Source organism: Anopheles marshallii, chromosome 2 (genome assembly GCF_943734725.1).
Source record: "Anopheles marshallii chromosome 2, idAnoMarsDA_429_01, whole genome shotgun sequence".
In the NCBI taxonomy this organism is placed as follows: domain Eukaryota; kingdom Metazoa; phylum Arthropoda; class Insecta; order Diptera; family Culicidae; genus Anopheles; species Anopheles marshallii.
The window spans coordinates 66,320,455-66,388,994 of record NC_071326.1 but is presented as its reverse complement, the minus strand read 5'-3'; the positions used below and the strand labels follow the sequence as shown (position 1 = coordinate 66,388,994).

Here is a 68,540-nt window from a genome sequence, read left to right as displayed (position 1 = left end):
AAATGTACTCGATTGTATAGTATGTAAATTTACCATTTTTTATAAATTTATTGCTAAAAGAAAAAGAATCCTTTTACACGCACTTCATTATCGTGATGAAAGTTCGTGTTTCTTTGCATTTAGTATTTTTTCCTATTTCTTCGCTGCTTCTTCTCAAGTATTCGCTGCTCTTCTGCCTTCCGCACGAGACTAATGGCGGACTGATTTTTTTCCGACGGTTGGCTCTTCATTGCATCAATGTTCAAAGAAGGGTAGTTCATCTCGATCTTAATATCTACGATCGGTTTGGCAAGCAGCTGGCTTAGCTCTAACCGCTTCGCTCTAAACTGCCGCTTTCGCTTCGTCTCTTCGAATCGTCGCACCTCCTCCTGCTCACTATCCACCTCGGATTCGCTCTGGAATTCCTTCGCCAGCTGATCCTCCCAGGAACGGGTCGCGCCTTCACGGCGCTGCTGCAGATCCATTCGCTCAATGTCACGGGCGAGTAAAACGCGTTCCTTCACTTGTCTCATCACCCGCTCGTAGGTGGGATACAGCGGCAGATCATCGGTGCGACCCAGATCCTGGTTGAGTTTGACGTAATTCTTCACTTCGCCTGGTGCGATTAGCAACACCGTCAGACCTTCTTTGCTCGCGCGGGCCGTACGTCCCGAACGGTGCACATAGTTTTCGGTCGTTTTCGGTACCTGATAGTGAATCACATGGTCCACGTTGGGAATGTCTAAGCCTCGCGCTGCCACATCGGTCGCGATGAGCAGGGCGCGTGGGTTGGCTGTGAAACGCTCTAGGTTCTTCAAACGCTGACGCTGCTGCATGCTACCGAAGAGACTAAACGGCTGACAGTCCAGATAGTCAAACAGGGAAACGAGCCGTTTAACACAGTCGATCGAGTTACAGAACACGAGCGTGCGGCCAGGATGTCGCTCGAGAAAGTAGTACAGATAGAAGTCTTTTTGTTCCGCCTGACATAAGATACGCGACTCGGTAAGCGTACGGGCTGTGCCATGATCTTGTGTCAGATCAACGATCTTCGGATTGGTCATACCGATTACTTCGATAAGATTATCCATACGTTGGCCGGGAGTTAGTTTGTACACTTTTTTCGATTTCTTTACATTTTCTAAGAAGAAAACAATGGAATTGGAAGATAAAAAATATAAAGCAATTACGATTGAAATTGCATACGAACAACGCACTTTTCAAGTGGTCAGGCATCTCGTGATCCATGGTGAGCGTAGCAGAGAAGATGTAGTTGCGCCGCAATTTCTTCGCATCCTCGTTTGCATTGATAAGCTCCAACAGTTGCTTCAGCTCTTCAAAGTGTCCTTTTTCCAGCATCCGGTCAGTTTCATCAATAACGAGAAATCTAAGAAGACAATACAATATTAAAAATACATCGAGATATACACGCTTCTTCATTAAGCACCTTATATCTTCCACTTTCGAAAGATGATGATTATCGCTCTGTATCAACTCCCACAGTCGTCCAGGTGTAGCAATCACAATTTCTGGACACTTGCGTAGCAAACGTTCCTGTTTTACTGCAGCCAATCCGCCGAAAATGGTCGCAATGTTGATGCCAGTGTACTTCGCAACCGCTTTCAAATGATCATTGATCTGCACCGCTAGTTCTCGTGTCGGCGTTAGTATCAACCCATACAATGGTTTATCGGTATCGTCTTGGACACAGTTCTTTTCCAAGGCCCGACCTTCTTTGGCGAACACCTGTTCATCCTCCTCCGTGATATCCATATCTTCCGGTGGGGGTGTCATCTCGTGTTCACTTGAATTATCAGCATGCTGTTGCTTAGCTCTCTTCATTGCCATAATCCCCTCCAGCATCGGTATACCGAAGGCGAGGGTTTTACCGCTTCCCGTTTCTGCAGCACCGAGTAAATCTCGTCGTCCATAAATGGCAACCGGAAGCGATTGGGTCTGGATTTCGGTCGGTACCTTGAAACCCTTATCGGCGAGCGCCCTCACGATGGGTTCGGAAACACCAAGCTGCACCCAAGCCTGTTTCGAATAGAAGATATTTACAAAACTAAACATAAAGTTGCTTCAAAATTTGTTATAATATTTACCGCATAATCCGCACTGGAATGAGGTTCTGGCTCAGATTTATCCGCCTTGGTATTACTTTCTTTTACTCTTTTCTGTGTCATTTTTGCTGGTTTTGCATTAGTTTTCGTTGGTCCTTTTGCAGTCACATTTTGTTTTGATTTTGTTGCTTGTTTTTTCGAATTGGAATCATTTGAGGAAATAGTAATGGCAGAATCGTTCGCAGTGTCCTTTACCTTCTGTTGTGTTTGTTTCGACGTTGGAGGCTTCAACAGCATTGAAAAGGCCGGAACTGTATCTACTTCCCGGTTTTTATCTGAATCATTACCGCTCATACTTGTTTTCGTAATGAGGCGCTCGTGTGTAGCTTTTATCTTTTTCTTTGGTTGATCATCGAAACCAGAATCATCTTCACTAGAATCCTCAGTATCTGGCTTAGCTGATTTAGCTTTCTTTTGCTTCTTCTTGCTTTTTACCCGTACTTCTTCCTCTTCGGAATCACTTTCATCGTCGCTATCTGAAGAATGCTTACGTTTCGATTTCTTACGCTTGCCAACGACCTCGGTCTCTTCCTTGTTCTGAAAGTAAACGAAATTTCCATTAGAATACGCAAAACAATGTTTGCATCGTTGCTAATTACCTTATTTTTCTCCTTCCGTAAAAAGTCTCCGGAATAGTTCTCCAAAATCTCCAACCCTACGAACCCATCGAAATCTGCACCTTCGTCGGCAATTACGGGGCCGTTCAGTTTCACTGGCTGCCATGCTGAGCTCTGGGGTTTCTTACGACCCAGGTACTTATGAGGACCCTTCTTCGGATTGAATTTCCGCTGTTTCTGCATGGTTTTTCGTAGAATTAGTCAGTTGCGATCTTGCCGGTAGCGCACGTGCTTTTCAATGCCAAACCAACACAAACTGCTGACAAACGATTGAAATGTCAAACAGCAAAAAATCACATCAGACGTTTGCACTCAAACGTCTGATGGTACCCAGTGGACAGCTCTCTGTTAATTTATCCATTCGAGCAGTTTGCTTCATCTGGTTAACATATGCACCAAACTTCGTCAAATTACCATTAAATTACCCCTAATTTACCGACTAATTTATTCAGGGAAAATTAGCAGTCCTTAAATTATCTTTCTAGCGGTTTTGACATGTTTAATCATTAAGGCATGTCGATTTTGCCTTTATTAACCACCTAATTTAACGGTAAATTAAGGAAAAATCTGTATTTTGATGAAAGTGCAGTACAGTGTTTGAAACACTGTATTTTGATGTATTCTGAGAGGCCATCACACTGCCTCCACGATGCACGAGCAATTGATAGATACAGACTGACGAAGCAAACTGCTCGAATGGTTAAATTAACAACGCTCAATCTGACTACGAATTTAACGAAATTTGGGGTGCTTACTGGGTGTGTTGCTGTCAAAGTGTGGGTGCGTTTATTTGATTTTCGCAGTAAAAGGCGGTTCGATCGATCATACTAGTGTGAAACTGTGGAAAGAACTGATGTGTTCTGAATTTTTCTGTAAGTAAAATAGAGAGAAGTATGGCATTTTCGAACCGGTGAATTTTGTAATAGCTTACCATCGTGTTTCCGATGTCCGTTGTACGATGCTGCTATGCTGTACGCGCGGGAAAAATATGCAAATAGCTTGGTTTTGCTGTGCACGCAGTGTGTCGATCGAGACACTGGCATGTGATAACGTACCTTATGTAGTGATGCGATGGTGTGGGTTTCTATGCTTAAGCATACAAAATAGTGCAATACGAATCGCCTTTGTATTGTTTTTAAATTATGTTTCTACTACTGCCTACTGCCTGTGGTTTACAAGTGTTGTCTTTTTTTTATTTCGGCAGTTAAAAACCATGTCCAACAACAACAACAACAACAACGAAGGTGAGTAAAGTAAAGTACGGCGTTTAAGAACACATAAGAGATACATGGTAAGAATATTAATATTTACGAATGTATGATTGGACACATTCGTGTAATTCACTTTTTCTGCTGCTCCCTCAGCGCCAACTCCATACAATTGTATGACAGGGAGTTTGGATGAGCCGAGTAAGCGAGGTAAGAAATTTGATGCTTGCTAACACAAAACACCTATTCACCTGTTGATCCATTTCTAATACGTTTTCTTCTATTCTCTCAGCTCCTACTTCACCACCACCATATCCACCAGCTACAACACGTACTCCAACACCACCATCAGCTCCTACTTTACCTAGTGCCGTCCCGAACCAGGGTGCCGTGATGTCAGTTGTCGGCCCGAATGCAGCGGCCAACTCACCAGCCTATGAAGAACGATGTAATAAATGTCATATTTTCTAATACACGATATCCTTCGACCCTTAACCAATGTTCTAATACGATTGTTCGGCTTTTCTAGCTCCTGACATCCCGATAGTTCGAAGCCCGGAAGCCCTATTAACTATCGAACAGCTGCGGCAAGAGAATGCGTTTCTCCGCGAACTGGAGGATAAGTTGGATATAGTTTTAAGCAACTCTGCCTATTCAGAGCAAGCTCTAGCCAAATATTTTGAAGCTACTCGACCGAGAGAATAGCTTATTCCACGGTCTGAGTTTGTTTTAACTCCAATAGAGATTGAGGAACAGATTGAGGGAGCTCTAGGCATTGATTTGGATTACCAAAAAAAAAAGTGTTACTATATTTGCAACAGCTGGATCATCTGGACTGGTGATGGAGATCGGGACAGAAAGTGGAGTTGTGTGGGGAAATATGTGGCAGATTTTTTTAAATTGAAATCGTTTAAACGTGAAAAGTAATAAAATTGCGTCAAGGAGAACACCGTATTGTTCTAGTAATTTAAGTAACTGCAGTTTACATATAATTTCATGTATTAGGTTTTAAAATAAATAACTACCGTTTTTTCATAAGTTTTTTTTTTACGTGTGGTATATTTATTTTGTAAATACTGCGTCAATCAAAGTATTGCCCATTATTCTGTAATACTTTATTCCACCTTTCGGGTAAATCGCGGATTCCTTTTCGAAAAAAATGCTACATCCTTTGACCCAATCCAGGTATCCAACCATTTCTTAATCTGTTCGTACGACGAGAACTGCTGGTTGGCTGACCATGGATAGGATTAGATGTTAATCCGGTAAGTGTAGACCATCCAATTTCAGGGTATTGAGGTAGTTTTTTACAGGCTACGCAACATGTGGCCGAACGTTGTCATGCAGCAGAATGAATTTGTAGTGCCGTGATGAGTGTTGTTGCTGTTTTTCACGCAGAGCCCGGCTTAAACGCATCAATTATGTTCGGTAGCGTTCACCGGTGATTGTTTATCCAGGTTTCACGAGTTTGTAATAGATGATGCCGAGCTGGTTCCACTCTGGCGAACGTTTTGGGCCTTCCTTCGCTTTGAGCGTCTTTCACGGAGAAATCACCGCTTCGAAGGCGTTGAAACCACTCCCGACACCTTTTTCCTTGTTGTTTGCCATTTCTGGCTTTTTTTTACGTTATTTACCCATAGCCGGAAAGGCAGCCCGTAATCGGAGGATGGGTCCGGATGGGATTTTGGTCTGGTCCTGCGCCGAATCTGATGAAATGAATCTGAAGGAATGTTGTAACTAAATGAATGGTTATGAATCTTTACTTTACAAACTCAGCCAAAATTTGTTTGTCCGTCATGTATTCGTCCATCCTTAAATGCGTCAATGTCAAAAACGGGACCGCGAATGCTCTGGGGATTCATGATTTTTTAAGAGTAGACTTCTGATTTGAATGACCCCTCCCTAAAGAGTCATATTAATAATCCTCTTGGAAAGATTCATTAAACACAACATTAAACTGTAGTATTTCAAAGCACATCTCATGTATATTATATTTTCTTAAAAGGCTTTTTCTATGCTAGAAGTCCCTCCACCCCTTAATCACAGGATAGAGCATGACATGGAAAGAAACAATAACTGCTTCTTTATCTAAAACTTCCACCATATATGAATCATGTTGCTTCCAAACCAATAAACATTTTGTGTTCGCATTAATTGCCTCCAACTTAACGCCGAATTGTCACCGGTAAACAATAACTCACCACACGACGACACTAATCCATCCATATACGTTACTCGTTAAGCAATGTTTACATTCACCTCACGTGCCGCTAGTCGACCGGTTGACCAGGCCACTTCCGCCAGCACGGTAGGTCATTGTCGGACTTTCGACAGCATCATCAGCATCTAAGGACAACCGGTGTCATCTGCCTCAGCAAACGCATGTGCCGATATGCGCGCGCCTCCCGCAGGTCCGTGACTTTTTAAAATCCCCCACGACAATATTATGCGCGCACCCGTGACTTCTACACGCCTTGGGTTTTTGGTAGGTGCACAACACGCTAGCGCCATGATTTGACCTCATCTGGACACTTCCTTCTAGCAAAATCACATTGCTTGCAGGTTTTATGTTGCACTTATCGTCCATTTACCTGCGCCAGTAGCCGGAGAATGATCTTCGTGTTGCAGAACGGTTTGCAAATCGCATCGAATCGATTCTTAACACTTAACGCAGCTGGGCACGTGCGTTGTGCGATCAGCTGCAGGTGGTGCGATGGAACGAGTGGGGCAGCAAACTGAACGTTATACGAACGATAGCGCAAAAGCGCACTGGCTGCAGTGGCAGGTTCGCCACCCCACCGCCGGTCGATCAGAACATTTAAGCGAACCCCTTCGAACGTCGCGCACAGTTCGCGACCAACCGAGCGACGATACGCACGCACTTTCAGTTTCGTACCTCCAGCAGACCCTGGCTGGCATGAGGCTTCTTGTGATCGGCTCGGCGCAAGAACTAGTCGTGATAAAGTAACAATTACCCCTCCTCTCGATTGTACCATACGGAGGATAGGTGACGTTGATCTGTGATCGTGCACGCGTGATTTGCAACAAATAAATCCTAGTTTCAGTGCAATATATGTTTAGAGACGAATGACGTCCAAAGCTGTGATTGGAAGGCAAAAGTTTTTTTTTTTAGGGATTAAGAGCACCAAAAGAATTAATTGTGCATAGAGTAATATAACATACGGTGTGTGTTGTAGTATTAGAACCGCTCTGCAGTGCAAAAGTGTAACGTTGTTTGGTGAGTAAAAGTCAATGGGATTTAAAAAAATTGGTAACAACTTCGACACCACGTCGGATCGTGTCGAGAATAGTGCACGCTTTATAATGTTCCCTTCGCCTAATCGATCGTACCTAATCGTGTTTGCACGTGTATGGACGTCTTTGGACCTCGATTAACACTACGCACCATGCAAGCTGCATTTTGATTCAGTTCACTGTTTTTTTTCCTTCTCCCTTAAACCTCGGACATTGGTGGACGAGAATGTCAAGTTCAACTAGTTTGGAGTCTAGCCGCAAAGTCTAGCCCAGCGATCAGGTGATGAGATACCCGTGTGCCTTCTGCTGTCCGAAAAGTGTCCCCGCTTGTGTTGCAATAGATGATGATGGTTTTATGCAATAATACTTTATCGAAGTATTTTAGCGATAACTTTACTCCGAACAGCAACCAAATTGCCGCTCAACTGTCGCTCTCTTTGCGATTGATCAACAAACACGTCATGTTCGATTGTGCGTTATCAGTGCAGCCAAATGTTGCAAGCGTACTGCCGTATACTAGCGTACCCGGTGCAAAAAAAAAGGTTGTTGCATGACAGGTTTGTTTGCCAACAGCACACGCCCATTAGTTTGCCATCGATTCGGGGTTCTCTTCGCTATTTTTTTTCACCACTTTTTGCGTCGCATCAAATGGCGACTGCCAAAAACTTCTGACTACACCGCCCGTGAATCTATGCTTCTTGGCTTCCACTCGGCACGTGTGTGTGTATGTGTGTTTTGGTAGCAAAACTGGACCACCATGGTGCGCTGGACACAGCATAATAATCAAGCAGTTCGCGCTTAGCATTTCCTTTCCTGGCCAGCGTGAAAAGTGCATATTTGACAGTGACACACTTACGGTTTGTGGAGCAATCCGTTTGCGAGAAGGGAGCCACCTGCGGGCGCATGATGCATCGTTGTGTGGGGCTTTCGTGGTAAATAAATATGTATGCTAGAAGTTGATAAATTGTAACAAAATCGTTCTCGGAGATGTACTTCTAAGCTCTTGAGTTTCTTCGGAATGATTTTAATTTTTCCCATCAAATGCCCTAATTACATGTTGATCGTCATTACATTGACGAGATATTGCTAAGTATGCTACCTACCAGTATGCTACCTAGTATGCTAAGGATCGATAGTGGAGTGACCCTAATATATGAAACTTGCTTTGGTCAGTAAATATGATAATTTCACCATTCGTCTTAGTTCTTGATACCCCTTGGCCAAATTTAGGAGTTTTTGGAAGTTGGTATTATTCACTCATCACCTTTCCCTAACTACTTCTACTTTCTAACTCCTTCTAACCACAGTTTTGGAATAATGGGTTGGAATCTACCATGACCGTTGTTCCCCGTTCCTTGAACTCCCTGACCAACTTAAGAATTGTGGCTCTAAGGTTTTACTGGCATTTGTGGACAACAACCATGCGATTTTGATCGATTAACGATGTAGAATTAATAATTAGATGTTAATTTCGCACTGATTTGGTGATCCAGAAGGGGTCAAACGATGAATTGAACGATGGAACGGGGTTGGTCCAAATGTCTCTCGATCTCTGAAGATGATTTTCATTGATTAAGCCGGGTTATGATAAGTTTTTTGTCTTCATGTCTCGTGACACAACCGGAACAATGGAAAAGCTAACGCCATAAGCTCTATTTATTCTAGCAGCTAGGCATTAACCAAGCTAGCCTATATCATCGTGGTATTTTACCCCGTGGAGATGCGTCAAAAGTCTTGTAGACGAATACCTTTTGTGCATGTAAAAAGTTAGATTTTTTTATTATTGTGCTGTTATTGAACAATTCTCCTGCATGTAATGGAACTAAAAGTAAAAATTGATTGTCCAGCTATCAAACCCATCATTAGTTTTACTGACCCTAAAACGTCCATAATTTTCCTTTTTGTGTGAAATATTCGGGTGGACGAATACTTTTTGAGTTAACTGTAATAGTAAATTAGAGAAAAAAGGTCTTTAACACACTCCGGTCAAACAATCTAATCTCTCTAGAGTCGTACGGTTATTCTTACATATGAGGTTTCCCTAATTTATGCGTATGTTAATTTGATCAAACACCTGAGAAAAAAGCGCAAGCATCTTCCTATTCATTTGCACGGTAACACTCTCGATGACAGAAATCGCAAAACCCCGTCCAGCGTCTACTAAGTCGGGGCACATTGCGATTGAAGCTAATTAACCTCGCCGTACCAGCCCACATCTGTCGCATGCCCACAATGCCGAAAGTGGTAGCCGAAAACAAAATTGTAAAACATTCATCCCAAATAGACATGTTAAATGAAATTGCCGCCAGGGGAAAAAAAAACATTGGGGAAACAGTTGAAGGTACTGCAAAAACTGACGGTCGGTAATTTTGTTTCCTTCCTTTCCACTGTTTGGACGAACCTGTTTCCGTACCACCTTCCGAAATTGAAGGAAATGTGTCCTCCAGCTCAGAGGAGTCAGACATGCCGAATCGCTGGAGGGCTTCGAACCACTGATGGTGCTAACACTGGCGACACACTGATATGGAGTACAACAATAAAGGTGTCTCCCCTTTTTTTTACACACATCTACGCCTAATAGTAACACACCCCAGCAATGCTTTCATTATAGTGTGTGGCATGTAAACGAACAACAAGAAAATTCATTCCTACAACCTTTGCAGCAGGTTTGAACCCTACCATTCCGTTCAAATTATGAGGTTCAGCATCGAAAAACAGCGTACAAATTCACGCTGACCAAAACTGGTTCCCCATTGATCGATCGGAAAGCAGCCGTGATCACGATGTAAACTCACGCTGTACAGTGTGTAGCATTAATTCACCATTATTCTTCCATGTGTTCCTCGTTGTCATCAGCTGTCTATCATTATTAACCTTCTACCGCATACAATGGAGAAAGAGAGAGAGAGAGATAGCGGGACAAGCCTCCAGTAGTAGTCAATGCCTCCGGTATGGATGCAATCCTTTTCGACTGCAAAAACGAAAGGAACCCAAGCCAAAGGGTGTCCTGCATGTGAACAATGTTTCACTGAGCTATCATTTCTAACCTCCGGTCCTCCCTCAGGCTAAGTTCAAGGATCGCGTGAACCAACCTCCAATTGCATTTTCAGTTGCTTTTGGAACGCAAGCAAGAGAACTGCTGGAACTGCTCTGCCGCTTCCATGAACCTGATTTGATACGTCCTTCAGTATCGGCCGGATGGAAACTGGTTCGGACTGGTTCCTCCATTGAGCTAGATCATGATCATGGTTCTGTGGGAGATGACGTACGCTCCCTTTTCGGTGCCTAGAGATCTGTGCGCAAAGGTCATTTTCTTACAGCACCGCCTGCCTTCTGTACTGAGCAACCATTTTAAGGTCAGCTAATCTAGCTATCGATCAGTATCTATGCTCCAATTCCACTTATCACCACGCATGGCGCCTCCAGCACACTCATTGCCCAATCCCCATCATGCGAAGCTCCAAATTTCATGGCTGATATGCTCACCGCTGGTCGTACGTTATCACAAACTAAAACCTAAAGCTGTCACTCTGCGTCTGTCTGGCTTTTCCTTTCGTACACCGATGCCAGTACACCAACGAACATCGGACAAGACGACGTAGCGCCCAATTCACGACCTCAATCGATGAGCGATCGCGATCGAAAATGAATCGGAAGGCAGGAAACGAATTTGAAAAAAAAATATGTGCACGCTTGTGCTATCACACCTTTGTGTCTGCTATGCTGGTCGTAATTCAATAAGTCCCGTGACTCTCGGAAGACTATCGGAATTTCCTCGATAAGATACACCGAAGGGGAAGGGATCCACCCTTGGACTAGCAAGTAGCAAATCCGCTGGTGCTTTAGCAACAATAAGTCACCGGTAAATTGTTCAATTGTTTTATTCCCACACGCACCCGTTCGTTCAACAGGGAGCTCCACTGCTCGTAATCGTTGCACACCTATCTTATCAGCAAGCGTTTCAGCAAATCGAGCGAAAAACGGTGTACGGGAAGACAAAACAAATGCCCTGAAATGCTTTAAACAGTAGCGTTTTGTGTGAACCCTCGTCCCTACAACCACCACGATCATGATCGGCACCGGTATCTTGTGCTCTAGAATATCCTCCTTTCATTCAAACAATGTGCGTTTAAATTGTGCTAATTAATCACGGACAGCTGCTAGGGTTTGTGTTATCGGCATGTGATGCGATTGAACATGATTGATTCCAGGTTTCTGTACACATGATTTCATCATTTATGGCTTCCGAATCGTATGTGGTTTGTTTTGTTCATTATGACAAACCATCGTTCAAGCCACAGGACGTTCCTGTTGAGCGGGAATCTCTGACAATACAGGATGGTTTTAAGCTTCAAGATCGCCACCTCAGAAGTCCAGAACATAGGAACACGAACACAGTCTGTCTAAACAACATTTAAATGGTTGTATGGACAAATAAGTAGTACAACCAACAGGTAGGCGAATAATTATGTTTCTGGCAGATGGTATGAAGTATTTATAGAAGCGAAAGCCAATTCATTCATCATTCAATCGCCTTACTCACATTCACACCTGTGCCTATGATCCAATCTAATGATTCATACATCTCTCAACAAAATCATACCCTATCACATGACAGTAATTGTGCGTTGTTATCAAATTTGCATTCCTCGAGGATCCCTTTGATATCAAGTTATGATGATGTGTTCCGATTCTACTGTTCAGAGCTCAGATGTATCAAGAGCAATTTGAACGAGGTTCTTTACGCACTATTGCTGTGCACGGTTTAACAGGTTTGTCTAAAAACAGCCTTGCCTTGTTGTGTATCAATTACGAGAAGATCTGCTCAGCACTACACCATCAGTAGACAGATAATCTGGTTGTACAACGTAGACCAACTGTACAGCTGTTTGTGTCGTCTGCATGTTTTGCTTACTGCATCCAAGACACACAACGACAGCAGGTTTTTAGCAAACCTAAACCTATTACCCATTGCTGGCGGTGGGACTTTCAACAGTGGATCACTATTAGGGTTTTGACATTGAAGTGGTAACAGATGGACGTCAATGCTCCTCCGGTGTCCCGCCAGTGTCAGTAATCTCTGGCTAAGTAGCCATAGATGGCAAATCTTTCCCCCACTTGAGAAGAAACCCCCACGTATTGACACATTACCCCCAATGGTAAAAATGGAGATCGATAGGCAATCTTACAGCACTCGAAGACCTTTACGAAAGATATATCCAAAGAAAATTAATACTTCCAGGATATAGTGTAGTGTTCCAAAAGTGTGAAAGTGTGACTTTAATGAACATTCCTGTTCATCACGCACCACTTACTTACAATCGATCAAAACCTCTCGCCTCAATCCCGACTCACTTTAGATGTTGGAGTGGTCGGGCAAGTCCCACTCGAACGGTTCCAAGGTACATTCTTACCTCACCGTCACAACAGCAGAATTTCACTATCGTCAACAAGTGGAGCTACAAAGGGGGGGTGGGGGGATAAATTATTGCAAAAAACACACACCCACAGCAAACCTCATCAAATCTTGCCACCACTGCAGACGATCAAAATCAGTGACGTAGAAGGACACGAAGGGTGCCACAATCAGACCAGATACCTGGTACAACGTTGGAGGGGGTGGAAATGCTAGCAATCCGTCAGCGTGACATATCGGCGAGAGATAACACACCACGGCCGATGTGGTTTATTGTCCAATTGGTTTCCAATTACTATCAGCTATTTGATACGCTCCTGGGCGATAAATCGTGCACAGTCGCGGACGATCGCTTCACCGGTACGCTACGGCGCTTGAACCGAGATACCACTTCGTTCGAGCTTGATCGTGGATTTATTCGGTAGCGGTCCTCACGATAGGTGTCTGGCATATTACGCATCCTGGCAGTGAAGAGGCTGGACCTCGGTGTGCGACGTGTACCATAGACTGCCACCGTGCTATTCTTAACATAGCTCATAGTCGTTGCTTGTTTGTTTCTTGTGTTTCATCAGTGCAAAACTCAGCTACTACTCAACATGGGAGACGAAAAAGTGAAAGTGGACCCGTCGGCCCCATCCGTACCGGAATACACTGTAGGCGACTTCAATTCCACGTAAGTATTGTGTGTTGGAATAACATACTGTTGCTCTGGTTCTTCGATCCGGTCATTTAGTATATTTGGTAGCACAGGACTTCATTACTAATCTGTTCTGCACTAAACCTCAAGGCTCAATCCTCTGATCGTCTGATGAGGATCAGAGCCAGAAACATCACATATACGCGAGAGAAGAGTAGTGTTTGTACTTGAACTCGAGATTATGTGGAATTCCACAAATCCTGGCATCCAAATTAATGATGGCAAATCAAATATTAATTTCTCCGAATTTCCATCTGTGATCGCTCAAATGTCATTAAGTACTTGTTTCTGTGTCAATTTTCAATTTATTACCAATATCGATTGACACGGTATTGGTCATAAATCGGGTTATCTTGGCTGATCAATCAATTAAACCATAAACGAGAGATACTCACTTTGACGTCCGTCCATTGCGCCATCAATAACGATAACTAGTAAAACTGTATGGCCTAGTAGCGTTGACAGTATTGCTTCTCATTTAGCAGAGTGTTGTAAACTAGCTGCTTGTCGTAAAGATAACACATCCATTCACTTTCAATACATCAAATAGAATCGGTTTCGAGACAAAAGCAGAGAATGAAGCATTCAGCCATATTGGATTCTAATGTTTAATATGTACTAATTATCAATTCCAGCACCAAACTAGCCGAGTCGCAGATCATCTCCGATGCTGAATACAATCCCTTCGAGCATCGACAAACCGAGAAGCCGAACAGTACGGCCGGTTCGCTGATTCACCTGCTGAAGAGCTCCCTCGGTACGGGCATTCTGGCCATGCCGGTGGCGTTCAAAAATGCCGGCCTACTGTTCGGTGCCATCGGTACCATCGTTATTGGGCTGATCTGTACACACTGCGTGCATATACTGGTAAGCGTAAGGGGGTAGTTCATACGAGGGCGAGCGCCGACACACGTTCATTGTGTAGCACAGTTGCTATTGTCACTCCGGCGTACCGGAGATGATTGATTTTTGGTGGTCAGGTTGTTTTTTTTTTGCGCGTCATCAAATCTGCCACGATACAATCATGAGCAAGGAAATGAGTCGTTGTGCAACAGTCAGGAAATGTGAGTCATCTGATGCGGCCGACACGTTGGCACGTGGGATCGTTTTGGATGCAAATTCATAATTGCACCAAACAATCATCCATTCAATTTCGTTTAGATCATACTTCGGTAACAAGCACAGTAGCAAACAATGGATGGCGCTAGAACGTTCATTTCAGCTTCAAGGTATTGAGTTCACTTTTAGACGAATTTCACTTGATACTAGCTCTTTTAAGATACCTCCATAAATTCATATCCTCATCAATGAATGATTCATCGGCAACAAGAACATTGTGATAGCCAGCGTGGTGTCTGCCGTACCTGAAAGTATCTTTCATCCATTCCCTTTCGTCGAATGTCGCGAACGATGCACCGCCAGCACCGTAATGCAGTTAGCCTTGAAGCTCGACAGTTTCATTGGCTTTGCGTTGTACCGAGCCTCGCAAGTTCAAGTGCACGGTCTCGGACGCTTATTCCTTCACGATGTACGCCTCTTTTTCGTGCCCTTTTCAAGGTGATCCTTACGGTGCTTCTGAGGTTTGCCTGTTTTATCCATCCACCGAAGATGTTTTAATGCGGAAGTAAACTACAGAAATAAAAAAAAAACAACAGGTCGGGCCGGCCCTTTCAGCTGACAGGTGCACTAACCTCCCGTCTTAGTAGTAGCGACCCTTTTGCGGGGGGAAAACGGATGTTGCAACGGTGCACCAGTAGCAGTAGAGATGCGATCGATACGGTGATAATTTATACTACCCGCTACTAATCCACTGACAATTAACGATGCTAACCACAGCTAACGATGACGTTTATGTTTGTCCTTCCACTATCTACCGCGATGGTTTCGCGCGTGTGTCGCGTTTGCCGCGATAAGGGTTAATGAACGATGGAACGGTATGCTTTATCGGGAAATAGGCGTCAATAGGATGATTTACCTGTTCCGTATGATTTATGCCTTCCGTGCCCATGCGTGTTTGCAGATGAAGCGTATGAAATGAAGCGCTTGAAACAATATTGCTATACCGTAGCCGTGGTCATAATTAATAATGTCATTATTTATCGTTCCACTCATAGGCTTGAAGAAGAATGTATTGTGTTTACCTCTCCGCTGTGGGGGAAATTAATCGATTAGTTATCAACGCGTTGTTCATTAAAATGGGGTTACTACCACTACTACTATAACTACCTGTACTACTTGAACTACTATTTGTTTACAATCGAAACAATTCACCATAAAACAGAACCATTGAAGACTACCCGTCTAATCTTTATTGGTTTTCCAAACGCCACACGTTGTCAGGGGGGGACAGCTAATCAAAACAACAGACAATTTCTAATCATTGAACAGGCATTTCTATTACCTTTTTTTAATCGATTATCTCCATCTTAACAACTCTATTGTCGTGAATATCCCACTAAGAAACACTACACAAACCAGAGATAGTGAGAAGTCTAACGAAAAGCCATCCACACAGAAGCTCTTCTATCCATTCATCGTTGTGAGGCTAAAGACTGGAGTTAGACTTGGTGTCCCAACACTTTGCCGATGGATGTCTCAACATTTAAAACATTGTTTAATATTTGTATCACTTCGCAACGAATTGAATGAAAAATTCCCTTAATTGCATGGTGCACATCGGCACAATAACCTCAGGCCTGCCATTTCTGGCTTTCCGTGACTTAATTTACCCGTAGCTGGATAGTCAGTCCTGCGTACCTTTTCAATTATCTGCTTAAATTAAGGCTGATCAAGCGCCTCGCTCGTTTTCATCCAGACAGTTCCACGGGTTTTAAGAATTTTAATTAAAAGACTGCTTCACACACTGCACCAATATCAACCAATTTATACGAACTTCTTTATGAAACCCATTGAACAATATCATCATGATAAAATCGAATCGTGAAACCATAAACGATCGCTACAACCTTCAGTGGAAACGTGCTGTCCGGATTTTGTTTTGCTTCCGGAAATGGACTCATAAGCCATAAAGCCGCCGCACTCGACAATACTGTGTCACCGTATCACTGGAACATCAGTCTTCTGCTCCTCCACGGGTTCCCCATGATCTAGACACGCCGTAATGCTGTGAATTGATTACTAATTCCTGTGTTCCGTTTGTTACAGGTGAGAACATCGCACATGATCTGTCAAAGAACAAGGATACCGGTGCTTGGATTTGCCGAAACAGCTGAACGTGTCTTCCAGTATGGACCAGCAAAGCTACGACCTCTGGCCGGCTTCTCAAAGTGAGTACACGTTAAATCCAACCTTCAGGGTCGGGGTTTCCGCAAGTGCGCCAACCTTCGGAGACTCTCGCAAGCCACCGCAAACCAATCGCTCCATCGCGGCGTGATGATAAGCATTTTAATTAATTACACAACCGATATGCATATGAATGATGATCCACGACCGACTTCCCATTCTGTTTGTTTACCCTGTTCTCCGGCGTTATGCGTGTTGTGGTGTGTCAGAGCGGCGCATCTTAACGCACGTCCCATGGATCTTCTGCAGGTGAATGTCACCGGCGTTTACATAGACCTTCCGTTGTTGACCGACAAATTCGTTTACCCAAATTTAAATACTTTTTGCTACGTACGTTCCTGTGTGAGGGGTTGGCATAGAAAACTCGACACTGCACCATGATATCAAGGTCAGAATATGAAATTACCAGCATGATCACTGGTCGTACCCAAACGATCGGGCCGATCTACTGTGCTCGATCTGTGCACATGAATCGCCTAAAAAACCGGTCGCAATTTATTTATCGCATCCTTCGATATGTTTGGGTTATGCAAATGTCCTCATTATCACTCTCTCTCACTCTATCTCTTCTTGGAGTAAGGAGCTACTAGGTCATGCCTGTCATTTCTGGCTTACTAGACTTATCACGAAGCCGGTGATAGTCAACCCTAACTACAGGGGGATTAGTCCAGACGGGATTTAATACCACCGAGCCGCCTCTTATTGACACAACTGATCGAAGTCTTCCCCCATTATTGTGTATATTCGCAGAGCCTTCGTGGACTATGCGCTGATGGCAACATACTTCAGTGCCGGGTGCGTGTACATCGTCTTCATCGCAACGTCCTTCCACGACGTCATCAACCACGAAACTGGTAACGATTGGAGTGTACGGATCTACATTTTACTAACGATGATACCGATCCTGCTGATCGGGCAGATCCGGGAACTCAAGTATCTCGTACCGTTCTCGGCACTCGCCAACCTGTTCATCGTGGTCACGTTCGGTATCACGCTGTACTACATCTTCAAGGATTCTCTGGAGTTTGACGATAAGCCAATGTTTGCTTCATTCGGCACGCTACCACTGTTTTTCAGGTATGACTCGCCGTCCTCTACATTGGAGCCCTTGCGAGTTCCAGCTCTTCTAACCGTTGCACTGTGCCTTTTTTTTAATTGTGCAGTACCGTCATTTTCGCCATGGAAGGTATCGGTGTAGTTATGCCGGTTGAAAACTCCATGGCCAAACCGCAACACTTTCTCGGATGTCCTGGCGTGCTGAATACGGCCATGGGTACTGTGATCGTGCTGTACGCCGTGATTGGATTCTTTGGCTATGTGCGTTTCGGAGACGAGTCCAAGGGTAGCGTGACACTCAATCTTCCACTGGAGGACACGTAAGTTTACTGTCAAACTATGCTAGAGATGCATTTGCACTAAATAAACCTCTTCTGTTCTGTTTCGCTGTAGGTTGGCGGTAGTGGCACAGATTCTAATCGCCCTCGCTATCCTGTTCACCTTCGGCCTACAGTTCTACGTGCCCATGGATATTCTGTGGCGCAAGATTCACGATAAAATTCCAAAGAACAAGCAGATGATCTCCCAGATTGCCCTCCGTTCCGGTATTATGATTCTGATGGGTGGTGTCGGACTGGCCGTGCCTGAGCTCGAACCCTTCATCGGTCTAGTCGGTGCCGTGTTCTTCTCTAGCCTCGGTCTGTTTGTACCGTGTGTCGTTGAAACCGTATTCCTCTGGCCGAACGAGCTAGGTAAATTCCGCTGGGTGCTCATCAAGAACGTCATCTTCGGCGCGTTCTCGATCTTTGCGCTTGTGGCGGGTGCGTACGTCAGTATAAAGGACATCATCGAGCTCTATACCGATGATGACGATCACACGGAGTAGAGCGATCGTATACAGAAGGACAGAACAAAATGGAACAAATGGAACGCTAGAAACGAACCAACGGCGAAACAAACAGTATACACAGTACTCACACAGTGGGAAACACACTGTGGAAGGGTACGAGGTAGAGAATAGGCATTTATATTACGATCGTGACACTTATCGTTGTGTATCTTAAATTAAGATACAAATCGAATAGTAACGCCGCACCACATTTGCAACGGTAACGCACGCGTCCCGTTGGGTCATTAATGCAAAACGGAAACAAATGCTCTACGAACAAACGGCATCGATTTCTATTTATGTTTGATGTGCATTTTTTCTACTACTAATACTTACTAGCCATAGGATAAATACTGTTTTGTGTGAAAATAAATCTGTTGACAATAAGTGCGCTACCGTTGTGTTGTTATTACAGACGATCTGTTTACGAATGGGGAAAGGCTCGACGAGAAAATGTGTTCGTGTACGGAGCTATTAGTAAATTATAGCACCATGAACGAAACAATGGACATCGAAATTGATTCAGTTCTCTCTCAGGGTTTCTCCTGAATTCAAATTCAATTGGACTAAATTTGTCACTTATCATGGAACGAAATTGAATGTTACAAGAATTTTTCGCTCCATATATTCGGAAAGACACTGGAGGTGCTCCTACAATGCTACAAGCTCTACGAACTGTCGAACAGTGAATTAGGCTCGCCAGTGTCCGGAGGCTGGTCACGTCATGAGCATGACAGCGGACGAAGGCGAATGTCCCAGCCCGTGAAGTCGTCCACATGGGCAGAGGAGGTGGTAGTGGGCGTGATGGGCTTCAGATGGGGCGATGACGTTAGTGCATCCACCAGAAAGGCCGAAATTATTGATTGAGTGAGCAATTCATAGTACTCCTGCAACAGGCCAAGACTGCGAAGCGGTTGTAGCGCCGGATGCATGAATAATTATAAAAAGAAATCATAAGAAAAGCACAAGAGAATTAGTAATATATTCGCGTTCTTATTGGTTACAAAGACTATCATCATTTTTTCCTGAATACTTATGAAACGTAGAATTCAAGCGAACTTTACTGCATTCAATTATCTTTCTTAGTTTGTTTTCATTGTCGTTCAATATTTGTCGCATTTTTCCTTTCGAATTAAGTTTCCTGACGGCCCATAAAGACTACATTCCATCTGTTACGCACGGATCATCAGTGACAAGTATGATCTTCATTGTTACTGTTTAGTTTACAACGGTTTAGATTTGTTCAATTTTGTAGCCCTAAACAGATAGTAGATGGTTCTTATGGTAATCTTATCATTGTAGATGAAACAATTGAAACAAATCTAAACACTTTCCAATGCTTATCAAGCGAGAAGTCTGCCATTATTGATGGCGCACTAGTCGATGAACAAATGGAATTCCCTTCTAAAAACCGGTATGAAGTATTCCGCCAGCGGAATACGAACGCAATACACATTCAACTTCATAACTGGTACACACCTACATACAACCTACCAGCGCAGTGTAATTGAACAAGTACACTCGCAGACCCTACAATCACTTGGAATTGTGTGCCTTAGTCGTTTTTTGTCGCAAGAATAACGATTGCCTTATCTTGGAAACTGTGCGCGCGCGCGCCTATCGCCTTTATCCGAAAAGATGCGTTCAAGCAATCGCATGTTCCCCATTCGCTCGTCGATCGTTTAACCGCTCTGTCAAACAGAAGCGTGCGTGAGATTGCGTGTATACGTCACAGTGACAAGCGTGCCTCCCTCCCCTCCATCACATTGTGACCGTGGTTTCGTGAAGAAAAAAAGCACGAGGTGTGAGAAATGGAACTACAGAAGACCGACAACGAATTTAAGTACGATTTTTTGTTGTTGTTCGTTGCTAAATACGAATCTGACATTCCTGTTCTGTTAATCAAAACAAACCAACGCGAACTTTCACTTCTGTACATACCGGTACTTCTCCTTTTAGCAGTGGACTCGCAGACAACGAATACGAACCATTCCGACATCGTCGCGTGAAGAAACCAAACTCGTAAGTGTATTGTGAAGATATTAAGTAATAGTTCATCCCTTACCTTTAGCGTGCACTCAATAATATTCTCTGTCACTCAACAAAAGCACCAATGGCACGATCATTCACATGCTCAAAGGATCGCTTGGAACCGGTATCCTGGCAATGCCATCCGCCTTCCGGAACGGTGGGCTAGTGTTTGGAGTTATCGGCACTACACTCGTGGGAATAATCTACGCTCACTGCGTGTATCTGCTGGTAGGATACCAAACTTTGCTTACATGAGTACCAGTTCCCACTAGTGATCGTACCGGGGACCATCTTTCAGGTATCAACATCGCAAAAATCGTGCAAACGAACTCGCGTGCCCGTACTCGGGTTCTCGGAAACAGCCCAAAGCGTCTTCCGCCATGGTCCGATTGCGACACAACGTTTCGGAAATGCGGCCAAGTAAGCTCTTTTTATCTTTAAACAATTGAATTACACCTAGGTAACGGTTATTTCTTCTCCCTCAGGGCATACATCGATTACTCCTTGCTGATCGTCAGCTTCTTTTCGGTTTGCGTATATCTGCTGTTCATTGCAACAACACTGCGAGATGTAGTCAACACTGAACTCGGCATCGACTGGGACACTCGTATCTATATCCTGCTGACGGCGCTTCCGTTAATCTTCGTTACGCAAGTGCGCGATCTACGATATCTGGTACCATTTTCAGCCCTTGCCAACATGCTGATATTGGTTACGTTCGGCATCACACTGTACTACATATTTCGCGAGCCGATAGACCTTTCGAAACGTGAACTATTTCCGGAAATTACCGCACTGCCTTCGTTCTTTGGGTAAATAGAGTAAAATAGTAATGTTCTTCCATTCTTTGGTCATAATTTGCGTTATCCCATTTACTCCCATCATAACAGAACGGTCGTGTATGCAGTGGAAGGGATCGGCGTGGTGCTTCCGGTTGAAAATAAGATGAAACACCCGCAGCACTTTCTCGCCTGTCCAGGTGTTCTTAGCATCGTGCTCAGCTTTATCACCGTCCTGTACAATGTGACGGGATTTTTCGGTTACGCACGTTACGGACCTGGCACGCGAGCTTCAGTGACGTTAAACCTACCAAGTGAAGAGAAGTAAGAAACACTGTAAATGACATTTATAACAATTTAACTCTCTTTCTTTTTTAAGACTTGCCTTATCGACACAACTGCTAGCTGCACTGGCCATACTTTTCACACTCGGTATCTACTACTACGTGCCAATGGACATACTTTGGCGCAAGGTGAAACATCGCTTCCCAGCCGAACGGCACAATGTCGCACAGATCGGAATACGATTCAGCATTCTGGTTGCAATGACGGGACTGGCGCTGGGCGTACCGGAACTGGAACCATTTATCGGACTGGTCGGTTCAATCTGTTCGGCCACCCTCGGACTACTGACGCCGATAGTGCTGGATACGGTGTTCCGATGGTCCACTCCCGGTGCATTTGGCGTTTTTCAGTGGCGGCTGGTAAAAAACATCATCCTGTTGGCGTTTGGCCTGTTCATCCTCGTTGTTGGAACATATTTCAGCATCAAAGATATCGTCGATATCTACGGATAGAAGCAAACATATACATACAAATTATACATAACAATTGACCATTACGTCCGCAGTAGAAGAAGGAAACGGTTCTTACCATTGTACGAAGCAAACATTTAAGCCCCCGAGAAAGCAACACAGCTGTTTTCAATTTTGCTATCCCCATTCGTTTCTCATGTGCAACTTCAGCTACCATAGTTCTATGTGAATGTACGTTTATTTGCAATCCTGAACGATCAACTAATCTATAGCAGTTAATCATCGTCATTCCACGTGCGTTATAATCTCTACTGAAGCTTACAATAAATATATGCATGGAGTAAGTAGTATTGGCGGTAGCAGCTTAACTGACAGTCCTTTTAAACCGTGTTCGTTAGTGAGAATGGAGAGTTCATCAGCAAAAGAGCACGATGCCATGAGGCTGTATAATAAGGTTCACCGCATTACAAGTTGCCTCATTTCTAATCAAGAATCATTATGGAATCAATTCCAGCCGCTCATTTGCAAAATAAAATTAAGCTGGATCTTTTTACTGGATCAATACTGGATTGTTTAAATTGTCTTTTCCATTAACTGTTTTCACGCCCACAATATCGCACTTCCCACTAACGCACTAACCTAAGCTCTCTTCTCATTACAAAACACTCACACGAAAAAAAAAAATAATAACTACGATAGAAATGTTTTTAAAATTCATTAAAAAAAACACTACAGCACGCAACTATATGTGGCACTTCCCGCCATTCCCGAGAATTAGCCGTCATCAATCTGATAAGCATCGCCACGCAAATGTGGGAAAGCTAATGAATTGATTTTTAAACTACACACAGTTCTTTACTCATGCAGGGAGAAAAGAGGGTCGAGCATTGAGCGGTAGAAATCGGAACGCATATCCTTGAGGTTGAGTGGAAAATACTAATGTCAGAATCTGCCACGGCCAAGCTAAACGTGCACGACAATCACGTAATATCAAAACAAATCCTAGTCCCGAATAAGGAATGTGTCACTATTCTAGACCTTTTCCGCTCTCAGTTTTCCACTATTCTCGTTCCCATTCCGGCTTTATACCTGTCGTTGCACAAATTATATTCTTATTTAAATATTTATCATAGTCCTTCGCCTTGTGCAATTGCAAAGAGCTGTTTTACTGCTTAAGATTTTTTCTTTTTTCTGTTCTTGTCGTTTGACGCATTAGTGCCATCAGCCTTGCGCTTCTGGTTCGACTTTGGTGCTCCACCGCCACCACCACCAACAGTACCACCTCCACCCGCCACATTGCCACCACCTGTTTTCTTCTTTTTCTCCAATCGTTCCTTTTCTTCGAGTTCCTGATTTTCGCGCTCAATCAGTGTAATGAGTGTATTACAGCGACGTTGCAGTTCCAGCGCAGTACGAGATTTCAGGAACCAATCGAACCGGAACTGAGGAGCACACCGGACTGCTGCTCTCAATTCTTCGTACACGTTCTCCTTGTCGAATCCAAGCTTGTGCAGCATGCACACGAGGAAGCGATCTTCCTCCTCGGTGTAATTTTTACCCTTATTGTTTGCATATGCAATGCGCAGCTGATGAAACGGTGCTCGATATCTTGCCATCTAAAATAATTATGAAAATTAATTTACTCTACCCTAACCAAACTTACAGTTTGACCAAAAATATCGTACCTTACTGTCCAGCGCACGTTTGATAGAGGCTCGCCGTTGAATCTTTGCCTCACCACGCTCAATCTGACCCATGATACGATCAATATCCTGCAGTTCGTGACAGCGTTCCCAAAATACCGTGCTGTATTCCATCACCTCATCCGGTGTCTTACCCTCTACCTCACGTGCAATATTCTCGATGTCATCCCGCCCGTACTTTTCATTTGCTTTGATAAACTGATTGAAGTCACGCTTCGTCCAGTTGGTGAAACCTTGGGTTAGCAGCGATTCCTTCTCGACCAGTTCCTCTTCCGTCAGCGGATCTGCTTCATCGATTTTGCGCTGCTCTTCACGTTGCACCTTGTTAGCTTCTGAGCCAAGATCCGAGTTCTTCGGTACCTTGTAGTTGACCGTCTTGCGATAATGATAGATCTCCTGATCGAGCAACTCGAACAATCTTGGCGGGAAAAACTGAAAGTCCTGCACGATCGGTTGTTTCGGTGGTCGTGGCGCTTTCGGTGCTTTCGGTTCGGCCACACGCAATGCTTCCTTGAAGTACGCATCGACCGCATAATTTGCCTTCCGCTCACGTTTTGGCGGTTCGATCCAAGAACCAAGAGTTTGCAGCTTTTGCTTCTCACGATAATCTTCACCCTCGAACTGATACACCGATCGATTTTCGAGATTGTCTGCATCAAGAGTGAAACTCCGCAGCGAACTCTCGCCCAGCTTGTCCAGCTTTGCCATCTGTTCTTGCGTCTTCTCTTCGCCTTTCTGTAAAATCGCGTCAATGTCTTCGTCGGTGATTTCAGAATCGCGGGACTGGAACACATGATTAGCGCCGAAACGGATGATATTCAACATCTCATCCTTATTCAATTGGTTGGTCTTGTTGTCCACCAATCGACCCTGTTGAATTACGAGCTTGTCGAGTTTCAGCTTCACCTCCGCTCGTTCGACAATCTTTTCTTCTACGGTGTTCTCCGTGATGAGTCGGAATACTCGCACCTGCTTCTTCTGCCCAATACGATGTGCTCGGTCCATCGCTTGCAAATCCATCTGTGGATTCCAATCGGAGTCGTAGATGATGACCACATCGGCGGTAGCCAAGTTGATGCCCAGACCACCGGCACGGGTCGACAACATGAAGATGAACTTGGTGCTGTTTTCGGAGTTGTAATCGGCAATCATGTTTGAACGATCTTCGTGCGGCGTTTGTCCATCGAGTCGGCAATATTGGTATCCTCTCCAGTGACAAAAATCTTCAAGAATATCCAACATACGTGTCATCTGACTGAAGATCAGCACTCGCGATCCTTGCACTTGTAGCTTCATTAGCAGTTTGTCAAGAACCACCATCTTGCCACTGTTCTCCAGCAGATGGTAGTCGGTCGTGTATGGTGGGCCAGGTTCTGCTCCATCAAACAGATACGGATGGTTGGTACACTTTCGCAGCTGCATCAGAATATTTTGCAGGCGCATCTTCTCTACTTTTCCAGCCCCATTCACCACATCAATGTCCTTCATCAGGATCTTTGTGTACCACTCGCGTTGCATTTTCGACAATCCTACAAAGATCTTCACCTCCTTCTTCGGTAGCAGCCGCTTCTCGACCTCAGACTTCAGACGACGCAGTAAGAACGGTTTCAGCACGGCATGCAACCGCTCGATCAACGAATTATCACCCAAGCACTGGTTCGCATCGAACCAGCTGTCAAAATCTTCCGCGTTGTTGAAAATATCCGGCAGCAAGAAGTTCAACAATGCCCACAGCTCATGAAGATTGTTCTGCAACGGCGTTCCGGTCAGTAACAATCGATTTGCCGTTTTAAATTCACGCAAAATCTCCGACAGCTTCGACTTTTCATTCTTGATGCGATGCGCCTCGTCGATCACCATGTAACGCCAATTGAACTTCTTGAACACGGACTTCTCACGAATGCACATCTCGTACGAGGTGATGCAAACATCCCATTCACCAGGCATCAACACGTCGCGAATGAAGGCATTACGGGTCTCCTGGTCACCGATCAGACACACTGCCCGAATCGAAGGACACCAGCGTTCGAACTCATTCACCCAATTCTGAAGCGTCGATTTCGGCACGATCACTATATGCGGTCCAGGATTATTACGAATGTTCTTCAGGTAGCCTAGCAACGAAATTGTCTGCAACGTTTTACCCAGTCCCATCTCATCCGCTAGGATACCATTGATACCGTTTTCGTACAGCGATATCATCCAGTTCAGGCCACGAATCTGATAATCACGCATCTCACCGGCTTTGATGTAGGGTGGAGACGCCTCGAAGCGGAACAGTGTTTTCGTTTTTTGCGCTGTTTCCGCCAGTAATTCTTCGTCTTCTTCCTGCTCCGTCTTGCGATGCCGATGGTCACCTGGATCAGCATTTTTATCCACCTTCGGCTTGCGGCCCCGCGGTGCTTTCGGTGGACTATTTTTGCTTGGTGCCGAATTCATGAAATGGGCAAAGATTTCCGTCTGCTTGAGCAGAAACTCGAACCGCTTCCCGCGATCGGTTTCCAAAGTTGCATCATAGTCCGGTTCCTTTGTGTTCGACGAGGTAGTGTCGGAATTGGATTCATTCTAGTCCCGGTAGAAAGAGAAAGCATAAGTGCAAGGAAACAAATTAGCAGCTACTCGTTCCCAAAGGCAACAAACGAAAATTATCTAATCATCACTATTATTTTTGCTCCCGGCCATGCCGCATCATAACGAAAATGTTTAACCATTCTCGTCTTTTAGTTTTGGTCTCGGTAACCAATGCTGGATCTGTCAGACAAAAGCGTCCCATCGCGTCTAGCGCTCCCGCTTGGGATAGCAACACCATTCAATGATAGTTTTTCATTACAGTTTTCCAGTTTCACACAGTACTTACTGAATTTTCGTTAGTATCGGTCGCCTCTACGGCGTTTTCCCCCTCCTTGGACATGTTTTGATGGCGGTCTTCCGCTGGTAAACAGATTTAAATCTCCACAAATGCGTCGCCTCCACAGAAACCAAACATCAAAAAAGCGGCGAATTTTGGCTGTGAGTGACAGTGTTGCCAGCACTTCGATTTTACCGAGCTGCCAGTGGAGCGGTTGGATTATACATTCCGTTCCGTTCGACATTACTCCGATCCGATCCAATCCGATCCGGAATTGATGATGGTGTATTGTCGATTTTAAATATTTTAAATCTACACAGTGTCGTTGTCAGATATTGTATAATAATTAGCGAAAGCTATAATAATGGGAAAAAATATCGAATGAAAGATGCATAAAATACACTATATTTCAATGTAGAAGGCAAACATACACTCCTAGGAAAAGATTATAAGGGCAATCATTAGAAGAGAATTCCAATAAACGCAATCTGGCTCATCAACGGCGTCTAATCTGCTAAGACGTAACATCAACGATCAGTAATACATAGTTTAAAAGACAAGCAGCAATAAAAATTTCGACGCAAAACGTAAACAAAAACTTACTTATCTGGCGCTACAACCACTTCACGATTTATGCCGGTGTAGGAATGTTGTAAACCGTACTTCTCCATCGTCCTTGCACACATACGACGCCAAAATATGTCTTCCTCTCGAAGTTCCTCAGATAGAGAGTTTCGTCAGTTGCCGTCAGTATGCGAATATCGGAACAAAATAAGTTCTATATTGTCCCAACTTTGCTCGCGGACAAAAAATTGCACACAAAGAAATGCAAACCAGATCCTATTTATATTAAAACAATGCTTTTGCAAAAAAGATCGCGTACCCTGCTGTAACCATTAGAGGAAGCGATCTTTGATAAACTGTTCCACGCTCATTAAGAACAGCCACTAATTGCATGTTCTGCTTGTTTCAGATCGATTACTTTTGTGAATCGGTTTAGGCAATCCTTAAGATTGCATCAACGCAATACACTAAATTTACAAACATGGAAATTGTACAATATTTAGTTCATGATTTAAGGCTAAACACAAACAAATTATATGCTTTATATGAGATACTAAACAAAGAATGGAATATATTGTGGTATTCGGGTTGCTATGACTGGGGAAATGTTTATTTACGATCCTGATCAACCTACACGATTTATCGCCGCCATAGCCACGCGAGTTATAATCTCTACTGAAGCTTACAATAAATACACGCAAAGAGTAAGTAGTATTGGCGGTAGCTTCTTAACTCAAATTCCTTATAAGTTTATCTAATTATTAAAAAGCACTATAGATAGAGCTTGAGGAGGTTTGATGCTTAGTTTTGCTGTTTAATTTCTATTTAAGAATCATTATACAATGAATCCCAGCCGCTCGGTTACGAGATAGGGTTAAGTTACTTGAAAACTGGTTCAATACTGGATTGGATCAACTGTCTTTTCCATTACACAGGATTAACATTTCTTACGAACACCACACCTAACGCACGTATCACTAACAACTGTTTCCGCACTATTAACACACGCAATCGCTATGGATCATTCATATTGTATAGTAAAGCAAATGAGTAAAACTTATCAGTTAAGATACTTGTGAGATGTACGAAAAATCCTCACGGTCGAGATGACTGCAGCTTGAAAATGTCTGCCATTTGATTTGAATTTTTTCATGTCGTAGCTTGTGCAAGGAGAAGGTAAGATCGCGCAGGGGACCGAAAAGAATCCGAACTCATAGCCATGAGGATAAAAGTTGTTAATGTCAGACTCACGACCTACGGTCAAACTATACTTGTGTTGCGACAATCTATCAAATATAAAACAAAAATCCTGATCCTGATTGCGGAATGTATGTACTTCTTTTTCGTTCTTTTCCACTCTTTCTCCCTTACATTCCAGCTGCATCCCTCAAATTACACACATTGTATTCTTAATTAAAGAGTAATTCTTCTACTTTTTCTTCTTTTTGTTCTTGTCATTCGACACAGCAGTGGCATCGGCTTTGCGCTTCTGGTTCGACTTTGGTGCTGCCCCGCCCCCGCCCCCGCCCCCGCCTCCTCCACCAACGCTGCCTCCTCCTACGCCAGCCACATTGCCACCACCTGTTTTCTTCTTCTTCTCCAATCGTTCCTTTTCTTCGATTTCCTGGTTTTCGCGCTCGATCAATGTAATGAGTGTATTACAACGACGTTGCAACGCAAGTGCATTACGAGATTTCAGGAACCAATCGAAGCGAAATTGTGGTGCACACCGGACTGCCACTCTCAATTCTTCGTACACGTTCTCCTTGTCGAATCCAAGCTTGTGCAGCATACACACGAGGAAGCGATCTTCCTCCTCGGTGTAATTTTTACCCTTATTGTTTCCGTATGCAATGCGCAACTGATGAAACGGTGCTCGATATCTTGCCATCTAAAAAAATAATGGAATTTAATTATCGCCTTACCAACCAAAGCGACAATAAGAACAAGATATCGTACCTTACTGTCCAGCGCACGTTTGATAGAGGCTCGCCGTTGAATCTTTGCCTCACCACGCTCAATTTGACTTATGATGCGATCAATATCCTGCAGTTCGTGACAGCGTTCCCAAAATACCGTGCTGTATTCCATCACCTCTTCTCGTGTCTTGCCCTCTATCTCACGAGATATATTCTCGATATCATCCCGACCGTACTTCTCGTTCACCTTGATAAACTGATTGAAGTCACGCTTCGTCCAGTTGGTGAAACCTTGCATCAACAGTGATTCCTTCTCGACCAGTTCCTCTTCCGTCAGCGGTTCTGCTTCATCGATTTTGTTCTGCTCTTCACGTTGCACCTTGTTCGCTTCTGAGCCAAGATCCGAGTTCTTCGGCACTTTGTAGTTGACCGTCTTGCGATAATGATAGATCTCCTGATCGAGCAACTCGAACAATCTTGGCGGGAAAAACTGAAAGTCCTGCACGATCGGTTGTTTCGGTGGTCGTGGCGCTTTCGGTGCTTTCGGTTCGGCCACACGCAATGCTTCCTTGAAGTACGCATCGACCGCATAATTTGCCTTCCGCTCACGCTTTGGCGGTTCGATCCAAGAACCAAGAGTTTGCAGCTTTTGCTTCTCACGATAATCTTCACCCTCGAACTGGTACAACGATCGATTCTCGAGATTGTCTGCATCGAGAGTGAAACTCCGCAGCGAACTCTCGCCCAGCTTGTCCAGCTTTGCCATCTGTTCTTGCGTCTTCTCTTCGCCTTTCTGTAAAATCGCGTCAATGTCTTCGTCGGTGATTTCAGAATCGCGGGACTGGAACACATGATTAGCGCCGAAACGGATGATATTCAACATCTCATCCTTATTTATTTGGTTAGTCTTGTTGTCCACCAATCGACCCTGCTGAATTACGAGCTTGTCGAGTTTCAGCTTCACCTCCGCTCGTTCGACAATCTTTTCTTCTACGGTGTTTTCCGTGATGAGTCGGAATACTCGCACCTGCTTCTTCTGCCCAATACGATGTGCTCGGTCCATCGCTTGCAAATCCATCTGTGGATTCCAATCGGAGTCGTAGATGATGACCACATCGGCGGTAGCCAAGTTGATGCCCAGACCACCGGCACGGGTCGACAACATGAAGATGAACTTGGTGCTGTTTTCGGAGTTGTAATCGGCAATCATGTTTGACCGATCTTCGTGCGGCGTATTTCCGTCGAGTCGACAATACTGATAGCCTCGCCAATAGCAAAAATCTTCAAGAATATCCAACATACGTGTCATCTGACTGAAGATCAGCACTCGCGATCCTTGCACTTGTAGCTTCATTAGCAGTTTGTCAAGAACCACCATCTTGCCACTGTTCTCCAGCAGATGGTAGTCGGTCGTGTATGGTGGGCCAGGTTCTGCTCCATCAAACAGATACGGATGGTTGGTACACTTTCGCAGCTGCATCAGAATATTTTGCAGTCGCATCTTCTCTACTTTTCCAGCCCCATTCACCACATCAATGTCCTTCATCAGGATCTTTGTGTACCACTCGCGTTGCATTTTCGACAATCCTACAAAGATCTTCACCTCCTTCTTCGGTAGCAGCCGCTTCTCGACCTCAGACTTCAGACGACGCAGTAAGAACGGTTTCAGCACGGCATGCAACCGCTCGATCAACGAATTATCACCCAAGCACTGGTTTGCATCGAACCAGCTGTCAAAATCTTCCGCGTTGTTGAAAATATCCGGCAGCAAGAAGTTCAACAATGCCCACAGCTCGTGAAGATTGTTCTGCAACGGCGTTCCGGTCAGCAATAATCGATTTGCCGTTTTAAATTCACGCAAAATCTCCGACAGCTTCGACTTTTCATTCTTGATACGATGCGCCTCGTCGATCACCATGTAACGCCAATTGAACTTCTTGAACACGGACTTCTCACGAATGCACATCTCGTACGAGGTGATGCAAACATCCCATTCACCCGGCATCAACACGTCGCGAATGAATGCTATGCGCTTTTCCTGGTCACCAATCAGACACACTGCCCGAATCGAAGGACACCAGCGTTCGAACTCATTCACCCAATTCTGAAGCGTCGATTTCGGCACGATCACTATATGCGGTCCAGGATTATTGCAAATATTCTTCAGGTAGCCTAGCAACGAAATTGTCTGCAACGTTTTACCCAGTCCCATCTCATCCGCTAGGATACCATTGATACCGTTTTCGTACAACGATATCATCCAGTTCAGGCCACGAATCTGATAATCACGCATCTCACCGGCTTTGATGTAGGGTGGAGACGCCTCGAAGCGGAACAGTGTTTTCGTTTTTTGCGCTGTTTCCGCCAGTAATTCTTCGTCTTCTTCCTGCTCCGTCTTGCGATGCCGATGGTCACCTGGATCAGCATTTTTATCCACCTTCGGCTTGCGGCCCCGCGGTGCTTTCGGTGGTGTGCTCTTGCTTGGTGCCGTGTTCATGAAATGGGAAAAGATTTCCGTCTGCTTGAGCAGAAACTCGAACCGCTTCCCGCGATCAGTCTTCAGAGTTGCATCATAGTCCGGTTCCTTTGTGTTCGACGAAGTGGTGTCTGAGTTGGATCCATTCTAAACTCGTGGGAACGAGACAGGTAAGAAAATGCATGGATGAACAAAAAGTCTGTCACTTTAAAACAACACACACAATTGATAATTAACAAATCGTCGACAAGTCATTTTTTTTCCCGCGCCAAGCCGTATCACATTGGATGCGGTGCGTTCTGCGCTCTGGTTATGTAGGCAGCAATACCTTCCCAAAATATTGTATCATTTCCTTCATTTCCCTATCCCTAGCTGCACTTACCGAGTTTTCGTTTGTGTCGGTCGCTTTTGCCGCGTTTTCCTCCTCCTTGGACATGATTTGAACCTAGTTTAAGGGCAATTGTATGGACACTTTAAAATAGCAATGCCGGTATTTTGCAATCATCTGTATTTGTTTCCTGCGGCAGTCAACGAAATGTTAACGCAACATTAATGCTCTTATTATTTATTTGCTAATGTATACCGAAAGCCTTGTCTACACTACAGGACAGAACTGTCAAATATTCAGACAGTTGGTCTTCGGAACTGCGTGGACCGGTACTGCCGATAAGACGTTAGGACCATCACTACATCGATGCGCCGCAGTGCTGCCAAATTGGAAATAATCGGAAGAACAAAAATAATTTTATTTTTTCCAAATCTATCTTGAAAAAAATCTTTTAATCGAAGAAGATTATGATCCCTTCTTATGACAAATTTATAAATCAAACTATCCTACTGAAAACAGGTTGTGCTTGGATGTTTCCCGAAGTGGTGAAATTCCGCCAAACGTCTGATTGGCATAGCAATCCAACCGTCTGAAAATTCTGCATGGTTTAGGCGCCAACTGCTTGTCGCTTGGCGCAGATGTCGTTAAACTCCAGTACGTGTTAGTTCTTGTAAGGAGGTGTTCGGTGCAAAATTGTTTCTTCACGTACAATATGGTGAGTATTTGAATGAATTAATAATTTACTCATTTGCAAATTGATGAATCATTGCTTTCTGTCTTGGGATTTTAGATACTTTCCGGTAAAACGTCTCCCCCTTCACCATCTATCGACGAGGACAAGCTGGAACGGAAGGCTTTCCGAGAACAGTTGCAACGGAAACGTCTTTTGCAATTGGAAGCACTCGAACGAAAGCTAGCCGGTTTCGCCGAATTCAATCAGGCACACCGGAAAAAGAAACTATCCGATAACCGTGGTACGACTGGCAGAAAACAATTGAAAAGCGTCGAAAACCTGCGAAATGCGGACATCGCCAATAACAATGCTACGGATGGTATTGAATTTACGGAATCACCTTCCTACATCAACGGAACCATGCGAGACTATCAGATTCGTGGCCTCAACTGGTTAATTTCTATGTACAACAGCAATCTCAACGGCATTCTTGCAGATGAGATGGGTCTTGGCAAAACTATACAGTCCATCTCTATGATTGGTTATCTGATGACCGTACGGTAAGTGTCTAGCATGAACACTTTTCGTCCCACGGAACCTCTTTTAATAGGTATGTGTGTGCTCATTACGATTTTAGCAAATTAAAAGGACCTTTTCTGGTTGTGGTGCCCCTTTCTACATTGCTCAACTGGATGAATGAATTTGCAAGATTTCTACCGTCCGCTAAAGTACTAAAGGCACATGCTATTGGCGACCAAAAGAAAGAAATCCTTGCAAAGCTGGGTCGGAAACTATCGTGGAATGTGGCTGTAACAACGTACGAATTTCTCTCTTTCAATAAGACTCAGTTCAAACGAATTAATTTTCACTATGCCATAATTGATGAAGGCCATCGAGCGAAGAACGAAAATACCGTATTTGCTAGTGTGCTTAGAACATGTGAAATCCAGAGTATGGTGCTATTAACCGGCACACCGGTTCACAATGATCTTCACGAGCTATGGGCCCTGTTAAATCTGCTGATGCCACTGTTCTTCAGTAGTGCCGACAACTTTGACTCCTGGTTCACGGTAGAGGACTGCGTCGACCCCCGAAATGAGCAAACGATTCGGTTGAAGAATCTGCTTCGACCTTTACTACTGCGCCGCACCAAGGTAGAGGTAGCACCCTCCATTCCGCCAAAGGTGCGCATAAACATTTATGTACCACCGACGGAACAAATGTGTCACTGGACACATAAGGTGCTGCATAATGATCTGCAGGAGATCGGTCGTGACGGATATATAAAAAGGTTCAGAATGACGAACAGATTTCCGTACATGAGAAAGGTGACACAACATCCTTACCTGTTACCGGGTGCAGAGAATTTGGATACGGACTACGTGACGGACGATATCGTGAATTTTAGCTCGAAAATGATCCTACTGGACAAGCTGCTGACAAGGCTCAAGGCGCGCGGCTCCAAAGTTTTAATATTCTCCCAGTACGTCACAGTGTTGAATATATTGATGGATTATCTTGACTGGCGCGAGTACGAGTACTGCGTAGTGATCGGATCAACCGCAAACGAAAATCGCCAGGAACAGATGGATGAGTTTAATAGTCCCGGGTCGAGTAAGTTCGTCTTCCTGCTGTCTACTCGAGCCGGTGGTCTTGGCATAAACTTAGTAGCGGCCGACACCGTGATTTTTTATGATATGGATTTCAATCCGCAAATGGACTTCCAGGCAGAAGACCGTGCCCATCGGATCGGACAGAAGAGGAAGGTGCACGTATTACGGTTAATCGTGCGCGGAAGTATCGACGAGCTGTTGTACCATCATTCCACACGCAAACGGTTGCTAGATGCAGCGGTAATCAGGGGGTCGGATAAACAATTAGAAAACGGTGCCTTTGAATATCAGCGTACATCGCTGTTGGCAAACGGATTGGTTGATCCGGTAGCAATGGACAAAAAGCTGGATGAGCTGTTTGACCAGATGGGCAATTTAGATGACCCATTTTCTACGACTGATGGCTTGCAGGAAGATAGCGAGATCGTATTGCCCGGCATTCCATGCGATTTGCAGTTTGACGCACTGCTGAATTCTGCTCAGATATCTAACAAGCGAAAAAAAGAGGAAATTATCGCTCCCATCGCGAGTAAACGCATGCGATACAGCATCCACCAATGATGATAATGTCTTTCGTTTGCCGTGTGTTGTCTCATAAAAATCATTCCAATAGTCTCCTTAGCCATCCTTTGCAAAATCGCCACTGACTGTTAATTAGTGTTCATTGTTACCAATTGTATTTGAAGAATTGAACGGCATGTAGAATCGTGCTTCATTAACGGAAATAAATACTCATTTCGTTATCGATATAAGCCAATGTGCTGCAGAATGTCACCACGTGTTCGCTCACTAACGAAAGCTGCCATTTCGATAACCCGGCCTTTCTGGCAGATGTAACAGAATCATCACTTCACCTCAGTTTCATTCTATTTGATTGGTTATAACTGAAACTTAGTCCCAGCTTCGTTCTGTCGCGACTGGTATTTTGAACGGATAAGTTCCTACAGATTGTAGGAGGGCCGGTCGACAATCAGTACCCTAGCGCGTATCTCAACACCAATGCTTTTGACGTTGCTCAGCTTTGACCCAAAAGATGTAAACATTTGGACGACTTCAAAGGTGCGCTCATCCCTGCAAAATTTTCCATTAATCTCCACCTCATATACAGCATACAATAAATATTTATTGTAAGAAAATGCTGTCAATATAATTTTTCGCAGCTACTCCACTCAATCGGACACTTCCATCGATTCTTCATCACTATCCTTTCTGGAATATCCGTTACGCCGGTGCTGTTCAGCTCCCGAGTCGGTTCCATTAGCATACCCTGGCTCAACGTCGTCCTCCTCATTGTCATCTTCGTCGTACATCTCCTCGTTTGACGAATCCGGCAGATCGGCATCATCCTTCTCTAGCATCGAGTCCACGTCCGAATCGTCACCCTCCTGATACACTAGCACATTCATGTTGGATCTGTCGTCCAGATTTGCCGCCCGGTTTTTGCTTCGATCAATCTGATCGATCAGCAACTCTAACCGTCCTCGTAGTCTGTGAGAAGCGTAACAGATACATGATTCGTTGTGTTCCAGCTTTCGATTGTCTTACTATTAGTGTACGTACCTCGAAAGCGAATTCAGGTGTTCCACCCGGTACTCGATGATCCCGAGGCAAGTGCTAAAGTTAGCAAGCAGATTCGATGAACCCAGCGCCATCAGCTGGCTCGCGTGTATGTGGATTAAATGTTTCAACCAGCACACTGCTGTTTTAACGCTGGAAAATTAAAATAAAAAGGACCGCGTTAAAAATGAATCAATCGTCGAAGGGAATGGATCATCATACTGCATCGTTTTCATCTGCATCATGTGGGACAGTTCGTTCAACAGTGGGCTCACATATTGGGGAGGCAATCGGCCAAGCGTTTGTTGAACCATGTCCGAATCGTCCACTGCAAACACATTTCGCAAAAGAGTCGCATCCCTGCTGTGCAGTCCTTGTACCAGCAGATGAATCATATTCTTGGAGCTTGTCTTGGGCGTCGATAGGTTTTCCAGTCGCACTTCCATGGGAATTTCCACCTAAAAAGTATACGAAGAACGTGTGTAATGGCCATGAATAGAGTGAAATGTAATGGTTCCTTTACCTCCTTGACGGTCTTTCTACTAGCATTAGCGGCGTTCATATATTCCACATTGGCTGCATCGATCGTAGGTGTTTTTGATTTATGTTCGCCTTCCTTCGCTTTGCCTTCCAACATTTTCAAAGGCTCACGGATGATCACGTTTATCTTGACGTTCTCTTCGATGGCAACATGTTCGAAGCGCACCTGCCACTCGGAACCGTACCCAAGAAGTATTTGTTCCTGCTGTGCCGCATACTGTACGGTGGCCATAAACACGGGTATCCGATCGACCGCCTGCTTTTTCGTGCTCACCATGTCCATCGCTACCTCGAACGTGTGAGACGCTCGGTACGGTTTCTTTACGCTCAATTTGCCCATATCGCGCACGAAATAATGAGCAATGCCAGTCCTAGAGACGGCAATCAAATGTAGCTTACCGTAGACCATCTTCGGAGAAATATATTCTGGCACATCGTCCAGCGCGAAGGCTGCTACCGGCGTATTGTTTTTCTCATCGCTCAGTGACCAAAGGGATAAATTACGATCGTTAACCGATCCCGACAAGATGTAAATATTGTCCGCATCCGGTGCTACTAGCTGCAACAGCTGCGTATTGGACGTATGCCCGAAAAGCGTACGCTCCAGTGCATCATTTTCGATGCTCCACAATTTGAGCTGTTTCGCACCGGTCACAATTGTACCGGAATGTGCCAAAACACAAGTCAACTTCTCCACACCAATGTGGTACACTCTTTGCTGGCTGCACTTGCTAATGCTCCACTCGATAACGTTTCCATCGGCACCAGCCGTGTACAGTGCATCTGGGTTGTGACGTGCGTTGAAATAGATTGCTGTAATGGGAGCGGTATGGCCATCGCCTTTGCAGGTACGCTCGATGGTAGCGGTTGCGAGGTTATAAAACGCAATACCACCCTTACTCGTGCCGAATGCGACCAACAACTGTACACTGGTTCCATTTTCCACAAGACTTGCTCGTGCTTTTTTCGATTTTTTCTTCACCTTCGTTTCAGCATCCCCGATCTGAACCCAGGCGAAACTGGTGCACGGAACGTTCAGATGCATGTTCGGCGTATAGACCTGATGTAGCGTGCTCGTTTCCACATCGTGCACGACAAATTTACCCTGTTGGCTAATATAGCCACAATATTTCCCACAGGGGGAAAATTCGCGCGTCACACTGAACATATTGAGACTTTTGCACCTGTAAGTAATAAGTAATTTAAAGTGTTTTTTCCTTTGTAAATGATGTGAGGGATTTCTCTTCAAAATGCCGAAAACAACGTGCTCGCGCAAATAGGCTGTAGAATGTCAAAATACAACACAATCGTTTTTGACGACCCAACACGCATGCTATGACAGCGCACTATGAAAAATAATTCAAAATAATTTCCCTATTTTGCACTATGTTTTTTTTAAGAAAGAAATGCAAACAAGGTAATATATAATTCAATCTAAAAGCATATCTTGGAAAACGTGAAAGCCTGTTAATACTCTAATTTCTAGCTTTTTTATTCTCTTTCTCTTTCGGGAGAACTACTTGCAAAATATTCTAAATTTCAAATTCTACTCTTCAAAAGTCTCAATCCTACAACAAGCCGTTAGACCCATGGTTTTCTAAATTAAATTCATGTATGTTAAGTTCAGTTAAACGCATGTTGTTAAGCAAGTTAAAAGTTTACCACCCTGCAAGCTAGAATGACGCAGCATTTTTTATTTTTATCACAGAAACCAGGAAAATTACTGTTGGAAAGGGAATTTTATGAGCCAGCGAAGGACTATCCCACAGTGCAATCAATTTGACAGGTCAAACGTCTGATTGTCGGCAGTCGAAGCAAACGTTTCGTCGGCTTTGCTTGATATGTTTGTGTGCGTATGTGTGTGTGCGCGCATACAAAACGTCTGATCGTCGGTGCTACAACCAAATCGCCATTTTTGTCTTGCTCCAAAATCTACCCGTCGTTCCGGAACCAACATTAGGCTGGATTTCAAGGTGCTTGGTGAATCTTACCGACCGCATCAAACTCTCGACCCTTTCCCGGAAGGGTCGTTTAGCGTGCCAACGCTGCCCAGGACCATGTTGAGGGTCTAGGGCACCCAGTGTAACACGGTCAAAAGTCGGCTGCAAAATCCCAGCACAGCGCTCCGCTCTGCCTGTCCCGTGTACGTGTGTATATGTGTGTGCGTTTGCTGTTGTGCTCTGTGTGTTTCATCAAAAACCGACTCCTTGTTAGGTTCTAGTTCACGCTTGTTTGCTTGTGCTTTCCTCAGCTCAATACACACATACGCACACACGCACAGCGCGTGAGATCAGCATCAGAACTTGGCCCGTCGAGTTGGCCGTGCAACGAAGGGGAAAGATTTTGCATCAACACCTGTGGGAAGGAAGCCGGGGCGAGAAAGTAGTCAGAGGATCAACTTTTAACCAAAGTCGCGAAAGCAAATGGACCAACAGTAGTGGTGGCTGCATGCAGTGGCAAATTTGACCATAATCATCTAGAGAGGTGCTACAAAGAAAACGTCGCACGCCGTAATCAACACATCTAGACGGCAGTGCAGTCATCCTTCGAACCAAACCCCATATTTCTTCTCTGTTCTACGTGGGAACGATGACGGCACTACTGGCCGGGTATTTGATGATAGTGCAACTACAACCGATCAAGCAACAACACAACCTACTGTATCAAGCGTTGTAGGAAGCCAAAAGTAAGAAAGGAAGAAAGAAAAAGAAAAACACAAAGAAAATTAAACCATCCCACAGCTATTTCAGTATCGCGGAAGGCATCGGGAGCAGTTGGAAGGAAAAGTAAGAAGATCTCAAACAACGCAAGGAAATCACGCATGGACGGAGTTGTGCTGGTTGACACTACCATTGTCTTAGTATGTCATTGATGGAAGAAAGTCGACACCATATCGAAACGAATTAGGCTGCAGAATTGGAGGGTTTAACAACACAACACTAGCATCGGAACATGGCGTCCGATACGGAGGATGAATTGCTACCAACCACATCGGTCAGCGCGGCATCGGCGTCAACAACGTCCGCAACTAGGGCCGGTCGGCGATTGCGAAACCGAAATGTACTGAATGTAGAGGACAGTGATAACGAAAGCAGTGGGAGTGGGCCAATCGCTGGCCCTAGCCGACGTCGGACAGTACCGGTCGCTAAGATGGATCTGGCGTCGGAAAGCTCGGAGTGGGAATCTGATTGGAACAGTGACGAAGAGCAGCTGCTGGAAAAGGGCGACAAGGACGCAGTGGCGGCCGTATTGGCCAGTAAGCTCGGTTACGCCTCAGACGAATCTAGCGGGAGTAGCAGCAGCAACGATAGCGAAAAATGTCCCATCTGTCTGTTGTCGCTTCACAATCAGGAAGTCGGCGTACCGGAGGTCTGTGAACACGTATTCTGCGCCCCGTGTATCGAGGAATGGTCGCGCAACGTATCCACCTGTCCGATAGATCGGAAAGGTTTTGAGTTGATCAACATTTATGCGGATCTGGAGCGACGACAGCAACAAAAGGAGGTTCTACGGGTGTATCGCGTCCAACCGAAGCCGATCGAAGGAGAGGTGGATGGAGTGGGTGCCGAGGGTACCGGGTTACCCGTTCCGGTAGAAGATGAATTAACGTACTGTGAAGTGTGCCGACAAGCACACAGCGAGGAAACGATGCTGTTGTGTGACTCATGCAATCTCGGCTATCACATGGAGTGTCTGAATCCGCCTTTGCTCGAAATCCCATCCGGTTCGTGGTATTGCGATTGTTGCTTTGCATCTGGCTCGGACGAGGACGACAATGAGCTGCAGGATCTGCTGGATGATCTGAACGAGATCGGTGGTATGCGAGAGTCTCGGTTGCGGCAGCGCATCCACAGCCCGTTACGGATTGTGCGGACACGTCAGAGTGAACGTATTAGGGCGGCAATCCTTACGCGTGCGGCCGCGGCAGTACGATTGAACATGGTCCAAAGTTCGCCGGATGGAGCAGGGCCGTCGACGGTGGCGGCAAGGGTACGTCGATTGGCTGCTGGTTCTTCGGCGCACGGTGGCAGTAGCAGTAGCAGTAGTCTAGTTGCGGTCGCCGCTCCACCACGTGCTCGCAAGACGGTTAAGCGGAAGCGGCGGCGCCGTACACGTCGAAAAATTCTCAGCATGATAATCTCTGAATACGACGTGGATGACAACGACAACGGAACAGGGGTAGGCGGGCCCGGAGATGGACAAAAGTTTGCAATTAAGCGCAAAAAGCTCTACAGTACACTGCGGAAGCTGCGCAAGAAGCGAGCGAAACGAAGGAAAAGTTCCGGCGTTGGAGGGATGGGTGGAAGCAGACGACGTAGCGCTGCCGCCGCTGCTGCAGCTGCTCTGGCCACCAACGGCGAAAATGGTGATCTTTTGAGATCGACTAACGCAATGACGGATTCCGTACAGCGGCAACGCATCGGCGCAGGTATAACGCCGCTGAAGATTTTCGGTGGTCGAAATGATCTGGACTACTTCAGCGATGACGACGACGAAGAGGAAGGCAGTAGCACCGGTGGTGGTACGGGCGGTACCGGTGGATCGACACTGGTCGCAGGTGGAGCAATGGGTTCGCGCTTGAGAAATGTGCTCGGACGCAGGCGAGTATTGAAAAGTGGTTTCGAAAGTTTCAGCACACCTTCACCGGGAGAAGCTGCATCGGCTGGATCGGATCTGCTCGGTAGCATCCTTGAGAGTCAAGAGCGATGGCATTCGCGTGACGGACTGCGAAACGTGCGCATCAATGGTGGAAAAATTGTTTTCCCCATAGATCCATCCAACGTGGATCGTCGGCGAGCACACCCTGCCGGTCCGAGCGGAAATGCGAGAGAATCAATCGTAACGGGAGCTATAAATGTCGCTGCTAATACCCCTGGCAGCAGTACGACGACTCAATCCATTACGGCCGGTGGAAGCAATAGTGGAAACACTAGCGGCCCACCCGGGTCCAACTCATCCTCGAATAACATCGTCACCAATGGTACTGGTGGTGGTGCAATGAGTGCAGCAAGCGGTAGTAGCACTAATACAAATGCATCAACCGCTTACACCGGTTCATCCGACACCGTATTACTAGGTTCTCCCATGAGCGGTAAAACGTCCACCACGGCCGCTGTAGCGACGAGCAGCAAGCTAAAAAAAGATGACGAAACCGATGAAGAGGATGATGAAGTATCCAAGGAAAACAAGACTGTTCCCGGTAGTCGACTGCCGAAAGGACTTTCCCATCATGATGTGGATGGTGATGCGGGTACTGGTGCGGTAGTCGCATCTGAAAACAATTGTCCTAATTTCTCGGTTTATTCGTCGGAGACTTTGCAATACGCGAAAGGTGGCGCTGACGGGAATCAACCATACGACCCCCTAGACAGTGAACAGCGCACAGATGATGAAGAAGACGATCGATTTGCTGGTGAAAGGGACGAAGATTTGGTGCAGCTCGATGACGACGACATCGACGGCGAACCGTACACGGATCCGAAGCAAAGTTCTATGATCAACACCGGGCCTGTTGTGAATGGCGAGGAAGACTTGGCATCGGCACCAGCAGCAGCTGGCAGTACACCTGGTACCGTTGATAACGCGGATGAAAACGATGAAGGTACGCCGGCGCGTGACGAATTTGATTCGGATAGTGATGATGAACTGAAGAAAATTGAGGCTGATTCGAATCGTGGTACGGATGGGCGCCGAGGAGTTGGTGGGTTGGATGCCCTGACCCCTCCATTAACGACATCGCTCGTCGCGGCCTTGGGAGCATCGGGGGCAGCAATGGCAGCCGCATCAGCAATCGCTACGGCCAATTTCGGTGCACCCGCCGGTTTAATGGGAGCGACCGAGGACGATCGTAGCTACACACCTTGCCTGGATGAGAAATATCAAGAGCGTCGGGAGCTAATCGATGCTGGGGAGGGTCCATCCGGTGAGTGTACGGCCTTGTTGGATTCATCGTCTCGTTTTCGCAGTCAGGGAAGTGCTATTGATTCGGCCGGCATTGATGGGATGGATACCGAAATGATCTCTGACGAAGATGATTCTGCTTTTGCGGATGCAACAGCGGCTGTTGGAGATCATGCAGGCAGTGGTCCATCCACCTCAAAAGGTGGTCAATCGTCGAAAAGGAAGGAACAGCTTGCCTCCTTCAAGAAGGTCACGAAAAAAGGACGCGAGCGCAACTATCGTGAGAAGGATACAAAAAAACGATCATCACGGGACCGTGGGCGACGAGGCAATGATACTAACGAGCACGGTGACGCAGAAAGAGAAACTCGCAATGGAGATGGCGATGAGGAAAGTGGCGCTGAAGGCGGTAAATCAACCGATCGTCGTAATCGACCACGTCGTCCGAAGCGAAAAGAGTTGCCTCGGTACGATATCCGGTCGATTATTGCAGAGAAAAGACCCCGTATCTATAAAGATCCCTTCGGGAGAGATATTACACCGAAGCGACGGTCACGCACACGCACACCCTCGCGCAGCCGGTCCCGTGAACGACGCAACATGTCTATTTCACTCTCACCCGAACCACTACCGGCGGTAAGATCGCGTGGTCCTGCTTCTGGCTTTCCTGCAGCTCGTAGGCGCTCCCTATCACCAGCGCTTCCTCCACGGCACCGTGGACGGTCACCGCCACACGGGGTACGTTCCCCTGTACCCCCGTTCCGTCGGTCGCCTCATCGATCCTCATCAGGCTCACGATCCCGTTCGAGAGGAGGTGGTGGAGCCGGACGTTCTGGACCTCTCGGTATGCGGTCACCCTCTCCGCGATCACCACCACTTCGTGGTCGCTTTGCGCGTTCTCCACGCTCACGATCTATATCCCGCTCGCGCTCTCATTCGCCACCGGCGCACCATCGTCCGGCAGTGCGTCGAGGAAGCTTTCGACGATCAATTACACCGTCGCGATCACGCTCCCCACCTGATAGACGCGTTGCGAGAGCAAAGAAGAAAGGGAAACGAAAGAAGCGCCTGGTATCTGTTAGTCGTAGCAGAAGTCGTAGTCGCAGCAGAAGCCGCAGTCGCAGCAGGAGTCGTAGTCGCAGTCGTAGCCGAAGTCGTGGCCGCGGGCACAAAGTATCCCTAGCGGCACGGAACCTTGGTCGGAAGAAAAAAAATAAAGGCCGTCGCAGTGTGACACCTCCGCCGCCAGTGAAGAACGCAAACAAGAAGCAGAAGAAAAAGAAAGAGCGAAAAAGATCACTTTCCCCGTTGGGATCACGATCGCGGTCACGCACACCACCAACAGCACCACCATCCGCATCCGGCATACTTACCGAGCGGTTCGCCAAAGGAGGAGGACAGCGACATCGCGATAGTTCCTGGACACCTCCACCACTGCCACCGCTGTCCAGCGCTCGAGCGAAAACGAACGGACCGGCCTCATCTGCTTCGGCAGCGGCTAATCTAACGGTCATTCTCACGAACGAGGAAGCGCTGGCGAAACAGCAGGCGGAAGCCATGCACGGTGGCAAGGATCGGGAGGGGCGCAGCAACAAGCAGGCCCGGAAGGAGGCAAGGCGCCGGGAACGGGAGGCCCGCGAAAAGCATGCGACTCTGCCCTCAAAGGAAGTATTTACATCGGGTGATAATATTCTTGTAAGTGTTAGCTTTAACGATAAGAGTGCGTCGTCGGTGGTGGCCACGGGATCTGGCAAGGATACGAGTGGGCAGGATAAGACACGCTCGGCGAACGTACCGGCAACCGAGCATTCGCGGCATCACCACCACCATCATCATCATGGCCTTGAGCGATCGAGCGGTGGAAAGCAACAGCAACGACAAAAGGACGCTACTAACGCGGCCGGTTCCGGTACAGCCTCCGGCAAACGCCAGCGCCCAGCAGAAGGTGAGCGACCAAAGACTAAGAGACTCGATGGTCGGCTAAAGCAACGAACGCGTCCCGCCGTCGATATTCCAACGAAACCGGTAGTAATTATCGATTTGGATGGATCCCCATTCCGCGTGTTGACACCATCACCAAAAGCTGTCATCGTGCTATCGGATAGCGATACGGAAAAGGACAAGGATCGGCGTGGAGCAGGTGCGGTTGTTGGTGGTATTGCTGGAGGTGCTCCGGCAGGAGCAACCATAGATGCAGCTGGAAGCGCAGGTCAAGGTGTAGGTCAGGAGAAAAACAGCAGTGTTGGCTTGATGCTACGAAGTGGTGGAGCAGCTGGAAGTACGCTCGGACAATCGCTCGGATTGATGGAAGGACCCAATACAATGGGTGGCGGGGGAGGACTGTCGGTGGGAAGTGCATTAGCCGGTACGTCCGGTTCTAATGGTGGAGTGATGCGAAAAACGCCACCTGAACGCCGCTCACCCGTCGATGACATGTTCGGACCGAAGACTCCACCTGGATTCCCGACCAACAGTGGTGGTGCCGTAATAGGCAGCAATCAGCAATCGTTGAAGGCACTGCAAGCACCAAAGTTCTCAATGCAGGTTAAAACAAAGTCTACCAACGTTCGACCCGTCAACCCACTGTACGATCCGGGTGATTTGGACGAAGGCAAAGAGGACACCCCGGAGCGGCAGGAAGGTACGGTAGCAGGTGAAGGAACAATGGGAGAGGAAAGTGGTGATGTGCCACCGTCACAGGGAATGAATTACGGAGCGGGAAGTGGTGTAGGTGGAACAATAGCCACTGTAGGACCGAATACGCCGCCGGAACCGGCACCACAATCACCTTCGCCCGACGTGTACGATCCGTTTGAGCCGACTAAATCACCTTCGCCTTCGCCGACTCCCGGTGGTTCATCGCGTGACCGATCCGATGCTTTATCGATTGGTAGGCTTTCGGATGAAGAGCAAGCGAAGACGACGAACAGAGACGGCCCAGGGTCTGGTTCTGGCACAGAAGGTGGCATGATGATGATGGACACTGTCACCGCTGGCAGTGCCGTTGGATCAGGCGATTCTATGAACGGCGGTACTGTCGGAAACGGAGCGGATGTGGTACATTCTCGTACTCCTCCGCAGTCGCTTATAGGACGCAGCAATGGTAACACCGGTAAAGTTCAGATGCTCAACAACATCGTGCTCAGCGGATCGGCGTCTAACTCGAATACGAAGGTACCCGATCCGGCCGGAACCAATTCGGATTCGGACGTGATCTTTGACGAGTTTGTACCATCATCGGGCGGGCCGAACAATAATCTCATCTCGAAATTGCCATTGCCGCTGACCGGATCCGCCGGCCAAGGTCAGCCCGGTGGTAAGTTCGGTGATTTCATGAACCCGACCGATTCTCCGTACTCGCCGGGTGCGAGCGATTTTGACGATTTGTTTGAACCACCCGGCGGTGCGGGGATGGATATACTTGATTCGCCACCGATGCATACGCAATCCGGCAAGCAGCAGTCAAATCACCAGCATCAGTTGAACGCCAATACGCAGCTCCCCGGGGGTCGATCGTCCAAAACGATGCCAACGACGAAAGCTGCTAAAAAATCGACCAACCAGTTTGACACACTGTTTGGGTCATCGCCGAACCAGCATCACGGTGGTAAGGCAGGTCGCAGTCGGAAGGGCCCACACAAACGCTCGAAGGGAGGTACGTATCGGATGATTGTTGGTCGTTGCCAAAGGAACAACTGTTAAAATAGATTTTTTGTTATTTTTTTTTCTTTGTAGGCAAATCCAACCAAAAAGGTGACACTGCTAATGACGAAGATCCGTCGAAGATGTCGGATAAGGAGAAGGTAAATATCGCATTAGTTCAGTTATGCGAATGCGTCGTTTCTAACCATGTTCCATTCGATTGTGTAATTATATTGCAGTACCTGAAGAAACTCAACCGTCTCGAACGCGTCGTCGAGGAGGTCAAACTGGTCATCAAACCGTATTACAACAAGAAGCAAATTAATAAGGACGAATACAAAGATATTTTGCGCCGCGCGGTACCGAAGGTAATGGTTTGTGGTTTTGGTGTTTTGTGTAGTGATGTAACAAGTGATCGTGATTTTCTTTCTGCAGATCTGCCACAGCCGCACTGGCGAGATAAATCCCATCAAAATACAGAAGCTCATCAAGGCGTACGTGCGCAAAATACGCGCCAAACGGCGCCAATCAAAGAAGGGTTCCGGTGGTGGCGCCATTGGTCAGCTTGGATTACCAATGGCAAACAACAATGCAATCATACTCTAAAACGACAGGACGACGAAGGTGTCTATATATCCCGATTCTCAAACAGAAATGGGGAAGAAAACTGTGACCCGGTGTGCAGATAATATTGGTCGGTAACGTATGACTCACTACCAAGGTCAGTAGCGGTTTACATCGCATACCGAACCGTATGGGCAATGACACAGAACTGAGACTATTCAGCTATGCGCGCGCGAGTGTGTGTGTGTGTACAGTCGAGAGTAACAAATAGAGCGCACCAGTCATTAGCCAAGCCAGGACCCGACGCTGACACCGGCTATAGAGTCAAATAATAGTATAAGTGGAACCGAACAAAATTAGTAAAATCATTAACAATTATTCCCAATAATTGAGAAGGCAGCGACACGCAATAGGGTTCGCAAGACGAAATTATGATGATAAAACAGCGAATGAAACGAGTTGTAAAAATTACGAATAGCTTATCAAACACAGACCGGTTTTTATCAAGCCCCGGTGTACTTTAGGTATTTTAATGATGGTAATCGTTAGTATTAGGATTATGTTTATTTTTTATTAGTTTATAGTGCGTATTTTATTAACCCCCTTCCCCCCTGTCGTTAGGTTTGTGTATGTGTGTACAGACGTAAGCTGAAGTGTTGTTAGGGTAGAATGTTTGAAAACAATTAGCATTACGATTTGATATTGATGAGGAGCAAGAGGAGTGCCCAGCGCGTGCAACACTCTCGATGATCAATAGATTGATTTGTTTTAAATTTGCCAATCTATCTTTACTCCCTTCCATTAAAGTGTATTTTCGTTTGGCGAATTTGACTGTGTTCTGCCTCGTTCACTGAAAAAACATAATAAATCCATCTGCGGAAAAGTAGGTGACTTTACGTACCGTTCAAAACAGTAGTGTATAACCGTACAACGCGTGACTCAGCACACATCCCATGGTTTTTGGGGCTTCTAATCATGCGTTACTGTTAGTATCGGCTAATTAAGAGGAATATGTAGACTTTTTATGCGAGAGAACTAGTATGATCGTATACAATTACATGTGGTGGAATGATCATCAGATGCAAAAGATCGTTTCAACCATGGTGTGCATAGAACTTTTAGCAGTGATTGTACACATATGTGTGTGCTTGTCCTGCAATTGGGTATTGTGTGTACTCTCTTGTACGTTACTAATCCCCATTGAGATGCTTAAGATACTTCAGTTAAAATTAAGAGCAAAATTGAAACACTGTTTCCGATGCAAACGCGCGAATGGCAGAAAACAAACTATAGTGCATCCAAATAAAGCATTGCCGCTTAAATGTAAGGATAGAACAAAGGGTAAACAAAAAAATCGAATGTTAAACACAAACACACACTTTTTATGAATGGCAAAAAGCCGCATGGTCTGTTAAGTGAATGTGCTGTTGCATGTATCGGTAGTGAATAGAAATTATGACGGTAGGATGTAGAGAACCTCCCCTCCCAGTCCTTATGTAGAGACAGTTGCGCTGGAAAGTTGCCCACTGGGGCACATTTTGTAAGTATGGAAAATGGATAGCGTATGTTGGAAAGTGTGTAACCCTTGAACCGAACCGGGTTTCGGCATCATATAGCCACCTCGATAGACCGATTGGACCGATTACGATTGTCAAGGGTTCCACATTCCTTTGTAAATGGCTGGTAGGAATTTGAAACGGTGTAGTCCTAGGCTTCCTTTATAATGCGCGAGCAATGCAACTGCGCCGTGTTCTGCGGCATAGCAGAAGATTAAAGCAAAAACAAAAAAATACAGATGTAACATTTAAGATATTTATAGATTGGTTGTATTATAGACAAACTAAAAAAAAGGGTACACTGTTGTGGCGGCGAAAGACTAGCGAAGATGTTACACATCCACACAAAATGACGGTCGGCGGAAAATGCTACCGACGCGGCGCGTGAGCCGCTTATCATAGATTCCTCCCGGTGGGTGGGTGTGTGATAAAACGATGCGAACGGTAACGTGTAGATGAAACCCTGCAAGTAATGCAATCCAGATAGAACCTCTCTATGCTATAATTCGAACCCTGCTAAAAGGATTAATATACATATTTATTACCAATAATATCTACTGCACACAGTCACGCGCCAGCATATAAGATACACAGTACACACACACACACACCACATTCACATTCATTTTGGCTAGCGCTAACCATAATAAGTGATAAGCCAAGGCAGATAGTGTACTCGCTGTTAAGTAGACGGTAATCATAGGGGGTGTCTCCGGTTTCGCATTGTTGTAGGCAAAACAAAGCTGTGCGTGCTTGTCGTGGCTCCAATTTTGCGATTATATCCTATTTCGCTCACCAGCGAAAAGAGCGTCGAACCGTTGCGAAGAGAACTGATGGTTTGTTTTGGGGTGTGGATTAACCGGATAAAGATTATATTTATGAGCGGTTTCTAGAAACCGTGGGCCGTATTTTTTCTAATATGTTCACAATACATTTGCTCTTTGGAATTATTCGAAAAAGCATCAATTGATGAAGAAAGTAAATATGGGTGAAAAAAAACAAAAAAAGATGACACAACGGCATTATAAACGGTGTCAAATAGCAGAATATGCATGTGAAATGGGCAGTTTTCATGTACGGCAGCAGTTTGGCACCATAGGGTATTGTAAACTTCTCTACCATAGAGTCACGGAACAATTGGAACTGGAAAGAAAAAAAACTTGGTTTAATAAAACATGCTACTATTTAAGCAAAATGAAGAAAAGAAAGGCGCGTAGATGGAATGTTATTTTTTTAATGAAACCGAAAAACGTGCTTGTGTTTTTGCCACTAGCGAAAAATATTCCGTTCTTTGAAGCTCCCTGTTTTTGGTTTCGTTGATAAGCTGGTCACTAAAATTGGATTACCGTTAGCGTTGATAACATCTATCGCTTTACAGAGTATTGTTTGAAATTCCACAAATGTGTTGCGTTGCGTGAATTGAATTTGAATTCAAAAATTTATTTCATTAATTACCAAATAACTACCAAAAATCATTTATTATCCGTTTTCTTATTCTTTTTTTCAATACAAATTCATTGAAGGCTTACATATCTTGCCCCGGCACAACCAATGGAATAACAGAAATGGAGTAATGGTAAGTAATGCAAACAAACAAATGTAAACTTTGAAAAAGAAACTTTCATAACTTTATTACATAAATATATTTCTCTAAAAAGCATTGTGTATGCAGTATTTTACAAACAAAGAGCGTGCGAATGAACATGTTCAATCTACACAGTTAAGCGAGTTAAGCTGCCTGTACACGAAAAGATGCGAAATTTGCAAACAAATAACCTTTTGTTACATTTAGTGTTAATAATAGTGTTTAAATAATTATGTTAAAACGCAAACCAATGTGGACACAAACCCAATGCGCTAATATCGTGACATAACGAGAGAGTAAATTGTTCTAGTTGATGTCGAATAGGCGGCACAGTAGCACAATGCAAAATCAAACAATATCGAGTAAATGCCATAAATGAGTGCCTGCACTAGAATGGAATACGCAAGTTGTTGTGGTCTGGCGATGCTGGGTGCAACATGTGGGATACGTTGACGATGTCAGGGCATGGCTGGAATGTTGGCCGCTTCTTAACCGCTTGTTGTTTGTCACAGCAAACTGTGCGTGTGCTTGCGGGTGTGTGTATTTTTTTCAATTTTAAACCTTCATTAGCGCCAATTTACCGGCTATCGCGAACACGCTGCAGGCGCTCCATGCCAACAATTTTCAGCAGACTGTGAAATCCATCCAAGACAAAAAAAGAAACAAAAGGGCTTGATTAAATTATACTTCTTCGTTATCCCCCCCGGGGTTGTGTGAAATGAGGTGCTATTTGTATTTGTATGTAGTTAAATAGCTATCTTTAACTAACATACTATTACACTTACACTCGTTTCAGGTTTGGATAGTAGCAGCCGATGTAAAGTAGAAAGTTAATCGGGAACGTTCCGACCCAGCTGAGATGGGTCTTGTTCGCGATTGCCAGGGCATACAGGTGTCCACAGCGTTCGCTCGTCATACGACGATCGGTCGGTTGAACGGATTGATTATATTTCTGCAGGTTGGTACAATATTCGTGGTGAGAGATGATGTGAGATGCAGAGTGTCCGATGACGCCTTTCTCGAAAATGATTCGCTCAGTACTTACCGCGCCAGGTGTGTCGGTGAAACATTCCTGCAGGAAGTTTGTTGCTGTCGGTCCGGGACAGAACATCGTTACGTGTACGTTGGGGAATTCGTTTCTCAGCGCCTCAAAGTATCCCTACAAGCGGCAAAAGCATTTAACAACACAGTACATTATTTCGTACATGAAAAACACAATGATGGCTTACATGTAGTGCATGCTTGGCACCGGTGTACGTTCCCGAGTTTGGTGCCCCAATAAGTCCGGCCGTACTGCTCGTCACCACCAGATGGCCCTTCATTGAGTTGCGTGCGAAAAAATTCAGCGCTACGCGGGATAGATTGATTACCGCGAACACATCCAGCTCGAACAGCTCCCGGTCGACCTTAATATTGATCGAGGCCCACTCGGCCCGTTGCGATCGTCCGGCATTGTTCACCAGTATGTCCACCGTTTTGAAGTGATCGAGAACCATGTTGAAGTAGTCATTGTGATGGTTTAGGTGCAGCATATCCATCTCCAGCACGTACACATCGTTCGGTCCGAGGCTTCCGTTTGATATTGCTGATAGAACAAAGAGAAAAAAATGGAAATTTACTTTTTGTTCCTCACAAACAGGGGTACATCCTCACATACCTAAACAGGCCTGCTTCACCTTTAACAGCTCGGATATGTTACGAGCGGAGATGCATAGTCTTACACCATGTTTTGCCAGTGCGATCGCCAGATCACGTCCGATTCCGCTTGACGCTCCGGTAATCCAAACCACTTTCCCTCGGAGTGAGGCTGAAGCAAGAGCGTTTAGAGACGAAAATTAGAAATAGACATTATAAACAGTGAGCACGATTTGCTGGCCGGAAGTGCTTACAGATGGGTTTGCCGAGTTTGGAGAGAAAGAAAAGCTCAATGTCCGAATCCAGCACGGCCCACATAATCAGCCGGACCAGGTGGTACACGAAGAAACTTATTGCGACAAAGTTAAAGAAGAAAGCCATCTTCTGTTTATCAGATTAGCACACACACACACGCGAATCACACGTCGAAATGATCACACCAGAACACACCCTTCCGGAGGGTGAATCTTTTCTTTCCCCTTTTTGTTTCACCCGGACGGTCGATCGACACCAAAAACCGAATTGTTACTGCTATTGTCAACCCACGGGAAAGCGCTGTCAAAACGGTTCCGTACGTGCGCCGAGGAGTTTTCAAAGACCGTGCGCGATGTTTACGCAGCGATATCACACGACGACAGCCGTAGGCACGCACTTTCTTTCTGTCACCAGACAACGGGATCGGACGGGCGTATACGGGGAGTTTCCCATAAAAGCCCTCAATGCACTTTTGATAAAAACCGTACGAACACTTCAAGGGTAGTGGCAATGATCGCGCGCACTTGTTTTCCCTCTGCTAGCGCATGTGGACCGGTGTGACCGGTTCAAATATTTAGGAAACGGTGCACATACACACACACACCCTCGATAGAGTGTTTATTGTTTGTTCGATTTGCGCACTGCTTGGACCTACCAACAGGTGGGACGGTCGCTTTTGTTATGAGTCATTTCTGCGCATATTGTTCTCGCGCATGCAACACTTGTCAAGAGGATTAATGGCGAAAACGGTCTTGCATTTACGGTTAACACAGATACCCTGGCAATGTGGTGAATATTAATTATAAAATCAAATATATTTAGCTTAAGTTTAGATAAAATACAGTATACAAAAATGTGTTTTGACAGGACCATAGCCTCAGAACCCGGTAGCTGTCAAGATCACGATCATTGCATTGCAGGGTTCGTCTCTTCACACTGATGCACATGCGTTCAGCGTTGGGTTGAAAAAAAATCTTTTTCATTAAAAAAATATAACACAATGCAAAACTCTACTGACACTGTTTATATTTCCAACTTGCACACTACTCCACAGCACAAATGCTTTATTTGATTTGATAACGTTTCATTACCCTTTGGTAGCACAAAACGAATATCAGCGGGAGAAAAGATAAGAAATACAGATACGGTTGGATTTGTTTCCCCTTTTGGAAAGGAGCGGCACAATTGCTACACATTACATTGGATAATTTACGTCAGCTAAGTTGACGTAGCAGTATCAAAGGTTTGGGTGTCTTTTAAACAGCGTAGACGCTGCACTGATGAAGAAACCTTCTCAATTGTCAATTTTTAACTTATCGTTCAAAGGAAGTAAACAGTTATAAAATAATATTTTGGTGTATTCGGTATTTGTCCCAAAGTTAATTTAGCAAATAATAGATAGCAAAGGACACCTTTGTGTCCAACATGATTTTGAAAGCGTGAATATTTATTTATAATAGACGAAATATGTGGTGCAAGGTTACAAAACTGCTTAAGAGTTTCATTAATTTAATTTGCCTTATATCTTAACTTAATTTACAAGTTAAAGTTTTAATATTGTACCTAACTTTAAATCGTAAAAGTACATTGATAACAAATAAATAACGTGTGGTAATAGATAATTAGATAAAAGATGTTTCAACTATGTAATCTGCATTTTATTCATTAAGAAACAAAGAAATTCAAAAATACTTTCTTGTCCTTGTTCTCTGTTCACCACTAAATTCCCCTTTTTTAAATTGGTCTGAAACGTCTCGATCAGTAGACAACGATCACCGCAATCTGTTGACACCTTCGATCGCTTCAAACTATCCGATGGCCGGAACCAGTCTTTCGCACGATTAACTCGATGGACTTCTGGGACTTCGAGTCTCTCCAAAAGTTCCAGAATATTGCTAAATGCTGCTGCGATCGTATCCGTCTGACAAGAAGTGGGCCCCGATGGTGCAAGACAAGTCGAACAAAGGAATCGGTGGTTTTTTCACTGCTGTTTTCAAACAATTCTATGGAGCTGTGCATAGTCGACTAGTAGATTATGACTAAAAAATGGTGGACCAACTTCCAGGCGATAGTGTAATCAGTTGGAAAATCGGAACATTTTGTGGCTTTTCTAATAAACACCCCAACTTTACAATTTGCCACCCAAAAAAGGGCGAAGGACGTTAATGTTCGGATTTGTTCAAACGTGCGATGAAATGGTGAATGTGAACGCATGTTTTTCATTTAATTAATACTATGTTTGTTTAAAAGTTTGACTTTATTTCCTAATAACAATCGAAGCTGAATTTGAGCAGAAAGTGTAAGCGTTTAACCTAAAAACACCCTTTTGACGAAAGATACATCGTGAGCAAAAATGTACAAACGCAGCAAAAACCGTAAAAACTGGAGGAGCAGTAAGGACTGAGAGCTGTATGATACAGTGTGGCACGAACCGTGTCGCGGTGCCACGCCTTATTCGGACTTATTCTTAATCGCACCCATGTCGATGCAGTTGATCTCGAACTGTTGGATCGGTTTGCCCTGCATGTACGCCTGGGCGTAGAAGTTGCCGAACAGCAGGATGAACGAGATCATGTAACCGATCAGGGTGTAGTGCATCCAGAGTGGGAACTCGCATCCCGTAATGATGCCGTTGATGCCGAGGATCATCGCGACGGTGAACTGTATCAGCTGCAGGATCGTCAGGTATTTCTTCCACCAGAGGTATTTGTTCATGTGCGGGCCTACCGCGGCCAGACCGTAATACGTGTACATCAGCACGTGGATAAACGAGTTGACCATCGCTGGAAGGAATGCTGCAATTAAAGGGAGGAAGGAAACGGAAGAAAGCCTTTATTCTGAGCCTCAATCTTCACACGCTGGCTCAGCGGTTCATGCTAATTATGCTTATTATAAGCGAGTAAATCGAATCATAAAACAAAACTACCGCCAACAAATTTGGTAACTCCCTTATGGGTGAGAGTTTGCGTATGAATGGTATGTCATTTATTTCATTAGAGAAAGAGGACAGCAAAAATGCAAATGGATGTAAACGGGCACTTATTTTTCTTCGAGATAAGCGGCCAGAGGATCCAAAAATGGGTATTAAAAGGGCATTTTTTTTTAAATAAATGACCACTGGTAGGTACGTACTTAAATATTTAATCGATTTACATGTACTTGACTACCTCATTCTTGTCTTTTTCCGTTGAGGTCATAACGAGGACTCATTTGTTTTCGATAAACCATCTGATGGTTGGGGGAAAAAGGGAGGATTAATGCCTGTCCAAACCACTTTAAGCTACCATTAAGGTGTGACGAAGTGGCGTGGAGAGGTTGTTTTATATTAATTAAGTGACGCTGACCGATGAACATCATTAAGGTTTGATGTTTTACAAGATGTTAACAATTTTATTAAACACAGCTTTCCATTAGTATCATGCCAAATCTTCCAAAGAAATGGTGAATTGTATAATTTTGTTATTTCTTAGTTATTGGTAACTCGGTGGACTGTTTGCAATACAGTTTTTTTAACAGAAAAATTACAGATACAGTTTTTTACGAAACAGTTTATATTACTAACAGAAACACGTAACGCAAATTCTACAAACAAAAAGGTTAAGGGATAGAGTTGGACGCTCGCTAGGCATTGACACGATTGATGTATTCCATCGAAGAGATCTCAGACTCGAAAACATCATAAACATCGATAAATCGACGTCTGGTTACGGGAACCAGAGGATGTCCGAGGTTTGTCCATTACCAGCATAGTCCGCAAATGGACCATCCTGGCAGGCAAGTACAGATTTGAAGCGATCAAGTAGTGGCAACCCAAGCACCAAACAGCTAGTCTTGTGCTCCCAGGAGCGGAGCGCAAAATTAGATGTCCTACGTTAGATGGACACTAACCGCACTAGATAATGTGACGGTAGGTTACCACACTACACTTGCGGACTCCATTACCCATCAGATAATGGAGCAGCACAGCGTATATGTGCACAAAGGATCTCGAAGCTCGGTTGCCATATTGATGACCAGACCTACCAGACACGATCAAGTTGTTTCTTGAAGGACAACCCCGAATCAAGAAGGATGCCCAAATCCTTGACATATTGTTGCACATTTTTTTATGCAGACAGTTAGGGCGTCGCTCTTGCAGTAGGAGCCAAACTCGGTTAGGGAGACGTGCAAGCGAGCATAATCTTCAGACGCACCTATTGGTCGTAATATTTTGGTCGAAGCACCGTGGAATAAAAAAAGCACAGAAAGGTCTTGATCAGTGAAGATGAGCCTCACAGAGTGTGATTGACCAGCCTGATAAGAAATAATACAAGTCCCTGCCTGACCAATAGCCCTGGAAGTCCTAGCCTGTCGAGTTCAACGAACAAATATTCGTCAAAAACTCGTTAAATGGAATTCTAATTAAAAAACATTCACATGCTTTTAGTGTATTTACAACCGAAGATACTGATATATAACATCTTGGAGCGATTCATAGGACTCCTGCAGCAGGCCAAGACAGCGAAACAGTTATAGCGCCAGATGAGTGAGTAAGGTATAGGATAATGTAAAAAGTATGGACAATATCAATATAATTTAGACAATTTGATCGGGTAGAAGACCACGTCTAATCAATTCCGTCTAGATACAGCAGAGAATTATCAACAAAGATGTTGTAGATCTCAATCATTGCCACGAAGCCTATCCTGGATAAAATGGCGGCAACATCATTCATACAATGCAATGAGATCTTTCAGGACTTCTGGCTAGGTTTATCAGACATGTCCAAATGATCTTCATGTCATATGCCCGGTGTTTAATGTTTATTAATTTAATCGTCCACCAAGAAGGAGAATTTTCACTCATACAATGCCAAAGTCGCTTGAACTTACATTGAACACAGAGCCATTCACTGAATCGCCTAGTCAGGGCTTGGATAATACCGCACACTGCATAAGAGCGAGCCTCGTACCAGATGATGAAAATCTCCGAGGACTCTTCATACTTTGGGATTTCATGAAAATCTCCGAGGAATCTTCATACTTTGGGATTTTATAGAAGATTTGCCCAGAAGTGATACACAGATTGGTAATTGACGACTTTCAACGTCCATAACGCTACTCAGCTTAGAACAATGCTCTAGTAACGTCAGTCAGTCAGTCAGTCAGTCAGAGCCTGAGAACACTTTCCCACTCAAAACACCTGTTACCAGCAATGTCCCAAAGCGGTTCAATCCGTACATGGTGTTGTCCAACCAGTAGCAGAGCAAATATGTCGATAAACTGATCCTGCTGTCTAAAACATTTATTATCCAATCCGTTGTACTTACTGCTTCCACTCGGAACCCACTTAACGCCGATCCACCAGAAGGAGAACATAGTGCTGTGATGGTACACGTGCAGGAACGTCAGCTGGTTGTCCTTCTTGCGCAGAATGAAGAAGAATGTGTCCGAGAATTCCAGCACCTTGGAGAAGTAATACCACCAGACGGCATCCACGATCTGCAAGCGGAACAAGCGAAACCGGCATGTACTGAGAAACGCATCGAGTAATGTCCGAGTGCCAGAGGGCAATAAATTCCAACCGACACATTGCAATTGCCCGGGAATGAATAATGGACCGAAGGAAAGATGAAAACGTAGCACCGAAAGAGAAACCGATGCGCTCGACCAGCTGATCGAAACGAGCAGTAACATTAACATCCGTCAGGATCTGAACCGTTCCGCAGCGAAAACCGCAAGCTCACGTGTCGTGGTTTGCCAATGAAAGTGAAATCTTCGCCCCGCCGTATTTACTCGGGTCGGGTTGAAGGGATGCACTTGCACGGCGGATTCAGATCTCGTTATTGGGGGAAAAGAGTAAAGAATATTTGTTTCAAAAGAAAACAGAATTGAATTCGAAACGAGTACGAATAAGATAAGACGCAATCCTGTTTAACGGTTTCACCAACGTCCCAAAACGTAGTGAAAAGAGACGTCAACCCGACGAGCGCGCTGTGAGCGTGAAGCTTGACCAGATAAATCAAAAGAAAACATCAACCTGATTGCGTGGTGGATGTATGTCAAAGGGCGGCCGTGTGTTGTTTTGGGCGGTAAATTGATAAATCATGCGCTCGTTTCGGTCGGCCAACTGCGGGCAAGTCCTGCCAGACGTAGGACAGTGGGATGCACCGCTCTCGGGGACGAGAACAGGAACCATAATTAAGAGCTTTCGCTTTGCGCAGTCGGCGGAGAGACGGTTTTTGGGGGATATAATTTGTCGGCGCGATCTACAACCGCACACCACCTCGCTGATCGCTGTCATTGATAGCTTTGATGGTCTGTGGATCCATGGCCGTGGCGTTGACCTTATAAGGCATCACGACAACTTGGTGGACGACAATAAAGTTTTTTTTGCTATACTTACTCGCAGCTCCATTGGATGGAAACTCTGCCGACAGGGCTCACAGATGTAGCTGTACCGACGCATGGTGGAACCGACGAATAGCTGCAGGCAGATGTAGAGATTCAGCAGGGCCATGGCCAAATTGTACGGCACCAGAAACGTGGTCAGGTCGAAGGGTTTCCGGCTAGCAGCGGGGCAATGGAAAATGGTCCAAGTCAGTACGGTGGAACCGATTATGCAGGGGCTTGGCTAGAACTTACTCGCGCATTATTTTTGGACCAATCCACACGAGGAACAGATATATGCAGACACCTGTCAGCGTGGGAATCGGCGAGTCCACCATCGGCCATCCTTTCGTGCGGGGATCTGCTAGCGTTAACGTCCACTCGTAATATCCGAACACGTCGTAGAACGGAATGCTTTCACTGATGTTGGAGGTGGTCATGGTGGTGTTGGTGAGATTGGTGCCGTTGGATGGATCGGGAAGGGTTTGAGATGCGGTAACGCTGTACTTTGCTGTTGCGATCTTTGTCTACTGGAACGGAACTGGTAAGAATAGGAGAGAAGTTCGTGAATTTTGTAAGACGTTATCAGGTGCACAGAAAGCATTTGCATGGATGGATAAGTTTGCTACACTAAATTGTGTGAGTTTTATGACCAACTGTGAGCGTGACTACGGTATCTGCGATTACAATTACAGTTTAGTATGTGTTCTAGGAAAGTTAGTTTGCCAAAGCCTTTCGCCAAACCCATTTTCTGGCCAAATACGTTCCGAAAACCAATTCATCAGCTTGGAAACTTGGAACTGAAAACATTAATCTTAGAATTAGTGATGGCAAGGTTCCATTTTTGCCGGAACGAAACCAGGTTCCTTTTCTTAAAGAAGCGGAACGAACCTAGAAGGTTCAGAGCCATTATGTGCCACTTGCGAGGTATTTTCCATTAATGTAACAAATAGAAATTCTTTATCACTCAGCAATACACACATTACACGAGGCTTTTAGACTGGTTGTCATCGTGCAAATATTAGATATTTAGGGATTAAATTTAGCCCACCACTGTTTTTAGTTCAATTTACCAAATTAAATACGGCCGAGTACATCCGAGCTAAGGTGACCTTTAACTGTTTGTAGAAGGAAATGTCTTCAAACGAATGTGAATTGTGCCTTAGATGAAGCTACCTTTAGTTATAAGCAATACAGGCCTTACCTTTCATTTAGACTAGAAAAAATATACACTTTTACTATAATACACAATATATTCCACGTAATTGGTCCAATGGTGGTCATGTAAAACGTAACAATTTTCGCATGACGTTTAGGTGCAAAAAAAAACTGTTAATTATCTTGAACCCAAGGTTGATCGATCCACAGAAGAAACGGAACGAACCTAGCAGGTTCGGAATGAAATTCTCATCTCGTGCTACTTAATTAAATTACTCCTCATGCTAGTGTTTGCTTTTCAGAACATTTAAGTCAAATTTTATATTAGTTTTTTTTTACTGTCAACACAATTGAACATTTAATTGAACTATTTTCAATTGAACAATTAACTCGATTTTCAACCGAGCTAGCAAGGGAGAATGTAAAAGTCAGGGAGGAAACACCTTGCGAAGAATAAATATCTTCTTCAACTCATATGCGGCTTACATTAGGCCGATGCACTGTGCAAAGTAGGATTGACAATAATAAATTTTAGATTGTTTCCATTTCTTATCTGAGATGTTGAAAACTGTTTATGTTTTATGCATATATTCAGATTATTTGTATTGTAATATCGTAAGAAAGTGTTCATTTCCGTACGGACGAGCTAGTGATAAATAACTATTTGTACGGTATTACAATTTATCCACGTTTAACATGATTCATCTTGCTATTAAATAAATTTTTAAATATTATTTTCATTATTACGTTGTGTTATTTATTAGTAATAATTGTTTTCAATAATACCAAAACCGATTCAGAACTTTTTGGAGATTTAAATCTAGAACGCCATTGATATAAACTTAGTAAAATAACTATTCTATTATTTAGCGTCCATTTGGAAATCTGTTAGTGCATTGGTATATAATTTGCATTATTAAGAATCCAAATTAGATTCGTTTACTATATGTCTCGCATAACATATGAACTACAAAGCTGCCGCAAGAATTGTACATTAATGAAATTATAACATAAGAGGTTGAATGTTTTATAAAATATTTTAATAACCAAAGACTTTTTGACATTTTAAACCGTTTCACAGCAGTAGATACTCGAAGTGCTAGTAGATAGTTAAAAATAGTTGACCATGACCGAATACTTTTCTCGGATAACGCATTGTTTTATCAAACAGCACTCACTTATTAACAACTAAACAATCATCCAACACTGCTTACTTGTCGGTTCCGGTGTAAAAATTGGCCAGGTGCCTCTCAGCCAAATCCACGGCTGTCGCACGACAAGCTAATGAAAACGGTCAGCAAACTTCGTCAACACTTCGGCCAATGCCACGACGACTTTGCTAGCGCCGGTCTGCTAGCTTTCCCGACGCTCCACCGCCAAGAATTTGACGTTCTTGGTGAGTTATAAGTTTTGTTTTTTGCTCCTGTGGTACTTTCGGGTATCACGGGCGCCGTTTTGCTGTGATTGGATTTTTTTACCCGATTGCAGTAAACACGCGAACGAGAATTAAATTTTTTGAAATAACACTTTAGAAGTTCCTCAATGGGGAGCTATTTTTTGGGGGGGGATTGCTCGGAATTTTAGAACTCTTTTAATTTAATTTAATAACTCTTTTAATTGATCACCACTCTAGCTCAAAGTTCATTGCGAAGAACGTAACACGCCAAACACGTTACACACCTTCAGCACTCACTCGCCGAGGAAACGATCTTCGAAAGTTGGATAAAACGCCATGAACTACTCGTAATGTTCGTATATCCACACCGGCAGATTGCACAATTTCGCTTGGTCTTCACACAAGACACCCACAGCTTTTTTTTTTTCTCTCTCTCTCGACAACCCCACGGTACAACAGTGACCTGCCACACTCGCGATGTGCACGGTTCGGCGTGCGTAGGAACAATGACACCACCGTTAGCCCGCGTCTGGACAGGAAAGCGCGAACGGACCACCTCGATTTTTCCCTGATCGATGCATTATTATTTTTGCACTTTTAAGCGCACCTCTCGTTTTTGCACGTGCGATTCGGTTGCGATCGTGCGGGACGGTCGCATGCGCTGGGTGTCGTGACCCGCGCACCACGAGTACGACATACGACACTTGCTCGGTGGTTTTGGTCGATCCCGACCTGTGGTGCGAGTGAGACGGCCAATGTGTAAAGCAGGCGGCGGTAGGGAGGTGGGGCCGCCAGGAGTCGATCGGTGCGTGTGATCGATGCACATAAAACAGTTAATTGTTGGGGTTGGGAAGATGCAACCGATCGGGTGGATGTCGACTTGTACACGGTGCGGCAGATGTTCGATCGGGCAAATATACGTTCTTCGACAAACGAAAGCAATAGAAAGCACAACGGCGCGTTCGCTCTACACCACTCACCCACTGTGTACTAACAAACAACAAAGAGAACAGCACAAATAATTGTTAAATCCGTTGTCTGCCCGCGCGCAAGGATCGTGTTTGGAGCGAGCCAACAGTGCCCGTTGAGCAAAGCAACTTTGTCGGTGATCGTCGGGCTGCACCGTATTAGCCAAATGTGTGATTTCTATGCACATCTTTTCGAAAGATTAATTTGCGATCTTCACCAAAGTGACATTCAACAAAGCCACCCACCACTAATGGTGTACGGAGTGTGCGGGGCTCTTTAAGTATCGTGTTTAGCAAACGCTATATTAGCACGTAGGTGATTTTGTGAGTACAACACTTTATTATTATTTGCATTTAAAGTTTTCTTAAAACAACATTTTATTTAAATATTTCCTAAATTTTTTGCCACAGTCAATTGGTGTTTGGATGTAGTTCTCTCTTGTCATTTGACATTTGCTTATTTTATTTACTTCTTTAGTGAAGTTTTAATCACGTTGTCACACAATTAAGCAGGGCATTTACCGTCTGGGGTTTTAAAATCAATTCAAATTCAAGCGTCAATAGAAACAAATCTAAACGCATGCTAAATGCAGGTCGTGGGTTAAACATCGCAAGCTTAACGTCTTAGTGTTGTGCTTAGGTTGCCTGTAAACGTTAAGCTGTTTAAATTAGTGAGCAAAATTAAGTAAACTGAAATTGAGGTTATTAATTGATTTAAGGTCTCTCTGGATTAAGATGCAATTTTTATGGAATTTTCCAAATGTGCCTGGTATTTGTAACGTCCACGCTTATGTTTCTTGCACATTCTGACGTATCTCGCTTTTCTGCCTGTTAGATTGCTTGCATCGAACAAAGCATATGTGATCTCTTCGCTAAGCACTTTGCTAGCGTAATTGTAAATCCGGCGATTCGTATGGTGCCTTTGGCTGCAGGTCTATCCTATAACCCAGGAAAAGTCTTCCATTACAATTCTTTGCTTGTATCTGATGCTTCTATCATGTCTGTCTTGTCTAACTTGAAATTGTCCTCCCAATTCCGACGTTACACCATCTTGTGTCATCAAAAATTGATGCTCCTTGTTCAGTTCTATACAATAAATCGCTTACCCAAGATTATTTCTCTAAACTGTGGAAGGCAACATTACTTATATCAATATTTTAAAAAGGCAACCGATCACACATATCGAACCATAGAGGAATTTCTATCCAAAGTTCATAAGCTAAAGTATTTGTGTCCTTTGTCTACGCCTCATTGCAACCTTGTGTTTCCTCCTATATATCCCAACATCAACATGGTTTCATGCCAAAAATGTTCCAAGACGACCAATTTGTTTCGTAGCCTTTCTTTTTACACACCTTATTACTGGTAAGCAAGGCGACACAATTTATTAAGATTTCCAAGCAGCTGTTGTTAGCATACCGCAGAAACTGCTCACTTCAATACTGATAAAACTTGGGCTTGAAGAACTTTTATTAAGTTGGATCTCATCCTTTGGTATTGCTCTTACTTACTTATCCTTATCCGTTTAGGAGTCCTCTAAACTGCCCCCCGAAGGCATCGTATGCCAATCCATTATCCCGGCCTTTCTGGCGGACGCATCAAAGCCATCTCTTCATCTCAATTTGGGCCTACCACGCCACCTCTGTCTATGTGGACGGCCTAAAAGGACTTTACGATCCGGGGTCGTTCGGTGTCATTCTCATGACGTGACCAGCCCACCGAAGCCTGGCGAGTCTAATCCGCTGTACGACAGTAAGTTCGTCATACAACTCATACAGCTCGTCATTTTAGGGGCTCCACCACACAGACGGGGCCACAAATCCTTCTGAGCGTCTTCCTCTCGAACGCGGCTAAGAGGGATTCATCGGTTTTAGCCAAAATCCATGTCTCAGAGGCTTTTGTGAGTACTGGAACCATATGAGTTCTATATAGTGCCAGCTTCGTTCGTCGTGACAGATGTTTTGAGTGGGAAAGTTTCCTCAGACTGTAGTATGACCGGTTGGCAACCAGCACCCTAGCGCGTATGTCAACATCAATGTTATTGTCGGTGTTGACTTTTAACCCAAGATAGGTGAAGTATGAGACACATGAGTTAAATAAACTTCCCAAACTACATCTAATTGAATAGAAGTGAATATAGTGAATAGAAATAGTGACAAACATCTAATTTGCTTCTTTACGATCGATACAGTATTTTAAATAATAATATAATTTATTAGGACAGTTTTTATTTTATGCGTTCCTATGCGATCGATTGATCTCTCTCTCCCTATCTATCTATCTATCTCTCTCTCTCTCTCTCTCTCTCTCTCTCTCTCTCTCTAACTATCTCTCTCTCTCCCTCTATCGGCACAACAACCTCAAGAGGTCTGAGGCCTGCCATTTCTGGTTTCCTTTGACTTTATTTACCCGTAGCTGGATAATCCTGCGTACGGAGGATTGGTCCAGATGCGATTTTAGACCAGTGCTGTCGTGTGAAGACCGGCGCCGCAACCAATATATCACCGGTCCGTTTCGTCAAATTATTTTACTCTTAAAGATTATGTCAGTTTTTAAACGCTAATCAAGACAAAATGACTTTTTATTCTTTCTAGCGTTAAATATTAATTGTCCATAGCACTACAAAGGTACGCTCTCTAGCATTCTCATACAACGTTGCAAAATTTACCTAAGAAGGCAAGGATTAGTATTAGTTCAAGAAATACATACTTTCTTCCTTGTGCCGAGACGAAAATTATCAACCAGGTAGGAAGAATTTCATACGGCCCACTCCAACCGGTTCTTGCAATTAAGCGTGTCCGCATTCTGTGGCAAAAGCTCCCCTGTAATTAAACCAGCTTCCCACACTGGTTGAAACGCATTTGTTCTGTCCCTTCCTCGTAAGGACAACTGACCGCATAAGGAGTGCCCTTTGCACTTTGTAGCAGTGCTTCGATATACCTGCTCACTTTGACCCAGATGAGCGATTAGATACGGAAGATAATATACAGTGTTCCTATAATCAACTTTAATGCCCGGTGCCGTTCATTCTAATGCTTCTTTGACGGCTTGATTGAGAGTGCGGAAGGTATATGGTCACCAGCAGTTGCACGACCTTTCCTTGTAGATTTATTTCTTACTATGCTTAAGAACCTACAAAACAGTTATTTAAGCTGCTTAAATTTAGCTACTTGAGGCTGCCAAAGAATATGTACGTAAACGCCTTCAAAATAACGTGCAACCTTGGCCAAACCTTTACCTTGAGAATGTAAAAGCGAAAATTTCCCTCCACTTAATCACCGTGAGGCCAACACCGGGCAGACGATCGATGACATAAAGCATGGCCGTTTAAAAAAGAAAGTTCATGATCCTTTCTGTCCTCGGTCTGAATCGGGGCCCCGACACGCTAATGGACGCTGTAGTTTATGCTGCGTAGCGATTGTTGAGGATGTTTCGCACAAAATTAAAACATTTATAGAAAATGAGCGACGGGGCGGATGGGTACGGATGGGATTGCGAGGACATTGCGTTACCGGTCTGCCCGATCCGCATGCCATACGTCGATAATGGGTGTGTAAGTAATTGATCGGGCGAAAATTTACGGCGAAGAATCTGCGCACGCAATCCGGATGCGCAATGGCCATGATCAATTTTTGATTAACTCCGCCTGGAGTCGTGAGCTTCACAACAATGTGAGTGCAATAGTTGTTTTTTGTTGGGCAGTTTATTTATTTCAAATATTCCTAATAACATTAAAGGCCCATTGACTATTGTATCTATTTGAAGATATTTATATTCGACAGCAAAGCATCAATTTGTGTACTTAAAAGTTGACATATTTTCATGTTAATATTTACAATTCTTAAATTAAAAAAAATTATAATAGTGAAAATTATTCTCATAGTGAAAACCTCATCCAAAGTCTAAGATTCTTTGACTCTTTTAAATAAAAAAAATGCATTTTTCGTCCTGTTTTCCTTCTTATTTATTTCGCCCGCATCGAAACTGCACAAAACGAAAGTGAAAATTTCACAGTTTACGCCTCTTGCCACACGCTTTGTACGCTGCCGGAGCGCCACAAAAGGATGCATTCGGTTCGGAAGACGTGGGCAAACGATGGTGAAACTCCTGTCATGTTCGCGGCTTCCACACCACTCCACATCATTAGCGAAAACCGGTGTATCACAGGGCAAAAGAAATCGCATCATTCTTCCTGGCCCTTGCTGCCCCATCCCCTCCTGCCGACCGGATGCGTACCGGAGACGGATTGCCCCGCCGCTGGCATCTTGGAGTGGGTCATCTTCGCTAATGTTTTGCTTTGTTTTCTTTACGAGCCCGGTTCCTTTTGTATTTTTATGCCATGTTCGCTTCCCATGGATCGTTCAATGTTTCTTTACCTAATTGAGATTCCAAATTAATGTAATTATTTTTTAAGATGCGGTCAATTGACCGGTAGCAAGTGCTATTTATTACACTTACCACGAAACTAGCACAGCATAATCCAACTAACGTCGTTGAGAAATATAATTTTTAGCAAACTAAGCGATCAATGTGTGAATCTACCTTTAGCCAAATCTAACCTTGAAATGTGTCACAAAATAAAAAAACAACAAATTCGGTATAGTTAGTGCACTCACCTGGTACCGGGAAGAAAGTGGGTTCCTGAGCGCAAAGAGCCGATAAATCTTACGCACATCAACATTTTCGTCGACAGGTTCCAGTGTGCTATCGTTTCACTTTAACGCACTGCCCTTTGACCATTACGACCTATAGCCGAAGCGGCACCGGGGTAGGCAGGGTAAAAGGATCGAAGGGTTCGAAAAGTTTCACCACGAACCGTAAATAACAGATTATCGTTAGCAGTGACGTGTGAGAGGCTGTTGAGTCGTTTATGAGTGTGGCAGGTTAAATACAAGCAAACATAGGCGCGTGAGATCCTGCCAAGGTGGCAGGTAAATAACAAAACCGCACTCGCTTAATATGAAAATACCAATTTAACTGTCAGTTTAAAGTGTTTAAAAGTTATTGCAATTTGTTTCAAAACTCATTGCAGCAACTACCAATTTATTATGTGAAAAGAGAAATTGTTTGGTAATATTTGTTTATTATAGATATAATTAATAACCGTAGTGATTGACCAATTGGTGGTCATGTCACTAATATTACATACTTATAGGGCAAGAAGAAACAGAACAGAGGAATTGCTATCGTAGCACAAATTGCTTAATTAAACACCAGAAGTATAAGCAGGCATAGCATAGGATCATTATACGCACGTCTGTTTTGGTCAATTTTCAATTCAATTCAATTCAAAGGCCTATAGCATCTTAGAGTGCGAACAGGCACATTGAAATAGGCTCTAGGTAATAGTTTCGGAGAATCGATTTCTCCTACAATAAGTTAAATAAGTTTCCTACAATAAGTGAGTGTCGAGTTCAATAATTAAGCACTGAATTTAAAAGCTAGGACGAATGGCAACGCTACGCCAAGGTATAAGATGAGTCGCGTTATACTTCTTCTGAACCGATACGATTTTATTTCACCACGAAACAGACGACGGGCTCCAAAACTACTGAACAAAACTCAGGTGAGAATCTTTTTTTCGTTAGAACCAAGTTATTTGTTAACCACGTAGTTAACCACAGTCAGTTCTTGCTTCGGGGGAATGGTTCGGATGGGATTTTGGTCCGGTCCGTTCGTGTGAAGACCGGCGTCTCTATCATCATACCATTGGACCGTCCCTTGGGTCTCTTACTTGGGAAGCTCTTACTAGTGATTAATACATACTGAAGAGGAAATATGGGTAAGATAACTCTCTGTACTGTTAACGAAGTAAACTAAAGAATTTATTAGCTTTATCGATGATTTTGTTGTGGTGCAGATGAAGATCAAGTTTCCGGTCCAGAGTAACTCCTGAATATGAATATTGCTGTTATTAAACATGAGCAGTCACAAAATATAATGCTAGTAACAAGTTGAAGTTCTGATGTCTATCCCATTTACAGACGGGGCCTTACCAAATAAGAACCTTCAGCTGAAGGTTTAATAAAGACAGGGTTTGAGAAGTGTTGCAATGTGACATGCCCTATCATGGCCAAAATGCGTTAAAGCGGTATGAATCGCAAAATCTCTAGCAGAGCACATTAAACCAAACTCCTTGACTGTTCTCGCCACACCCCTCGGTGCTAAATCTATGTTTAGCAGATGCGGCAGGACTTCCGAAGGGAATTTATGAAGACTTTGACAACATGGACAACTGGGACGGTAGAAGTAATTAGAAGCCAGTACAGTCGGACTGTTGGTTCATTCTCATCGGAGAATCAGTAGCGTATCCCGAGAATTGGATCTTGCACGAGCTGGCCAAGCGGTGAGGATGGCAGACAGGGCAGACATTACCCATGATGTATATGGTTGTGAAAAGCAAGAGGTGCTCTCAAGAGATGGCTTAGCTCTCACCTTGCTGTATCATGCGATGCCTGCGCATTTACTTAAGCAAGAACTGTCTACACTCAATCTATTGAAGTTTATCCGACTAGTGTGATGAAGGCTTGAGGGTCTCATCGAAAGCTTAGCCCGTAAGTGTAAGGGGACCTTACGGATCCTTCAAATCGAACAATACGAGGAAGCGTTGACCAAGGTGTATATGAAGATTTTTCCTTGGATTCAGCAGAATATAAGCTTTCTCAAACTTTAAATGGGTGCAGATTACAATACAATTACAATTAGAACCGTTAGACAAAGGAAAAAAGGGCAGATGGAGCTGGAAAAGGTATAAAACTTTAGCAAAACAATTCAGCAGTTGGCTAAGGATGTTGGATGTTAACTAGGAAATCAAATTTCTTGGTCTGAAAAAGGTTACAATCGATTCTAAGCTAGAATTTATAGCTCAACTTTAGCAAAAGAAGATGTAAGTACAAAAAGACGAAGACTAGAGTTCCAATTGAAAACGAACTCTGCTTGTACCATCTCAGTCAGCCATGTAAATCATACCTTCATTGCAAGGTAATTATGTCATATTATTGGTGGGACTATTTAGAGATGGTATATTATGAGCTGACTCGATCAACAGCTAACGAAAATTATATAAATGATAGCATTTGACTTTTTCTGCTCAATTCAGACATACAATAAGAGCTAGCGTGAAATGAGCCCGATAATAAATGTTAAACCTGTTATTCTTTCAGATGATGACCTCATGAAAATACCACTGAATGATCCATTGCATCAACAAGATCAGAAGATGGTGGATAACATAAGTTAGCTT

The 68,540-nt window shown here is 44.4% G+C and overlaps 10 protein-coding genes across 10 annotated transcripts; 4 read left to right on the top strand and 6 right to left on the bottom strand.

Moving 5' to 3' along the window:
• Positions 1-119: 119 nt before the first annotated feature.
• Positions 120-2,902, bottom strand: LOC128718416 (ATP-dependent RNA helicase ddx24). The gene is made up of 5 exons (XM_053812042.1): positions 2,702-2,902; positions 2,085-2,639; positions 1,427-2,016; positions 1,197-1,366; positions 120-1,120 (listed from the first exon to the last, which is right to left on the bottom strand). Exons 1-5 carry the CDS (start codon positions 2,900-2,902, stop codon positions 120-122), a joined length of 2,517 nt encoding a protein of 838 aa, XP_053668017.1.
• A 10,292-nt stretch (positions 2,903-13,194) lies between these two features.
• Positions 13,195-18,480, top strand: LOC128707537 (proton-coupled amino acid transporter-like protein pathetic). Its single transcript, XM_053802493.1, has 6 exons — positions 13,195-13,271; positions 13,931-14,162; positions 16,461-16,582; positions 17,349-17,675; positions 17,762-17,974; positions 18,048-18,480. The coding sequence occupies exons 1-6, from the start codon at positions 13,195-13,197 to the stop codon at positions 18,478-18,480; spliced, it is 1,404 nt and encodes a 467-aa protein (XP_053658468.1).
• Positions 18,481-20,294: 1,814 nt separating this feature from the next.
• On the top strand, positions 20,295-22,090 carry LOC128719830 (proton-coupled amino acid transporter-like protein CG1139). The gene is made up of 7 exons (XM_053813468.1): positions 20,295-20,326; positions 20,443-20,505; positions 20,592-20,742; positions 20,813-20,934; positions 21,000-21,326; positions 21,405-21,617; positions 21,673-22,090. The coding sequence occupies exons 1-7, from the start codon at positions 20,295-20,297 to the stop codon at positions 22,088-22,090; spliced, it is 1,326 nt and encodes a 441-aa protein (XP_053669443.1).
• Positions 22,091-23,220: 1,130 nt separating this feature from the next.
• Positions 23,221-26,662, bottom strand: LOC128707750 (chromatin-remodeling complex ATPase chain Iswi-like). The gene is made up of 3 exons (XM_053802709.1): positions 26,609-26,662; positions 23,734-26,316; positions 23,221-23,664 (listed from the first exon to the last, which is right to left on the bottom strand). Exons 1-3 carry the CDS (start codon positions 26,660-26,662, stop codon positions 23,221-23,223), a joined length of 3,081 nt encoding a protein of 1,026 aa, XP_053658684.1.
• A 1,930-nt stretch (positions 26,663-28,592) lies between these two features.
• LOC128707887 (chromatin-remodeling complex ATPase chain Iswi-like) lies at positions 28,593-31,994 on the bottom strand. Its single transcript, XM_053802843.1, has 3 exons — positions 31,941-31,994; positions 29,123-31,705; positions 28,593-29,054 (listed from the first exon to the last, which is right to left on the bottom strand). Exons 1-3 carry the CDS (start codon positions 31,992-31,994, stop codon positions 28,593-28,595), a joined length of 3,099 nt encoding a protein of 1,032 aa, XP_053658818.1.
• Positions 31,995-32,042: 48 nt separating this feature from the next.
• Positions 32,043-34,733, top strand: LOC128718414 (probable global transcription activator SNF2L1). Its single transcript, XM_053812041.1, has 3 exons — positions 32,043-32,048; positions 32,677-33,119; positions 33,197-34,733. Exons 1-3 carry the CDS (start codon positions 32,043-32,045, stop codon positions 34,731-34,733), a joined length of 1,986 nt encoding a protein of 661 aa, XP_053668016.1.
• A 608-nt stretch (positions 34,734-35,341) lies between these two features.
• Positions 35,342-37,437, bottom strand: LOC128708170 (WD repeat-containing protein 43). Its single transcript, XM_053803131.1, has 4 exons — positions 36,253-37,437; positions 35,952-36,187; positions 35,733-35,882; positions 35,342-35,660 (listed from the first exon to the last, which is right to left on the bottom strand). Exons 1-4 carry the CDS (start codon positions 37,435-37,437, stop codon positions 35,342-35,344), a joined length of 1,890 nt encoding a protein of 629 aa, XP_053659106.1.
• A 1,784-nt stretch (positions 37,438-39,221) lies between these two features.
• Positions 39,222-46,418, top strand: LOC128719152 (uncharacterized). The gene is made up of 4 exons (XM_053812774.1): positions 39,222-45,825; positions 45,906-45,973; positions 46,052-46,180; positions 46,248-46,418. Exons 1-4 carry the CDS (start codon positions 39,222-39,224, stop codon positions 46,416-46,418), a joined length of 6,972 nt encoding a protein of 2,323 aa, XP_053668749.1.
• A 3,676-nt stretch (positions 46,419-50,094) lies between these two features.
• Positions 50,095-51,533, bottom strand: LOC128707313 (dehydrogenase/reductase SDR family member 7). The gene is made up of 6 exons (XM_053802264.1): positions 51,407-51,533; positions 51,175-51,324; positions 50,747-51,102; positions 50,563-50,676; positions 50,303-50,469; positions 50,095-50,149 (listed from the first exon to the last, which is right to left on the bottom strand). The coding sequence occupies exons 1-6, from the start codon at positions 51,531-51,533 to the stop codon at positions 50,095-50,097; spliced, it is 969 nt and encodes a 322-aa protein (XP_053658239.1).
• Positions 51,534-53,858: 2,325 nt separating this feature from the next.
• Positions 53,859-58,215, bottom strand: LOC128710076 (elongation of very long chain fatty acids protein 4-like). Its single transcript, XM_053805115.1, has 4 exons — positions 58,031-58,215; positions 57,792-57,954; positions 56,716-56,887; positions 53,859-54,202 (listed from the first exon to the last, which is right to left on the bottom strand). The coding sequence occupies exons 1-4, from the start codon at positions 58,213-58,215 to the stop codon at positions 53,859-53,861; spliced, it is 864 nt and encodes a 287-aa protein (XP_053661090.1).
• Positions 58,216-68,540: the final 10,325 nt, after the last annotated feature.

Bases quoted from the DNA above. Each gene is read 5' to 3' on its own strand.
- LOC128719830 (XM_053813468.1), top strand. From the start codon at position 20,295: ATGGAACTACAGAAGACCGACAACGAATTTAA. The intron at 21,327-21,404 runs GTAAATAGAGTA...CCATCATAACAG, and splicing joins GCACTGCCTTCGTTCTTTGG to AACGGTCGTGTATGCAGTGG. The intron at 21,618-21,672 runs GTAAGAAACACT...TTCTTTTTTAAG, and splicing joins AACCTACCAAGTGAAGAGAA to ACTTGCCTTATCGACACAAC.
- LOC128707313 (XM_053802264.1), bottom strand. From the start codon at position 51,533: ATGGCTTTCTTCTTTAACTTTGTCGCAATAAGTTTCTTCGTGTACCAC. The intron at 51,325-51,406 runs GTAAGCACTTCC...CTCTTGCTTCAG, and splicing joins CAAACTCGGCAAACCCATCT to CCTCACTCCGAGGGAAAGTG. The intron at 51,103-51,174 runs GTATGTGAGGAT...TTGTTCTATCAG, and splicing joins GGTGAAGCAGGCCTGTTTAG to CAATATCAAACGGAAGCCTC.
- LOC128707887 (XM_053802843.1), bottom strand. From the start codon at position 31,994: ATGTCCAAGGAGGAGGAAAACGCGGCAAAAGCGACCGACACAAACGAA. The intron at 31,706-31,940 runs GTAAGTGCAGCT...CCACGAGTTTAG, and splicing joins CCGACACAAACGAAAACTCG to AATGGATCCAACTCAGACAC. The intron at 29,055-29,122 runs GTACGATATCTT...TTATTTTTTTAG, and splicing joins AACGTGCGCTGGACAGTAAG to ATGGCAAGATATCGAGCACC.
- LOC128707750 (XM_053802709.1), bottom strand. From the start codon at position 26,662: ATGTCCAAGGAGGGGGAAAACGCCGTAGAGGCGACCGATACTAACGAA. The intron at 26,317-26,608 runs GTAAGTACTGTG...TACCGGGACTAG, and splicing joins CCGATACTAACGAAAATTCA to AATGAATCCAATTCCGACAC. The intron at 23,665-23,733 runs GTACGATATTTT...TAATTATTTTAG, and splicing joins AACGTGCGCTGGACAGTAAG to ATGGCAAGATATCGAGCACC.
- LOC128707537 (XM_053802493.1), top strand. From the start codon at position 13,195: ATGGGAGACGAAAAAGTGAAAGTGGACCCGTCGGCCCCATCCGTACCG. The intron at 13,272-13,930 runs GTAAGTATTGTG...TATCAATTCCAG, and splicing joins GTAGGCGACTTCAATTCCAC to CACCAAACTAGCCGAGTCGC. The intron at 16,583-17,348 runs GTGAGTACACGT...GTATATTCGCAG, and splicing joins CCTCTGGCCGGCTTCTCAAA to AGCCTTCGTGGACTATGCGC.
- LOC128718414 (XM_053812041.1), top strand. The intron at 33,120-33,196 runs GTAAGTGTCTAG...TTACGATTTTAG, and splicing joins GGTTATCTGATGACCGTACG to CAAATTAAAAGGACCTTTTC.
- LOC128719152 (XM_053812774.1), top strand. From the start codon at position 39,222: ATGGCGTCCGATACGGAGGATGAATTGCTACCAACCACATCGGTCAGC. The intron at 45,974-46,051 runs GTAAATATCGCA...ATTATATTGCAG, and splicing joins AGATGTCGGATAAGGAGAAG to TACCTGAAGAAACTCAACCG. The intron at 46,181-46,247 runs GTAATGGTTTGT...TTCTTTCTGCAG, and splicing joins TGCGCCGCGCGGTACCGAAG to ATCTGCCACAGCCGCACTGG.
- LOC128710076 (XM_053805115.1), bottom strand. From the start codon at position 58,215: ATGACCACCTCCAACATCAGTGAAAGCATTCCGTTCTACGACGTGTTC. The intron at 57,955-58,030 runs GTAAGTTCTAGC...CCCCGCTGCTAG, and splicing joins GGTCCAAAAATAATGCGCGA to CCGGAAACCCTTCGACCTGA. The intron at 56,888-57,791 runs GTAAGTATAGCA...TTCCGCTTGCAG, and splicing joins TCCATCCAATGGAGCTGCGA to ATCGTGGATGCCGTCTGGTG.
- LOC128718416 (XM_053812042.1), bottom strand. From the start codon at position 2,902: ATGCAGAAACAGCGGAAATTCAATCCGAAGAAGGGTCCTCATAAGTAC. The intron at 2,017-2,084 runs GTAAATATTATA...TATTCGAAACAG, and splicing joins ATTCCAGTGCGGATTATGCG to GCTTGGGTGCAGCTTGGTGT. The intron at 1,121-1,196 runs GTGCGTTGTTCG...TTTTCTTCTTAG, and splicing joins GATGCCTGACCACTTGAAAA to AAAATGTAAAGAAATCGAAA.
- LOC128708170 (XM_053803131.1), bottom strand. From the start codon at position 37,437: ATGTTCAGTGTGACGCGCGAATTTTCCCCCTGTGGGAAATATTGTGGC. The intron at 36,188-36,252 runs GTAAAGGAACCA...TATACTTTTTAG, and splicing joins GTAGAAAGACCGTCAAGGAG to GTGGAAATTCCCATGGAAGT. The intron at 35,661-35,732 runs GTACGTACACTA...CGCTTCTCACAG, and splicing joins CACCTGAATTCGCTTTCGAG to ACTACGAGGACGGTTAGAGT.